Source organism: Leguminivora glycinivorella, chromosome 13 (genome assembly GCF_023078275.1).
Source record: "Leguminivora glycinivorella isolate SPB_JAAS2020 chromosome 13, LegGlyc_1.1, whole genome shotgun sequence".
In the NCBI taxonomy this organism is placed as follows: domain Eukaryota; kingdom Metazoa; phylum Arthropoda; class Insecta; order Lepidoptera; family Tortricidae; genus Leguminivora; species Leguminivora glycinivorella.
The window spans coordinates 4276906-4348994 of record NC_062983.1 but is presented as its reverse complement, the minus strand read 5'-3'; the positions used below and the strand labels follow the sequence as shown (position 1 = coordinate 4348994).

Sequence of the window (72089 nt, the reverse complement as noted above, 5' to 3'; positions counted from 1 at the left end):
ACACCCAGGCCCTGGTCCTTTGGAGTGATTAACTCGAGTACCGTTGGAAACGGCCGGTGTAGTTTAAGACTAACTTACACCAAGATATGTAATTGGCCTCATTTTATAGTCGAATCATAGTAATGACATAACTAAACTCAAGATTGCATGACCAGACTAGCCTAGTACAAGTAAGTCAGGTCATTATTTAACAAATCCACAGCCAGTAAGGCTTTAAAACTATTAAGGTGCGATGGTACGAAAAGTACATGTTTTACCGCCATGATCGATACTATATATTAGTCAAATTAATTATGTAAAATAGATGACATCTAGCGGCGGGCAGGTAATTACTGGTGTACAAAACACCATCTAATATTTGCTTGTAAATAACTTCACCCATCAATACATTTCATTTATTTTCAGGCAAGTATTATGCCATTTATGCCTTAAGTTAAGACTTACGTGAGCGGTGCATTCCAAACTAACCAACCGCTCAATATAATAATGATGATTGGCGTCGTTTAAATAGCAAATACATGGAACAAACTCACAGTTGGCTTCGTCACTGTAGGCTGTGAAGCTCCCCACATGCGCAAGAAGGCGTACAACTCGTGAGAGGTTAACATGACACACCCTATGCGTGATCATAGCCACCTTCCAACACAGCACAAGCTCTTGTTAAGAAGCTCTGTAACATACATGGGAAATACTAAGTTCCTTAATGTAACGAGAACGTGATAATTTTTCCTTGGAACTAAGCCAGTAGGTGATAGAATCAGTACAACACAACTGTCGTTCAAGTAACATGATAAGGTTACGAGAAATTAATTTACAATTGGCATAGTAGGTGCTCTCAATTACAGATCCGGCTTACATAGCCGTTAAATAATTTAGTAATAAACAATGACAATCAAGATATTACAAAATATTGTCATGTATTTTTTTTTTTTTTCATGAATATATATTAAGCAGAATACATGGCTGTTCCTTGGCAGGACCTTTAACAACCGCTGATTATTTTTTTCTATCAACATGATAAAATTAATAAATGGTAATAATCAATGTGTACTAGCCACCAATTTTGCTATAAGACAACACACATTACCATATCAAATCTTCATACGCAAGCCACGGTGATACGGCTTCTTTCGTGGCTGTCAGCGCAACGACCGCAGAAGTTGGCCCTTCATGACAAGGTTGTCGCGCAGCCTGTAGCATGCATTCGTTCAGCTAGGCATTCCGAACAGTTGCTCTCTCCGCTCTATTGGAAACCGTAATTTCACCAGCGACCTCTGGAAAGTATGCATGTAAGTGACCCTTTCAAGGTAACCTTGAGATCATTACTCTTTAAGGTAATAAAACATGCTTTTGACAAACAAGGTCTCAAGCTAACCTCTTAAGGACTATATAACACATGATGGCATCTCTGAAGACCTTCATCACAAATAACAGAAGCAGAACAATCCTCTTAAGGATAGACTATATAGCAGGGACCGGACAACCCCTTCCGCGCTACAAGCCTTTCATTGGGAATCCCTAACGTAAGGACGACCCAATCGAGAGACTCTCCCTTTCGAACTGCAAGCCCATTCATTTGACTAGCCCTTACAAAAAACTAAGCAAAACAATAAAGCTAGCCCTGTGCATTGGCTTAGCGCTATCCGATACGGCTTGCAAGCCTTTAATAAGGGTTACCCTTATTTTAAGCGCTATTTATAAGGCTTTCCCTTTTGTTAAAGCGTAGTCGAGCCTTGCGTAAAAGAGACAGGATTATGAATCTAAGCTATTGTAAGAACAGGAAGGAAAATGCGCTGTTGCCACTCCGCACTATGCGCCCCATTTTTAATTTTGCAACGAAACATGTTTTCGTTGGATAAAAGTAGAACACGGCTAGAAATTATTTTTAATGAACTGGGAGAGTGATGGATCGCCTGATGGTAAATGATCATCGTCGCCCATAGATCAGTATGTACGTTCGTACGTATGAATGTATGTAGGTATGTATGAATGTATGTAGGTATGTATGTATGAATATAATTATGTAAATATGTATGTATGCATGTAAATATACAGTGTTGGGCGAAAATCAATACAATTAACCATTAACATTACACATTGAAAACGTTAATTGCCAACACAAAAACAAGCCGTTTTCGTCATCCAACTCGCCTTGATGAGTTAATTGGGTGAGCAGTTCCTAAGATAGAGCTGATGCTGAACCCTGGCTTTTCCCAGGGGAACGCGGGTTTGGTTTAACATAGGCAAGCGCTGTTTTCGTCATCGGACTTGTTTTGATGAGTACTTGAGTGAGCAGTAACCAAGGTAGAGCTGATGCTGAACCCTGGCTATTCCTAGGGGAACGCGGGTTTGGAGTAACATAGGCAAGCGCTGTTTTCGTCATCGGACTTGTCTTGATGAGTACTTGTGTGAGCAGTAACGAAGGTAGAGCTGATACTGAACCCTGGCTACTCCTAAGGGAACTCGGGTTTCGTGCAACATAGGCAAACGCTGTTTTCTTCATCGGACTTGTATTGATGAGTACTTGAGTGAGCAGTAACCAAGGTAGAGCTGATGCTGAACCCTGGCTTTTCCCAGGGGAACGCGGGTTTGGAGTAACATAGGTAAGCGCTGTTTTCTTCACCGGACTTGTCTTGGTGAGTACTTGAGTGAGCAGTAACCAAGGTAGAGCTGATGCTGAACCCTGGATTTTCCCAGGGGAACGCGGGTTTGGAGTAACATAGGCAAGCGCTGTTTTCTTCACTGGACTTGTCTTGGTGAGTACTTGTGTGAGCAGTAACCAAGGTAGAGCTGATGCTGAACTCTGGCTATTCCTAGGGGAACGCGGATTTGGAGTAACATAGGCAAGCGCTGTTTTCGTCATCGGACTTGTTTTGATGAGTACTTGAGTGAGCAGTAACCAGGGTAGAGCTGATGCTAAACCCTGGCTATTCCTAGGGGAACTCGGGTTTCGTGCAACATAGGCAAACGCTGTTTTCGTCATCGGATTTGTCTTGATGAGTACTTGAGTCAGCAGTAACCAAGGTAGAGCTGATGCTGAACCCTGGCTATTCCTAGGGGAACTCGGGTTTCGTGCAACATAGGTAAACGCTGTTTTTGTCAGCGGACTTGTCTTGATGAGTACTGGTAAAGCTGAGAACTCTGGCTGTACCTAGGGGAACTTAGGTTTGGTGCAACATAGACAAACCCGGTTTCCGTTATAGGCCCTGCCTTTATGAGGACTTGGGTGCGCAGTACCCAAGCCAGTGCTGTAGCTGAGACCTGGTGGTACCGGTGCAATATAAATAAACGCTGTTTTCTGTTCATAGTATGTTTCGTGTGAAATATCTTAGACTCGTCTTTATGACTGGTACTTGGTTGAGTTGAGTAGTACCATAGAATCTGTCAAACTATTTCTGTTGATTGTTGTGAATTCTATGAAGATCGTTTGAAACAGAAATACTTTTCTGGTGGCAATCAACCATACAGCCCGTCTGATAGTAAATAGTTACCGCAGTCTATGGACGCTTGGAACTCCAGTATTCTCTTTATTCCCTGTGTTACTATTAGTGAAATCGATTGTACTTAATTTTGATATTCAAATGGATATACATACGTATTTTTTTAGACATAAATAAAGTGTTTTATGTATGGCAAATTAATAAATTTGTTCTAACTACTTGATGTTAATATTCACTTCTGGTAGGATTTTTGTTCAGTTAATATTATGTTTTATGCCTAACTTGACATTGCATGAAATATTTCTATAAGTATTATAATGCACCGAAACCAGAGTTGCCCTAGATACCGCCAGGGCTCAGCTACAACGCTGTCTTGGCTATTGCGCACCCAAGTCCTCGTCAAGACAAGTCCGATGACGCAAACAGAGTTTTCCTATGTTACACCAAACCCGAGTTCCCCTAGGTACAGCCAGGTTTCAGCATCAGCTCTATCTCGGGTACAGCTCACCCAAATACTCATTAAGACAAGTCCAATGACGAAAACAGCGTTTGCCTGTGTTACACTAAACCCGAGTTCCCCTAGGTGCAAACAGAGTTCAGCATCAGCTACACTTCGGGTACTGCTCACTCAAGTACTCATCAAGACAAGTCCGATGACGAAAACAGCGTTTGCCTGTGTTACACTAAACCCGAGTTCCCCTAGGTGCAGCCAGGGTTCAGCATCAGCTGGACTTTGGGTATTGCTCACTTGAGTAGTCATCAAGACAAGTCCGATGACGAAAACAGCGTTTGCCTGTGTTACACTAAACCCGAGTTCCCCTAGGTGCAGCCAGGGTTCTGCACCAGCTGGACTTTGGGTATTGCTCACTCGAGTACTGATCAAGACAAGTCCGATGACGAAAACAGCGTTTGCCTGTGTTACACTAAACCTGCTTTCCCCTAGGTGCAGCCAGGGTTCAGCATCAACTAGACTTCGGGTACTGCTCACTCGAGTACTCATCAAGACAAGTCCGATGACGAAAACAGCGTTTGCCTGCGTTACACTAAACCCGAGTTCCCATAGGTGCAGCCAGGGTTCAGCATCAGCTGGACTTTGGGTACTGCTCACTCGAGTACTCATCAAGACAAGTCCGATGACGAAAACAGCGTTTGCCTGTGTTACACTAAACCCGAGTTCCCCTAGATGCAGCCAGGGTTCAGCATCAGCTGGACTTCGGGTACTGCTCACTCGAGTACTCATCAAGACAAGTCCGATGACGAAAACAGCGTTTGCCTGTGTTACACTAAACCCGAGTTCCCCTAGATGCAGCCAGGGTTCAGCATCAGCTGGACTTCGGGTACTGCTCACTCGAGTACTCATCAAGACAAGTCCGATGACGAAAACAGCGTTTGCCTGTGTTTCACTAAACCCGAGTTCCCCTAGGTGCAGCCAAGGTTCAGCATCAGCTGGACTTCGGGTACTGCTCACTCGAGTACTCATCAAGACAAGTCCGATGACGAAAACAGCGTTTGCCTGTGTTACACTAAACCCGAGTTCCCATAGGTGCAGCCAGGGTTCAGCATCAGCTGGACTTTGGGTACTGCTCACTCGAGTACTCATCAAGACAAGTCCGATGACGAAAACAGCGTTTGCCTGTGTTACACTAAACCCGAGTTCCCCTAGATGCAGCCAGGGTTCAGCATCAGCTGGACTTCGGGTACTGCTCACTCGAGTACTCATCAAGACAAGTCCGATGACGAAAACAGCGTTTGCCTGTGTTACACTAAACCCGAGTTCCCCTAGATGCAGCCAGGGTTCAGCATCAGCTGGACTTCGGGTACTGCTCACTCGAGTACTCATCAAGACAAGTCCGATGACGAAAACAGCGTTTGCCTGTGTTTCACTAAACCCGAGTTCCCCTAGGTGCAGCCAAGGTTCAGCATCAGCTGGACTTCGGGTACTGCTCACTCGAGTACTCATCAAGACAAGTCCGATGACGAAAACAGCGTTTGCCTGTGTTACACTAAACCCGAGTTCCCCTAGGTGCAGCCAGGGTTCAGCATCAGCTGGACTTCGGGTACTGCTCACTCGAGTACTCATCAAGACAAGTCCGATGTCGAAACCAGCGTTTGCCTGTGTTACACTAAACCCGAGTTCCCCTAGGTACAGCCAGGGTTCAGCATCAGCTGGACTTCGGGTACTGCTCACTCGAGTACTCATCAAGACAAGTCCGATGACGAAATCAGCGTTTGCCTGTATTACACTAAACCCGAGTTCCCCTAGGTGCAGCCAGGGTTCAGCATCAGCTAGACATCGGGTACTCATCAAGACAAGTCCGATAAAAAAAACCGGCCAAGAGCGTGTCGGGCCACGCTCAGTGTAGGGTTCCGAAGTTTTCCATATGTTTCTCAAAAACTACTGAACCTATCAAGTTCAAAACAATTTTCCTAGAAAGTCTTTACAAAGTTCTACTTTTGTGATTTTTTTCATATTTTTTAAACTTGTGGTTCAAAAGTTAGAGGGGGGGGGGACGCACTTTTTTTTTCCTTTAGGAGCGATTATTTCCGAAAATATTAATATTATCAAAAAACAATCTTAGTAAACCCTTTATTCATTCTTAAATACCTATCCAACAATATATCACACGTTGGGGTTGGAATAAAAATTATTATCAGCCCCCACTTTACATGTAGGGGGGGGGGGGGGGTACCCAAATTTTTTTTTTCCATTTTTTATTTTTGCACTCTGTTGGCGTGATTGATATACATATTGGGACCAAATTTCAGCTTTCTAGTTCTAACGGTTACTGAGATTATCCGCGGACGGACGGACGGACGGACAGACAGACATGGCGAAACTATAAGGGTTCCTAGTTGACTACGGAACCCTAAAAAGCAGCGTTTGCCTGTGTTACACCTGAGCAAAGAAGGAGCCTATCATATCATAACTATAAGTATTTGGTATTGAAAATTTAACCTTATTTTATCTACAGCCGTTTCCATCAAACAGAAACGCGCAAATATCACACACAGTGCCACCGTAGGTAACGATCGTATGTTATTTCGTTCGGAGTAATGTGTGCTTTATGAGCGAGGTACAGGATTTAAACTCGCACGATATGCTATAAGGGAAAGCAAATAAAACCCAGTATAAGGCTTACCCTTATGGCGTTAGGCTGAGCCGATGATAAGGGTTTTGAAAGGGTATTGGGCTATTTTAGGTAAGCGCTTTCGTTAGGGCTTTAAAAGCAAAATGAAAGGGTATCGCGTCAAAAGGGTAGGGTAAGTTAAGCCTAACGAAATACCCATACAAAACCCCGTATAAGGGATAGCGGGCCGGTCCCTGCTATATAGCACATGATAGCGTCTGTAAGACCTACATCACAAATAACAGAAGCAGACCAATCCTCTTAAGGATAGTCTATATAACACATGATGGCGTCTGTAAGACCTACATCACAGATAACAGAACAGAACTAGCCTCGTAAGGGTAGTCTATATAACATATGATGGCGTCTGTGAAGACCTACATCACAATAACAGAAACAGAACAATCCTCTTAAGGAAAGTCTATGTAACACATGATGGCGTCTATGAAGACCTACATCACAAATAACAGAAACAGAACAATCCTCTTAAGGAAAGTCTATATAACACATGATGGCGTCTCTGAAGACCTTCATCACAAATAACAGAAACAGAACAATCCTCTTAAGGAAAGTCTATGTAACACATGATGGCGTCTCTGAAGACCTACATCACAAATAACAGAAACAGAACAATCCTCTTAAGGATAGACTATATAGCACATGATAGCGTCTGTAAGACCTACATCACAAATAACAGAAGCAGACCAATCCTCTTAAGGATAGTCTATATAACACATGATGGCGTCTGTAAGACCTACATCACAGATAACAGAACAGAACTAGCCTCGTAAGGGTAGTCTATATAACATATGATGGCGTCTGTGAAGACCTACATCACAATAACAGAAACAGAACAATCCTCTTAAGGAAAGTCTATGTAACACATGATGGCGTCTATGAAGACCTACATCACAAATAACAGAAACAGAACAATCCTCTTAAGGAAAGTCTATGTAACACATGATGGCGTCTATGAAGACCTACATCACAAATAACAGAAACAGACTAATCCTCTTAAGGATAGTCTATATAACACATGATGGCGTCTGTAAAGACCTACATCACAAATAACAAAAACAGACCAATCCTCTTAAGGATAGTCTATATAACACATGATGGCGTCTGTAAAGACCTACATCACAAATAACAAAAACAGACCAATCCTCTTAAGGATAGTCTATATAACACATGATGGCGTCTGTAAAGACCTACATCACAAATAACAAAAACAGACCAATCCTCTTAAGGATAGTCTATATAACACATGATGGCCCGTCTCCAAAGACCTGCACCACAAATACCAGAACAGAACTAACCTCGCAAGGATAGTCTATATAACACATGATGGCCAGTCTCCAAAGACCTGCATCACAAATACCAGAAATAGAACTAAGATGAGTGTGATGTGTGTGTGATGTGTGTGTGAGGACACGGATAGTCTACAGAACACATGATGGTCCGTCTCCAAAGACCTGCATCACAAATACCAGAAACAGAACTAGCCTATTAAGGATAGTCTACAGAACACATGATGGTCCGTCTCCAAAGACCTGCATCACAAATACCAGAACAGAACTAACCTCGCAAGTCGCACCTCTGGTCTGTTTTTGTTATTTGTGATGTAGGTCTTTACAGACGCCATCATGTGTTATATAGACTATCCTTAAGAGGATTGGTCTGTTTTTGTTATTTGTGATGTAGGTCTTTACATACGCCATCATGTGTTATATAGACTATCCTTAAGAGGATTGGTCTGTTTTTGTTATTTGTGATGTAGGTCTTTACAGACGCCATCATGTGTTATATAGACTATCCTTAAGAGGATTAGTCTGTTTCTGTTATTTGTGATGTAGGTCTTCATAGACGCCATCATGTGTTACATAGACTTTCCTTAAGAGGATTGTTCTGTTTCTGTTATTTGTGATGTAGGTCTTCATAGACGCCATCATGTGTTACATAGACTTTCCTTAAGAGGATTGTTCTGTTTCTGTTATTGTGATGTAGGTCTTCACAGACGCCATCATATGTTATATAGACTACCCTTACGAGGCTAGTTCTGTTCTGTTATCTGTGATGTAGGTCTTACAGACGCCATCATGTGTTATATAGACTATCCTTAAGAGGATTGGTCTGCTTCTGTTATTTGTGATGTAGGTCTTACAGACGCTATCATGTGCTATATAGTCTATCCTTAAGAGGATTGTTCTGTTTCTGTTATTTGTGATGTAGGTCTTCAGAGACGCCATCATGTGTTACATAGACTTTCCTTAAGAGGATTGTTCTGTTTCTGTTATTTGTGATGAAGGTCTTCAGAGACGCCATCATGTGTTATATAGACTTTCCTTAAGAGGATTGTTCTGTTTCTGTTATTTGTGATGTAGATCTTCATAGACGCCATCATGTGTTACATAGACTTTCCTTAAGAGGATTGTTCTGTTTCTGTTATTGTGATGTAGGTCTTCACAGACGCCATCATATGTTATATAGACTACCCTTACGAGGCTAGTTCTGTTCTGTTATCTGTGATGTAGGTCTTACAGACGCCATCATGTGTTATATAGACTATCCTTAAGAGGATTGGTCTGCTTCTGTTATTTGTGATGTAGGTCTTACAGACGCTATCATGTGCTATATAGTCTATCCTTAAGAGGATTGTTCTGCTTCTGTTATTTGTGATGAAGGTCTTCAGAGATGCCATCATGTGTTATATAGTCCTTAAGAGGTATATCCTTAAGAGGTTAGCTTGAGACCTTGTTTGTCAAAAGCATGTTTTATTACCTTAAAGAGTAATGATCTCAAGGTTACCTTGAAAGGGTCACTTACATGCATACTTTCCAGAGGTCGCTGGTGAAATTACGGTTTCCAATAGAGCGGAGAGAGCAACTGTTCGGAATGCCTAGCTGAACGAATGCATGCTACAGGCTGCGCGAAAACCTTGTCATGAAGGGCCAACTTCTGCGGTCGTTGCGCTGACAGCCACGAAAGAAGCCGTATCACCGTGGCTTGCGTATGAAGATTTGATATGGTAATGTGTGTTGTCTTATAGCAAAATTGGTGGCTAGTACACATTGATTATTACCATTTATTAATTTTATCATGTTGATAGAAAAAAATAATCAGCGGTTGTTAAAGGTCCTGCCAAGGAACAGCCATGTATTCTGCTTAATATATATTCATGAAAAAAAAAAAAAATTACATGACAATATTTTGTAATATCTTGATTGTCATTGTTTATTACTAAATTATTTAACGGCTATGTAAGCCGGATCTGTAATTGAGAGCACCTACTATGCCAATTGTAAATTAATTTCTCGTAACCTTATCATGTTACTTGAACGACAGTTGTGTTGTACTGATTCTATCACCTACTGGCTTAGTTCCAAGGAAAAATTATCACGTTCTCGTTACATTAAGGAACTTAGTATTTCCCATGTATGTTACAGAGCTTCTTAACAAGAGCTTGTGCTGTGTTGGAAGGTGGCTATGATCACGCATAGGGTGTGTCATGTTAACCTCTCACGAGTTGTACGCCTTCTTGCGCATGTGGGGAGCTTCACAGCCTACAGTGACGAAGCCAACTGTGAGTTTGTTCCATGTATTTGCTATTTAAACGACGCCAATCATCATTATTATATTGAGCGGTTGGTTAGTTTGGAATGCACCGCTCACGTAAGTCTTAACTTAAGGCATAAATGGCATAATACTTGCCTGAAAATAAATGAAATGTATTGATGGGTGAAGTTATTTACAAGCAAATATTAGATGGTGTTTTGTACACCAGTAATTACCTGCCCGCCGCTAGATGTCATCTATTTTACATAATTAATTTGACTAATATATAGTATCGATCATGGCGGTAAAACATGTACTTTTCGTACCATCGCACCTTAATAGTTTTAAAGCCTTACTGGCTGTGGATTTGTTAAATAATGACCTGACTTACTTGTACTAGGCTAGTCTGGTCATGCAATCTTGAGTTTAGTTATGTCATTACTATGATTCGACTATAAAATGAGGCCAATTACATATCTTGGTGTAAGTTAGTCTTAAACTACACCGGCCGTTTCCAACGGTACTCGAGTTAATCACTCCAAAGGACCAGGGCCTGGGTGTATAGCTGGAGTATACAAAGTTCTTGTTCACTCCGCAGAAAAGAACAAATGAACAGATGAAGTCTACCGCCACCAGTTGGAGGCGCGGCCTGCTTCGGCTGCGTTGACTGCGGCAGTCATCAGTAGCAGCATGGATAGCAGAGACCTTCGGGACGAAAGGTCAAGGTCAGAATGGGCGAATGTAAGGACATCACTAGTCGCTGGTCCCCATCCCTAGGCATCGCTGTCAACTGGGCGTCAGACGGACTGGAAGCTTCCATTGGGAGCGTTTGTCACTAAGCTTGTATTTTGAGATTCCGTTCAATAAACTGTATAATTAATAGTGGTATCCTGGTGTTTTTACTCTAACAATAGCTAGATAGTAGTCTAGAAATATTCATCAAACCCAAAACGTATAGGAGGTTTAGGTATCCTTTTAGGTGGACAAATGTCATCCTTATCGGATGCACCCTGGGGTTGGTCCACGGCGGCCGCCTGCGGAGAAACGACCTCTGTCGCACCCCCGCCCGCGCTCGCTTTAACCGGCTCGACTGGTCGTTCCTCTGGTTCCGGCTCGTCCCTATCTGGTAATGGAACAATTAAGGAGCTCTTTCTCCGGTGGACAGACGGTTTAGGCTGTGTGCGAACTTCCTCAGTATCCCTTGGGGTCCTACGCCGTAATTGGTCGACGTGTCTATGTACCTCAGTTCCTTTATCACACAATATTTTATAGTCTGTATTACCTAGAACGTCTGAGACTTTTCCCGGAACCCAGCGATCGGAGGAGCGGTAGTCCCGGCACCACACTTCCTCTCCCCGCGCGAATGCGCGCCCTCGTAACCCTCGTTCCACGTTTTTCTGTCCCTGGTGTTTGTTTACGCGGTCTAAACGATCTGGTTTTAAATTATCTAAGCGCATACGTAAATTTCGACCTTGTAATATTCTCGCCGGACTTTCACCTGTAGTGTAATGCTCCGTATTTCTATACGATAGTAAAAACCTATTTAAAGCCGTATCTATATCAACCTTTTGTTTTATAGCTTTTTGAATCGCCCGCTTGCAAATTTTGACGCTGTTCTCTGCGGCGCCATTAGACGCCGGATGATAGGGCGCTGAAAATAAATGATCTATTTTATTTCTTGCTAAAAAAGTCTCAAATTCCGCGCTAGTAAAAGGTGGACCATTATCCGTAACGACCTGTTTGGGTAGGCCAAATCTGGCCAACATTGGTCTTAGCTTTGCAATTACAGCCCCTGCGTTAGTAGATTTCATACGAATGGCTTCGATCCACTTGGAACCCGCATCGACTACAATTAAATAAGTATTTCCTACTATGGGTCCTAAAAAATCGCAATGTAATCTCGCCCATGGGCGATTGGGCCATGGCCAGGGACTCGGCGCGTGGCCGGGCGGCGCGCTCGCCACGCTGGCGCACACCTCGCACGCGCCGCAGGCCCCCTCCACCGCCTCGTAAACGCCGGGCCACCACACATAGCTCCGTGCTAGCGCCTTGGTTTTGACCACACCCATGTGTGCGTCATGCAGCTCTTTCATTACCCTGGGTTGACAAGATTTTGGGATAGTCACTCTGTGTCACATCATGACACAACCTAATTCGATATATACCTCTTTGCGTCTATTAAAATATGGCTTAAGTTCCTTTATATCAACGTCGTTTGGCCACCCATCCGCGATATAACTCAGTACTCTGCTAAGAATTGGGTCTGAAGCAGTTTCCCTTTTTAATACCTTATAGTCTAATAAAAGGGCTTCGGAGGCGAAATGTAAATACGTCTGCTCAGGCAAAAGTTCTTCAGCGGCAATCGATTCATTTTTGTGTGAATTAATCAAACGCGATAGGGCATCCGCGGTATTTTTATCGGTATTTACATATTCAATATTAAAGTCATAAGCTGACAACTTAATCGCCCACCTTTGAAGCCGACTTGCTGCCGTAAGCGGTATGCCCACATTTGGTCCAAAAACGCTTACTAAAGGTTTATGATCGGTGCGAAGAATGAATTTCCTACCAAATAAATACTGATGGAATTTATCTGTGGCGAAAATATGGCAAGGGCCTCTTTGTGAATTTGACTGTAGTGGATTTCCGCGGAAGTCAGTGCGCGTGACGCGTAGGCGACAGCGCGCTCCGAGCCGTCCGGGGCGCGCTGCGCCAGGACCGCCCCAAGGCCACGCGACGACGCGTCACATGTCACTACGCTAACTCGTGACAAGTCGAAATGAACTAATACTTCCGCCCCACAAAGATCTTTCTTTACTTGAAGGAAAGCCTCATTCTGTTCTTTTCCCCAATGATAATGTTTACCCTTTTTTAATAAGCTATATAATGGTGTTAAACGGGACGCTAAGTTTTTAATAAATTTCCCGTAAAAATTGATCATACCCAACAAGGACTTTAATTGATGCGTATTTTCCGGTGGGGCCATGTCGATTATAGGTTTAATTTTCTCTGGATTTACTCTTAACCCTTCTTTATCTAGGACAAAACCTAAGTACTCAACTTTCTGAGTCAAGAAATCACATTTACTTTTTTTAATTTTTAAACCATTCGACTCTAATATACCTAGCACCTGCTCGATTGTTCGAAGATGACTACCTATTTCTTTACTTTTAATTAAAATATCATCATAAAAAATTATTATATCCGGTACTCCTTTAAATAAGTCTTCCATAAACTTTTGAAAAATTCCCGGGCTAGACGCGAGTCCGTAAACTAAACGAGTGTATTTAAATAACCCCTTATGTGTATTTATTACTGTAAACTGCGTGGACGCGTCATCCAGAACCAGTTGGTTATAAGCTTGTGACAAATCTAATTTAGTGAAATAGTTATATCCGCTGAGTGTGCTAAAAAGGTCATCGACCTTTGGAACTGGGTACCTCGAACTTTAATTTGACTTGTGTTAATTAGAAATGAAAAGAGTCCCTGTAATCATTGCATAAGATATGGTTACGGTAAAATTATCGATGAAACATTGACGTCTAACAACACGGAAGAAATAACTGACGATCACAAGACGCTGATTATAAAATGTATTTGATATTACCTGGTACTACTATCAACTTCCCTTATTCAATTAACAACTTTGAGCTCGCTCAGAGTATACAAATTGCCTTAATTGCCGTCTAGAACTTCAAAGAACATATCCTTAAATTGATACATATATCAATTCTCAGAGTTCCTAGCCAACGTCACAATCAAATGTCAAAATTTACCCTTCGTAGCTATAGGTATATCTATCGCTCTTGCATATTGGCGCGAAAGAGCCAGACTACCTTTCTACGGCGTTTCGGTAGCGTTTCGCGTCGCAGAAAATTAAGTGCCATTCGGCTACAAGGCCAAGTCACTCATTTAGCTTATTTTGAATAAGGCCCTCCGCTCACGAGGCTACTCTCAAGCGACTTTCGTCTCATACGCGTATGATACGCGTCGCTCGTGAGTAGCCTGCATACAAATTAACGTCGCTCCGCACACGACGAGACGCGTCTACGACCCGTATGCTACCAGTCGCACGCGACTGTCATTGCTGGTCGCACGCTACTCGAGTCGCATGCACGTTGCAAACAAAAATGGCGGTGGATCAAAAGTTTAATATTCGATTTGTCCAAGAAGTGGAAAATTATCCGTGTTTGTATAATTATAAGCTCCAGAATATATGAGAAAAGATGTGGTGGAAAAGGCGTGGAATGATATTGGCAAAAAAATGAATATGACAGGTCAGTATAGGTATTATATTTTGTTTTTATGAAATGAAGGGTTTATTTACCTACTATTATTACATTAACCTACTACAAACTATGAAGGGGTGAGTGATAAATAACGTCACGATTCAAAATTCATCGTGTTTCGCCTTCTAAATAGTACTACCTAGCTAATAGTAGTAGGTAGGTATACCAACCAAATATTACGTAACTTGAAAACATGTTTTTTTGTTTGTGTAGATATTTTGCTGTTTTTAGTGTAATTTGGTAGGTTTAGGTCTAAAACGAATGGAACAATATAATGTTGCACTGCAAATGATAAAAATCGTCTCAGTTGCGTAGCACTGTGTGCGGAAACGAGTAGCATACCAGTATGCAACCATGAATTGCATTGCAATCGCGTCGCTTGAGAGTAGCCTCGTGAGCGGAGGGCCTTAGATATCGCTTCGACACACGTACGTCTTTCTTTCAAAAGGTCGTAACAGACTTCATTTACTTACATAAATATGACCTTTTGTAGAACGCCGGTGTAGGAGATGTCACCTAAGACGTCTTTAAATGGAAGGAAAATATTTTTGTTATTTTTTCCTTAGCCGTTCGCGGATGCTCGGGTATGAAGAGGTGCTTGTCTTCATCTTGTAATAAAACTGGAGATATACTTTTAGTGCTACTCGCGAGTACTTAGGTTTTATAAAGTTTCTTAGTGAGATATGAATGTGGAGATTTTATTAAGAAAACGTTAAAAGGTTTAGTACGTATTTAGTCTTCATTAAGTTTTCAAATAGATAATGAATGGTGGAATAAATAAATCCATACTAATATTATAAATGGGAAAGTGTGTGTGTCTGTTTGTTTGTCCGTCTTTCACGGTCAAACGGAGCGACCAATTGACGTCATACTCTCCGCCAGAACCACATTGTCTTTCGGAAACATAAACATATCAGAAAATATCTATAAGATATCTATTAAATTCTAGGACCACTTGGAAAAATTCTATATGCCTAGTTTTAAATCTAATTTCAAAGTGGTTCTGCTGCAGAGCTTCCTCCCAGCAGAACCACCAAGATATTCTTCTAACTACACATGTTATTTACACGTATACCACATCAAATAATTCTATATTAATTCTATATTTATCTAGTTTATTAAATCACTCTGTTTATTCTGAAGACAAGAATTTACGACATGTCAAATTAAATAGACTGAACAACGCCTTGATGCAAAGCTTTGCAAAGATATAGTAGTCATTATTTGCTACGATGATTTGTACAGGCGCTAGATACATAGTTTTCTTTAAAGTTTGACATGTCGTTAATTTGTGTATTCAGGATAAGAAATAGTGATATAGTAAGGTAGATAAATATAGAATTAATATAGAATTATTTGATGTGAATTATTAATATAGAATTACGTTGTATTTATCGTGATCAGCGACCCGATAAACCATAAAAACGATACCCATATTGATTTTTTTACTTTATCACCCCCTTTTCACCCTTTTAGGGGTTAAATTTTCAAAAAACCTGAAACACGTATTCAGTCATATGTCTTAAGGAATCTTCCTGTGAAGTTTCGAATAAAATAGTCAAACTAATCTTGTTTCCCCATACAAACTTTGAACCCCCATTTGACCCCCTTAGGAGGTGAATTTTGGAAAATCCTTTATTTGTGCTCCTTTACACTATATAAGGAACCTACGTACCAAATTTGAAAGCTCTAGGACCAGCGGTTTCGGCTGTGCGTTGATATGTCAGTCAGTCAGTCAGTCAGTCATCAGTCAGTCAGTCAGTCAGTCAGTCAGTCAGTCAGCTTCTTCTTTTATTTATTTAGATAAGAATTTAGGACGGTTAAAAAAAACTACAAGAAAAATATATTCTAAAAGTTCGCTGACCCTTAAACCAGTACAATGTGACGAAGACGCATTAACACCGTTTTATTTGTCTCTCCCTCTGGCATTTGAGGGACATTATGTTTTTATGTTGTCTTAGCAACGTTTCATGTCGCGATAAACCTCTGGAATAAATTGAATAAAATCTTTTATTTTTACGAAATTAAGATTAGCTGTATATTTTTGATGAAAAGTTGATGTGTGATGAGTATCTATTTTTAATCCAGTTGTATAAATAAAGTACATTAATCCAGTTGTATTACTTGTACTATTATATATTCTGTGGTTGTATAAAGGAAAATGGGAATTTTGTCCCATGAGTGTATACAGGTGGGACATAGCTCGTTTTAAAGGGCTTAGTAGTAGTAGTAGTAAAATACTTTATTGTACCAGAAAATAATACAACACACAGGAAAAAGAGCTTATTATAATAACAAAGGCGAACTTATCCCTTTAAGGGATCTCTTCCAGTTAACCTTTGAGCAATTGAGGGAGAATTGGAGATGGTAGATATACAGTACAAACGGCGCAGGAAACGGATTCTAGGTAATAATAAATAATAACTTACACTAACATGCAATATATACGAATAAATACATAATATACAACTATACAAATAGCAAATAACATAAATATATACATATATAATATTTAAATTAAATATATATTTACATAATAAAAACGACAACTACAAAACCGCATACATCCAATACCTTAGTTTTCATCAGAGAGCCAAAGCTTTTTTAACCGTCGCCTCATTAGCCTAAGAACGGTGCGATATTTTTGAAAATAATTCTACAACAGTAGTTTTTTTTCATATACAGCGTTTAATCGCAATTTAAAAAACCTATATTTTCGAATCCACCAATAGTTTGGAATGGAAGATATTAAAAAAAACTACGCCCAAAAAATAAGCGTTTTCTTTCAGCAAAATACCTCACAGTAATTTAATGGTGGACACATGTAAAGAAAAATCAGTTTTAAGGTTTACAACCCGAAGCCACCTAAATATATGACGGGAAATAAGACTTTTTTTAATGATATAGAATTTTTGAATTTTTTCTAACGTGCTCTAGAGCAAATATAACAACAGATATTTTTAAGCAGAAATGAATAGCACATAATTTTTCAGATATTTAGCATATAAAAACCACCAATATATTTATATGGAAATAAAAAAATCTAAATATTTGACCGGGCAAATTAGGAACAGATAATAGTACGAGGTTGACTTTTACTGTCCCTATTTAACAATATTAACAGCATGATAATCCACCCAATAAGTTTGACCTTTATTTTAATAATATATTTACATTTTTTGCATGGTTTGGTTTGGACCTTAGTGTCTTACAATTAGGAATCCATATGGCAAACCACCACGCCAGTGGAGCTGGGCCGAGAGTAGATGATGAGCCGTGTCGCATGCTTTTTATTCTGTTCTTCTATTACACATTAACGTAAATCAGGAGGCACACTGACATTTTACCCCGCCAGGCGGCGCCTATGCAAGAGTCTAGGCATGTCACTGTCATTCATATGTGAGAGAGAGAGAAAAAACATAATTATCAGCTTCTCGCTCTCACGTCTCACGGACTAATAGGGTGGCGCCATCTGTCGTATCCTTTGAGTGTTCCTCCTCATTACATGCCTATTTCTACATAAGTAATATTTTAGGTAGATTAAAAACAGACATTTCCCACCGATAATAAAGTCCAAAGTAATTTAAAAAATTACATATTTATTTTAGGCATGCGATTTGACAGTCGTCGAAAAGAGTATATACTTGTCAGTACATACATCTATCTCACGTTTTTCTCTTCTACCATTTGACAGATCTCCGTCATCTTGTGAAATGTATTCTTCCATTCTTCAGAATCGTTGAAGTAACGCTTGTTACAAACACGCGTAAGCTATGCAAAGTCTAATTTCGACCCATATGTCACGGCCAGGTATAGCCCCGGCGATTATCGTTAGAATTACAAGCCACAGGTCACGGGTTCAAATCTCAGTCGTCGCATACGTAGGTCGTAGATGTAGATATTACAGCTTTTTTAATTCATTTTTTTAATGTTTTATTTATATTATAAGTTGATAAGTACAAGCTACTGCAATGACATTAAATACAAGGACGCACAATTCATAACAAAAATGTTTTAAAAATCTGGGTCTAAATTGCGTTTATAACATTCTTGTTGATGCTAATAACGTTAACTTCTTATCTGCTTAGGAAAAAAATCGTTCATGCCATAACCAACTTAGTGTATAAAGACCTAAGTATCAAAATTGCAAATAGAACTGTGACACACTAAAAACTCTTTATCAAAATACCTTTTGTCATAATATGCTCAAATGACTTAAATGTCAAAATGAATTGCGAACGAATATTGAACAAATGGAGCCGCTACCAATATATAATAAGTATGTAGGTATTAGATATTTCCAATTTATTCCATAAATAGAAATACCTAAAAAGGCCGCAATTTTACTTCTTCATTACATAAACTTTAAAAATACCCTACTGTATCATCTTTATCTTGGTCACTTGTACTACGTTTATTACAATAAATGTATGTAATGTATGTATGTGTAAATTTCCTGACATGTCATATCTTGTTGTCACAAAGAAAAATTTACAGGGCTTCCAAGAATCTCAAGCTGGAAGGATACAAATTAAAATATTTTCTATGAAAATAATTAAATTCGACAGCAGACAACCCAAAGGTTAATCGGATTTATTTATTATAGGCATTTGTTTTAAATTAAATACCAGTGGCTCTGATCTGATAGTGGGATATTCTTTAAAATTTATTTTCAAAAGGAGATTTAATGTTGGTAATGCCATTCAAATAATATTAGAAGTGTCTACGCGAGTGTCCGAATTTAATTATAGGATAGCACATATTGAAAGTACTGTAATATGGGTACAGAAGCCTGCCTATTAAAATATAAAATACATAGCAAAAAGTATAGAAAGAACCTACTACTTTTCGACTTTTTATTTACACTACATACCGACCATACAACTGACTCTAATTAATCTTGGTTTTCAAAAGTGTAAAATGTAGACCTAAGTGCGTTTTCGCATTATCCGAACCGATATCGGATGTCGGACCGATATCCCATACATTACAGGCGGAATCTTGGATTCATCTATTGATATCCTTCCGACATCCGTTATCGGATCGGATAATGTGAAAACGGTCTAATAGCGACTCAATTAGTTTTTGTTCCTTGACGGTCATTAATTTGAACTAATAAAATTATTTATTTAAATCTATACAATTACAACGAGTATTATAATGTATTATACATTCATTTTGTAATGTAATCCAACGAAATAACTTATAGAAATATATTCTACCCTTTTTGCTTGTTTTCCGATTACTATTTAGCCAATTTTTCATTGAGTCATACCATGGACTTTCAATAGGGACTGAGCTCACACTTTTTTTGCCATAATAAATTGAACTTTATCACCGGTGCAGAAAAACGTTCTTATTAGGATAGTAAAAGTGTATCCACATGAGAGGGTTAAAGTTGGGGCTGGTGTCCCTCTCGCACGTGTGACCAGTGTTAAAGAGATTACTATAGTAGTAGTGTTTTTACCTGTATGATAACTAAGTTAATAAACTTCTTAAATGATTTTTGTATTATATCGAGGCAAGGATATTAATACCTTGTAGCGAATTGGTAAGTCATTATTATGAAGCCATAAAACCAAAGATTTGCGCAATTAAAAAAAACCTTTAATTTCGGTATTAGTAGATTTGGTAGTAACTTTGAATATTGACTGGTATCCCCAAATAATGACAGTGATGACGTCATTCAAATAATTTTGACAGTGGCAATAAGTGCGAGAGGGACACCAACCCCAACTTTATCCTCTCATGTGGACACACTTTTTGGCCTAACAACTCAATCTAGCTTAATAATATATAAATCTATGAGTCATACCGGACAACTGTCACTGTACATTTGTAATCCTTATTACAAGGGCATAACGTCTAGCGATGGTTAGCTAAGACAGAGTATTGCGGTTGCGGGGAGGAACGATGTTGAACCTTAGGTTACCTTCAATCAATACTAATACTGAAATACAGTTTTCGACCTTATTGCATTACATGTGTCTAATAACATTTTAAAATGGCTAGGGAATTAAATATCTTGACTGTACCTAAATTACTCACAGCATTAAATAAAATGTTATATGCAACAAAAAAAACAATATTTTAAATAAAGGGGGCAAAAAGGCGGTAAAAGAAAAATAAAATAAAAATAAAAACCAAAAAAAGTTCATTTCGACTGCCGGGGATCGAACCCACGACATCAGGGCCGTCCGTCATTTTACGTTACGCTAGTACAACCTGAGCTATTTAAGCGATAGTAGTGGCGACGAAATATATTATTATACCACGATGTAATGAAAATGCGGTTGAACACATGAGTCACTTTTGAAATAATGCAGGAAATTACATCGTCAATGGTAAAGAGTTTGTAGGTAAGAAGAATATGAAAATACTTATTTCAGTACGTACGTATGTGGTTTTAGCGCTTCTTGGCGAGCATTTAAAGGTGGATTAATTTTTATTCTTCTTTATTATGATCCTAACGAAAAGTCTGTTCCAATTTTTTTGCTTATGTAATTTTTGCCGTGAATGTTATTCCGAGCTAGTAAAATATTGAACATCCGTCTTGTTTTTGGGGTGGTTTCAGTTTTCATAGTGTTTCAACACATAATGTATATACAAAACAACCATAACTTCACTTGTCCTTTTATTGCTTGTGTCATAACTGATTTAATTAGTCCGCTTTTTGCTACTACGAAGTATCATTCACAAAAATAGGTGGTTTCTTAATGTGTTATAAAGGTCATAAATTAAAGTAGTCGAATTTAAAACAAAAGTCCTGATTCCATTTTCGCCTGATTTTTAGTGAATTAAAATAATATTTTTTTTATTCTATTATACGTTTTTTGTGACAAATTTTGGTGGCTTAACTAAAAAAACTATTTCAAATTACCAAACTTAATTTTTGGTGACATAAAAAGTACTGTTATAGAATTAAGTTATTTTCCCAGTAGTAGCAAGACCGGATGGTTCCTAGGCTACATATCTCTCAAGAAGGACGGTTATCAAGTAGTCTGTATGTTTTTTTTTAATGTTTGTTCCTCGATATCTCCGTCATTACTGGACCGATTTTGAAAAAAAATTTTTTGTTTGAATGTATATGCATACAGATTGGTCCTATTTTTATCAGAACCCAGTTCTGATGATGGGATCCTGGAGAAATCGAGGGAACTCCTCGAATCTGAAAGGCATACATATGGTGATTTTTACGTTTTTAAAGGAACAGCATGCATTTAGGTACGGAACAGTGACATTTGGTGCAGTGGAACTGCTGATGATGGCCAGAACGGAACTATTCAAATCTGAACGGCACGCTTATAGTGACTTTGGTATTTTTATAAGAACAGCATGCACTTTCATCCAGAACAGTGATATTTGGTGCAGTGGAATTGCTGATGATGGTCAGAACCGAACTCCTCAAATCTGAACGGCACGCTTATAGTGACTTTGGTATTTTTATAAGAACAGCATGCACTTTCATCCAGAACAGTGACATTTGGTGCAGTGGAACTGCTGATGATGGCCAGAACCAAACTCCTCAAATCTGAACGACACGCTTATAGTGACTTTGCCATTTTTATAGGAACAGCATGCGCTTACGTCTAGAACAGTGACATTTGGTACAGTGGAACTGCTGATGATGGTCAGAACCGAACTCCTCAAATCTGAACGGCACGCTTATAGTGACTTTGGTATTTTTATAAGAACAGCATGCACTTACGTCCAGAACAGTGACATTTGGTGCAGTGGAACTGCTGATGATAGTCAGAACCGTACTCCTCAAATCTGAACGGCACACTCATAGTGACTTTGGTATTTTTGTAAGAAAAGCATGCATTTAAGTTCAGAACAGTGGCATTTATTTAGTTATGTTTGTTAAGCATATTGAGTTTTCAAGTCAAAGTTTGTCAAGCTTCGATTTCTTATAATATAATCGGATTCATGAGGAATTGAGGAAACTCCTCAAACCTTACCGTTATACGTATAAATTCATTTGTGTTGCCATCTAATAATTAAAGCATTAAAAGCAGTTTTAAAAAACACTTACACATTTCTACATAATCCAACATTCGCAAGTAGCTTTCACCAGAACCCGAAAGGCGACGGTTTTTTTTTTCTTAAAAATTATTAGAGCCTTCAGCGACGCGACTGACTGACACTGTCGAAGAGATAAAGGCAAGGAGTTCCACAATTTAACTGCGTAGATTGTAAACGATTTATTATAGGACCTATGTTTGTGGGGCGGGATACTCAAAGTGAGATTCACACTGGAACGGAGCCGGTGCCCGCTACCGTCAGCCAAGTATTTAAATCGTTCTGAAAGATAGGGAGGGGAAGTAGGAGAAAATAAAACATTATACAGGAGAGAAACCACGTGCATGTCTCTACGGCGACGGATGGGCAGCCACTCGAGCTGGGCGCGGAAATGAGAGATGTGGTCAAATTTTCTTAAATTAAAAATGTATCTGATGCACACATTCTGCAAACGTTCGAGCTTGTCAAGTAGCTGCTCGGTAAGGTCCAAAAATGCGATATCCGCATAATCCAGAAGTGGAATCAAAAGCGACTGCGCAAGGACAACCTTTGTATGGAACGGAAGGAAGCTTTGGAGACGCCGAAGCGAGTGAAGAGAGGCAAAGAGTCGCCTGCTAATTTCAGTCACATGGGGTGCCCAAGAGAGAGTCTGATCAATGACAATGCCTAAGTTCCTGACGGTAGAAGAGAAAGGAATGAGTGTTCCATCGAAGAAGATTTCAGGCACTTCAGACAACTTGGAGATGAAATGAGGACTCCCAATCAAAATCGCTTGCGACTTCTCCGCATTAACCATAAGGCCAAAAGAAGCTGCCCAAGAATAAATAGAGTCGAGATCCCGGTTGATTCGGCTTATAAATAGCATTATTTTGTTGTATGATACCAACTTTGGATCACTTGCAGAGACCGAGTTATTTAAAAAAAGTATGGTGCAATATAATTTGCTTTGTTTTATAAAATGCGTTTTGTAGCTGATTCTGATATGTCTTTCCCATCACGGAACAATGGTGTTCCGGACCTTTGGGAGGCGTGCGCGGGGCCGAAGCCAACGCGTAGAGGCCCTTTCGACACTTTAATGAAATGTAAGGGGTACACCGAGCGGATGTTGCCCTTGCCCATATCATGGGACACACGCAGAGGCAACACCCGCCAGGGTGTAAGAACTATTTGAGAGTTAATGGAATCTAAAATGAACTGGTCTATTCCACATGAAAGTTCCCCAACAACGGGACGGGGGGGGGGGGGTATGGGACGGTAATCGATGGCCGGGGGTTTTAAATATTAATTTATATGTAAACATTTTGTATATAACTTTTAGAAAAAGAAAACTAATCTTATTAAATTATAAATTAGCTTACTCTTGGCCACAGACTAGCCAATGGCAAATACGTGGCCTACGATGGAGTGAGTTCGCCCCGAAGATGCATGCTTGTTTACCCTAGATTTGATATTTTTAAAAGGAATAGGAGGCACTTTTATATTAAATGTCACAGTAATATTCTAAGTGTGAAGAGGACCAATCTTATCAGGAACACCACGCTGCGTTCAAAAACGTGAGAGGACTGCCAGGCTCAAATGGGACTGGGCTGGTCACGTCTGCCGCATGCATCCTGACAGATGGGCTAGTGTAGCCACCATGTGGATGCCACAAATAGAGCGCGGAAGCGGCAGGCCCAGAAGAAGATGGACGACCTAGACACCTTCGTCACTAACTGGCCGGAAGATGCACTAAATCGGGTGTCATGGAGGTCTGAGAAGCCTTTGCTTAGCAGTGGACACCATTATAGCACAGTATAGAGTAGTAAATATGGCCACTCCCGCTCCCCGCTGAAAGTGCCGCCCACCCCCTCTCGGTTACCTCACAGTTACCGCCCGTCAAAAACGCGAACAGTCGACCTGTCATATTTCACTCATAAAGCATAGTACGCGTTCACCTACACGAGCTTAGACTGTGTGTTAGGAACGCGCCTCTTTCATATATTTGATCGCCAGTGTCCGAGGTGTGATCACAGGCTAGATAAAAATAAGTAATATTTTTTTGTGTAATTTACAGTTTCATTCGAATATTGTATCATAGTATATTGTATAAAACCTCAGAGCATATAATATTAGAGAGCAGACAAGCCGCCGGCGGATGTGTCGCAGTGGTTAGCTCATTGAGACTAAAGTCGTCGTTGTATGCGTGCGTGATGACCAGAGATCGGACGGATTTGCGACATTCTTAGTGACTTACGTCATTTTAATGACTTTTAGTATGAGATGACGCACAAAAATCCGATCTCTGGTGATGACACGACTCGCTTCGCATGTACACAAACATGGAAGTGATGCGCGTGTATTGCGCAATAGCCCAATAGGAGCGTCTACAAATGTGTGTGTATTCAAGAAGATGCGACAGGCGTATTCCATACAACTCGCCCGGCATGTCCGTTTCTTCCTTCCTATATCTGTGTTTATTTGCCTATTTTATCAGATTCTACTCCTATCTGCTTAGCTCGTAAAACCGAAGGGCACCGAAATATATAATTCACATTTCGGCACACGTGCTCGCTTCTTGAGCACTTTTAGTGCCCTATACAGGGTTTACCCTGTATTATGCTGAAGTGGGAAAAAGACAGCCAGGACATGATTCAGATGTAGTATCTGGGTATTGTCAACTTGTCATCTGTTGACAGCGCCATCTATGATTACTTTAACATACTAGTCTGAATTCTAGATGGCTTGTACCTCACGGATCACATGCTCCCAGTCGATATGTCATTAAGATAGTCTTGTAGTTCCCAATACCGCCGATAGATGGCGGTATTATCAAACATAATTTGTCATGCTAATCCATTAAAACTGTAGTATTAAAATAAGTACATTCACTTTTGAATATAGACCTGAATCGAGCAGCATCTTTTCTCTCCTCTACCTGCCCAAGACCCTCGACCCCCAGACACGTGGCAACATAGTTTGGTGACCCCGACGTAGAAGATACTCTGAATTGAATTCGCGAGAAGTGGAAACTGGGCGAGGCGCGCCTAGCAACAACGGCACCGGAGTCCGAGCGGTGAGCTACCATCCCGCTATTGTTCCGGCACGCCACGTGTTGGGTCGAAGCTATTTTGCAGAGAAGAGGGAGCCTGGTGCTACGACCGACTAGATCTTCATTTTCGAGAAGAATTTACCAAGCTAATCAACCAACTTCGATTGAAAAGTCATTTTACAACGTCCGCGACGAGGCCACTGGCAAAGGTCGAAGTCCACATTTCCAAAGAAGAGTCGAGAAGGAAAGAAGAGAGGCCACGAAAAGGGTTCTTTTATCAAGTAAGTGGCTGGCAATTCATTTAACGGGCTTTAGATAGTGGAATTCCTTCAATTTACTTAAAATTTGTTACGTAACTGCACACGTGGCACATACCTACTTTGTCTTATATCTACTTAAGGTGCATTAAATTCAACTTTAAAATGCCTTCATCAGGATCTGACAGTGATTCTTCACTTGTAGGCGACATAAAGTTAAAATCTTTAACCAAAAAACGAGGTGTAGTGAAGGGAAAGCTAACCTTATTTAAAAAATATTTATCGAAATTAGCTTGTTCCTCATTAACTGCTGACCAAATTATAGATTTAGAGTTACGAACGTCTAGAATAATGGGTGTTTTCAAAGAGTTCGAGATTATTCAAGATAAAATTGAGACTCTGAGCGAGGAGCTCGAGGAGAATTTAAAGGAACGAGAAACCTTTGAGAACACTTATTTCGAATGTGTGTCTGTAAGCAAAGGTTATTTAGCACAGGTCTCTCGCCCGGCAGCCCTCACGCCCTCGGAGGGCAACGTTCGCGAGGTCCACGAGCCACGTGAGCATGAATCCATTAAATATCCCGATATTAAGCTACCATCCTTTGATGGACAGGTTACGGACTGGATTGAATTTCGAGACACATTTGACGCACTCGTCAATCAAACCAGTCTAAAACCAATCCAAAAATTTAAATACCTAAAGGGTTGTTTAACCGACAGCGCACTTGAAGTTATCAGCTCATTGGAATTTGCCGAGGAAAGCCATGCCATAGCTTGGCAATTACTATGTGAAAGATATAATAGTCCTAAAACACTCGTTTATAGCCATTTAAGAGCTCTGTTTAATATTGAGGCCATTCCAAATACAGCCTCAGCCCTTAGATCATTAAATAATAACATTTCGAAACATTTGCGCATTCTCAGGTCCATAAAGGTCCCGACCAATGACTGGGATTTGCTAATAATATTTTTCATTAGTTCCAAACTCGATAAAAAATTGCAAACCAAGTGGGAAGAGAAAATTAATTCCCGTGAATTGCCTGCGTTACAGGACTTTAAGTCATTCCTGCGAACCCAAGCGGACCTGAGGGAGGCCGTGAGCCAAGCTGACCCCGTGAAGCCGGCGACTCGCGAGCTCCCACCGCCGCGGAAGGCTATGGTAACCACGTGCCCTCCGTCCCATACCAACAATAAGGTAACATTAAAAACTAATACCTATCGTAACCAATGTCCGAACTGTAAGGAGACTCATTTTATAAACCAATGTCCGAAGTTTTTGGCTCTAAATGCAACGTCACGCATTCGAGTAGTGAAACGACTAGGTCTCTGCCTCAATTGTTTATCACCGAATCATATAATTTCTAACTGCCGCGCGAGCAACTGCCGAACGTGTAAAGGTAAGCACCATACGCTCTTACACACTACCCATACCGACACGATGAACACCAACTCACAACCGTCGACGCTTCATAATGCTCCAGAGCCGACGACAACGGCGTCTGGGGAATTACCGTCGATCAATCTAATTACTAACCAACAACAATCGAACCCGGGTGAGAGCACGAGTCGCGACAGTACACCTACAACAACACAAAACAGAGGTGTCATTCTGTCCACGGCCCGGGTAAAGGTACTAGACAGAAATAATAACCCAGTTATTTTGCGTGCATTGCTCGACAGTGGATCACAATCAAATTTCTTAACCGAAAGAGTACGCAATATATTGAATTTACCTACACAACAAATAGACCTAGATATTTTTGGATTTAACCAAAACTTAACAAAAATAACCCAATCATGTCATATAACTATTCACTCAACCGACGACTCATATTCAACGAATTTGTCTTGTCTTATTGTACCTAAGATAAGCAAATTACCTACACATGCGGTAACCAGCCGCCAGCTCAATATACCTACACGCTTCCGTTTAGCGGATGAATACTTTTACCAAGGTGGGGAAATCGATCTACTTATAGGAGTAGAACATTTTTACCAGCTACTTTGTATAGGGCGACATTCCTTAGGGGATGGACAACCGATCCTTCAAAGAACCCAGCTAGGCTACGTGGTGTCCGGCGCTTACTCATTGAACTCGGCTAATAGGCCACAACGAATGGTATGTAACTTTACCCAAATTGCTCAAACTCAGGCGCTTCGTACTTTCTGGAATTCGGACGACTGCCGTTCACTCACAACGATATCGCAGCATGAGGACCTTCAATGCGAGAAGGTATTCAATGAGCACTCCCGAACGACCGATGGTAATTTTGTGGTAACTATTCCCTTTAAGGAACCGCCAACTAGCTTGGGTCAGTCGCGATCGGTAGTTTACAAAAGGTTTAAAACGTTAGAATCAAAATTCTCTCGAAATCCCGAATACAAAGAAAAATACGTTCAATTTATGCGAGAGTTTGAAGCCGCAGGACATATGGTCCAGAAAAAAAATGCTGAACACTGCAATTTTGTGCCACATCATGCTGTGTTAACCCCCCAAAAATTAACAACCCCTCTTAGAGTCGTGATGGACTGTTCATTTCAAACAAACAACGGGAAATCACTTAATAGCATTCAATATAAAGGCACAATAAATCAAGATGATTTATTTAATATATTGCTAAGGTTCCGTAAAAATAAATATGTCATCAGTGCAGACATCGAACGTATGTACCGAATGATTTACATTAACCCCAACCAACGACATTTGCAATGTATTTTATGGCGCGAAAACCCTACAGAACCTTTACGTACCTACTCGCTCACGACCCTTAGTTTCGGACTAAAAAGCGCACCGCATATAGCGACACGGTGCCTACGCCAGCTGGCGCAGGAGTGCCAGGTGAGTGACCCTGAGGCCGCGGCGGCGATCTGTGACAGCTTCTATATGGACGACCTGCTCCATGGAGGCGACGACGAGCAACAGCTACAAGAAACAGCTGATCGTATCCAGCAGATCCTGAAAGGAGCGAATTTTCACCTGCGAAAATGGAAATCTAATTCCATCAACATATTAAAAAATGTAAGTAATATCGAATCTATACACACTACACCCCCCACCTCTCTCACACACGATACCCATAAGGTGTTAGGGCTCGCATGGTGTAGTACTAGTGACAATTTGTTGTACCAACTAAAAATCGAACCGGTATCTAAGCCATTAACTAAGCGAAAGATTTTGTCCCTGGCCTCGGCTATATTTGATCCCCTAGGGCTCTTAAACCCTACGTTAGTTATTGCTAAATTAATTATTAAAAAATTATGGGATACAAAATATCAGTGGGATCAAAGTTTACCTAATGATGTTACAAACGAATGGGAAACCTTTTATAAAAAGTTGTATACGCTCAATGCACTGTGCGTACCTAGACATGCGCTTATCAGTGATTACATAACGTTGGAGATGCACGGGTTTTCAGATAGCTCGTTAACGGCATTCGGGTGCGCTATCTATATACGTACCATAAATATGCACGGACAAATTTTAACGCGATTACTGTGTTCTAAATCGAGAATAGCGCGTAAAGAAACTATACCTAGACTGGAGCTCAGGGCTATGTTGCTACTCGCACAACTATATAAAAACGTAACTAATGCGTTAAAGTGCAAGTTTACGAAAGTATACCTATGGTGTGACTCAAATGTAACCTTGGCATGGGCAAAATCACAAAAACAAAATAATCTTAATTGTTTTGTAAAAAATCGAGTTATCGAAATTCAAGGTCTAACGAATATAAATGATTGGCACTGCAATGGGTTTCGTCGAATGACAATCCTGCTGATCTTTTAACACGGGGCTTACCAGCGGATAAATTGATTAATTGCACCCTTTGGTGGGAAGGACCTTCGTGGCTAAGTAAATGTAGTGACACGTGGCCCTGCAATAGTACTTCTACCCCATTGCCAGACTCTGAGTTGACCGAAACCCATTGTAACACTACTACAAATAGTACAAATGTGCAACCGAATATTTTCATTGACAATTTATTTCGAAGATGGTCAGACGTAAACAAGCTTATCAATTGTGTTGCATTTATCTATAGATTCGTAAACAATTGTTTAATTCATAACAAAAAACTTACCGGGCCGCTCTCTGTGAGGGTCTGAGGGAATTAGAATGTGCATTAAATAAATTGATTGAAATGTCACAAATCGAAATGTTTCCAACCGAATATAATTTACTTCAAAATAAAAAGCCCCTACTAAAATCATCGAATTTATTGTCTTTAAATCCCTTTATGGAAAATAGGCTAATAAGAGTAGGAGGCCGTTTAGGGTTGTCAGCTTACGACTATAATAAAAAACACCCTATTATCCTATCACACAAACATATACTAACCAAACTCATCATGAGCGACCTGCACGTGAGACTGCTGCACGCTGGGGCCCAGCTGTTGCTGTCGTCAATTCGAGAACGATTTTGGCCGATTAACGGTAAGAGCTTAGCAAATAAAATAGTAGAAAACTGTGTGACCTGCTTTAGAGCCAAACCAAGGTCACAGACACCTATAATGGGTAACTTGCCACCGAGGCGGGTTACCCCCGCTCTCCCTTTACGTTCACGATGTTGGATTACGGTGGACCGTACACTGTCAGGGACAGGAGGGGACGTGGGTACAAGACGTATAAATGTTATATAGCTATATTTATCTGTATGACTACGAAGGCGGTTCACATAGAATTAATACCAGGGCTAGAAACTTCAGCGTTTTTAGCAGCCCTTCGACGATTTGTTGCCCGACGAGGTTTGCCAAAGGAACTTCTGTCGGACAATGCTACGACATTCCATGGCGCGAGCAATGAGTTGTCAGAACTTTACGATTTTTTAAGAGACCATTCCAATGATCTGGAAACTTCTTGCGCAAAGGAAAGAATTCAATGGAAATTCCTTCCCCCCTACGCTCCCCATATGGGGGGCTCCATGAGGCTGCAATTAGACGATGTAAATTTCACTTAAAGCGAGTACTAGGTCAAGCATTATTAACCTATCATGAATTTTATTCGATCCTTGTACAGGTTGAAGGAATTTTGAACTCTACTCCATTATGCCCTATTCCAAATTCTAATACCGACGAAATTACTTGTCTTACGCCAGTCCACTTCTTGATTTCTAGAAGCCCTAACTCATTGCCCGACTACGATTACAAAGACATACCTATAAACCGACTCACTCTGTATCAACAATTACAGCAGCTGCAACAGGACTTCTGGACCTCTTGGTCAAGGGACTACATAGGACTATTACAGGAACGCACAAAATGGCGAAGTTCCAAGGGTCCAGCTCTTCGCGCGGGAACTGTGGTGCTGGTGCGCGAGCGGAGCCTGCCGCCCTGCCTGTGGAGGATGGGCCGCATCGTCGGCTGCTGCCCCGGCCGAGACGGCGTCGCACGTGTCGCCGAGATCCAGACAGCAAGAGGAATAATTAAGCGATCCTTTAATAATATTTGCCCGCTTCCAATCGACGCGACCGACGTATAGTTATAAGTACCTAACATAACTATTCCTAAATACCTACTTAAGTCTATTTAAGTCTAGCATACACCTAATGTTATTTAAGTTCGATTTTTAATTAAAAACATGTTTCCTGGTTGTTTTTATTCACCTAAACTAAGTATAAGCTATAACAGAATGTTTGGTGCCTACTTAAATTGTAGTCAATCAGTTATGCGAAAATACCTACCACCATAGTTAGTTCATATCTGCCTATATTGCTTAACAATAAATATTAGGTACCAAACAGTTTGTGTTTATGCTTCTTTCAACCTAAACATGACTTATTAAAGGTCATAGTTACCTAACCTTGTATAAATAATGGATAGTCATGTGTTGAAAGAAGTTTACAGTAATTATGCCTTACCGGACAGAGATAACGCATATACCTACGCAGGTAGCAACTGCGGCTGTGTCCTTTCTGTGCGGTAAGTACTTTAGCGACCTCTCCCCTGGGAGCATGTCAACTTGTCATCTGTTGACAGCGCCATCTATGATTACTTTAACATACTAGTCTGAATTCTAGATGGCTTGTACCTCACGGATCACATGCTCCCAGTCGATATGTCATTAAGATAGTCTTGTAGTTCCCAATACCGCCGATAGATGGCGGTATTATCAAACATAATTTGTCATGCTAATCCATTAAAACTGTAGTATTAAAATAAGTACATTCACTTTTGAATATAGACCTGAATCGAGCAGCATCTTTTCTCTCCTCTACCTGCCCAAGACCCTCGACCCCCAGACACGTGGCAACAGGTATGATCCTGTTTTAATACGACTTTGAAAATAAAGACTTTAACATCTAGTTCCTTATAAATTGAAATAGATATACACGAAAGAAAAAACGACAAATCTCACTAGTTTTTTTTTTCTTTTGTGTAATTTATAATTTATATATAGTAGTGTGACTACTTGAAAAAATAATAAATCAAGAAATATTCAATAAAATAATTTAATTTGTTCCCTGGTTGTATCTAATTCCTTACCAATGTATGTATGTTGACACTATAAATCTATACGTTAGTCAGCAAATAGGACACCATCTACATTATATTATTTAAAAAACAGCTTCACTCGCGTTAAACTAAAAAATTGCGGAATGCTCCATACAAACATCTACCCATTTTAGGGAAGTGGGGGGTTGGAAAGAGTCAAAAAGTAGCCTACGTCACTCTCCATCCCTTCAACTATCTCCACTTAAAAAATCACGTCATATCGTCCCCCAGTTTCGCCGTGAAAGACGAACTTTCCCACTTATGATATTAGTAAATATTATTAAGGATATTCGACCACGTCAGCGCCTCAAACCTACCTTTCCCTGATTCATATTTAGAAATTACGAGGAGCGGCAAGTGACGCAGGTTAACTGATTAAAAAATCTCATAAGAAGTTCTTTTAAAATTGAGTTTAAGTAGTTGTAAAAAATAATATATTCCATACGACATTACCGTGTAGATTTTATATTAAAAATATTCGTCCACGTCAGCGCCTCAAACCTTCCTTTCCTGATCCATATTTCATTCATATTTACAAATCACGAGGGCCGACAATTGACACAGGTTAACTGATTAAAAATGTCATAATGGGGAACTTGACTGTTCTAAAGATAAAACATTTTAAACTATGCACAAATTAAAGCATAATGATTAGAAAAACATGGACAGAAGTTATTTTTAAATTGAATTTCTATTTAATAAGTCAGGTAGAATTATATAAAATAACTGAATTGACAGTGACGTCACTCAATTCAAGTTTATATTAATTCCATATTAGCAAGTCAATTCAATTCAATTTTTGTGTTATGGCCTCCATCAAATTCTTGATGATTCTGCCAATGTCAAGGTTGGATAAGACACTGCCAGTATATTTACTTATTTAACGGTAGACTTGATCGTGTTCGGTATAATATCCATCCAACCCGTTGATCTAAAACAAACACAGACTACAACGAACACAACTAAGTACACAATTACAACATACAAAGTTTTTTTTTTTTGCTAAATGAATCGGGACATATTTTTACAGTATCCTATGTGTTCTAACATATAAGGAGGTATAAATTAATATTTATAGGACGGCTCATATTGGTAGGGATTAAGTTATACAGTCTTAAAAAGAAGCTGATTTGACTAGGAGGTAAGTAGCCTATAAGGTGAAGGACCGTAAAAAATACTCAGCATTATATAGGACATTAGCCTGTAGATATATTAAAAATATTCGACCGCGTCAGCGCCTCCAACCTTCCTTTCCCTGATCCATATTTCATTCATATTTACAAATCACGAGGAGCGTCGGGTGACGTGGGTCCCCGGTCGTTTCTCACTGTCTGCCGATGCCGTATCCTCGTGTATGTTGCGCATTTGTATTGGTTATCTTTATATTCACGAAATTGTATCAAAAGATTATGAAGGTTGTTTTGTTTTATGTTTTACCACCTTTCATATTTTCAAGTTGCAGAATATTTTAGTGATATCTAGTGAATCCTCGTGAAGGTTTGCCCTCAGAATCTTTAAGATTTTTAACCCCCGACACAAAAACGACAGGGTGTTATACGTTTAACGCGTCTGTCTGTGTATGTGTCTGTCTGTGGCATCGTAGCTCCCGAACGGGTGAACCGATTTAGATTTAGTTTTTTTTAGGGTTCCGTACCTCAAAGAGGAAAAACGGAACCCTTATAGGATCACTCGCGTGTCTGTCTGTCCCTCTGTCACAGCCGATTTCTCCGAAACTACTGGACCGATTTACTTGAAATTTGGCACACGTATGTAAACCTGTGGCCCAAAGACGGACATGTAATTTAATTAAATGAAATTTAATCACAGGGGTCACTTTTGGGGGGTAAAATTGAAAATTAAAAATCAAAGTTATTAAAACTATATTGTGTTACATATCAAATGAAATAGCATTTTATCAGCATCTGAAATATTTTTTTTTATATTTTTTATTTTGGTAATTTAGAAGTAATTTAAGAAAATAAGCAAAAAATGACCATTCCCCCCCCCCTTATCTCCGAAACTACTTAGCGTAAAATTTTCAAAAAAATACACGAGATAGCCCTCTACCTGTAGATTACAGGAAAACCTATTAGAAATCTACAGTCAAGCGTAAGTCGGACTTAAGAGAAAAAACTCAGATTACGAATTTCACTCACTGCCGCTGCAAGTAGTTACTAAACGACTTAAAATTGTGTAAGCGCGTTGGACAGGTATAAAGAAATCAATTTCTGTTTCGTTTTGCTTTAGAAATTGTTAAAAAAAAATCATTTTCCAAAATGACTTAAGTTCCTACTAAAAAGGAGGCGCTTAAGACCGTTTCGAACTTCACTGACCATAATATTGCCCACATAGGTCCAAAAAAAGGTGTATATATACGAAAACAAAAAAATTGTGCCACCGACAACCAAAATCTGAAGTCTATTTGCTCTATCTCTTATAGTTTCCAAAATATACGCAAAATCTTTATAGTACGAAATTTAGTGAACGTTGCCATTACATGTCGTCAGGCGCTCATGACCTTTTTGTATGGAAATGTCGAAATCCGACTCGCACTTGACCAATTTTCTTAGAAAGTTGTGTTTTATTATAGTTTTGAAGGAGATTTCTTGTTTTTAACCACCAACGCAAAAACGACGGAGTGTTATAATAATAATAGGTTTGACGGCTATGAAGCTCCCGAACGAATCAATCGATTTTGATTTAGTTTTTAATGTTTAAGGTGAATTCGTCGAGAGTTTTTTTTGTACCACGTAGGTGGCAAACAGGCATACGGTCCGCCTGATGGAAAGCGGTCACTGTAACCTATGGACGCCTGCCACTCAAGGAGTGGCACATGTGCGTTGCCGACTCGACTCATTAGAAACTTGTACAAATCTGTACTTAGAAGGGGCCTGGGTGCCGACGACTCAAAGGACAATCTATTGTCCTAATTACTTCCGTTGTCAGCATACCGCACCCTCGTTGAGCTCTGGCTGCCTTACTCACTGGCAGGAACACAACAATGAGTAAGGTCTAGTGCTACTTGACTGCGGTCTTTTGTAAAGCGGAGGTATACTTCCCCAGTTAGACTCTGCTCTACCTTAGGCCGTTTTCACATTATCCGATCCGATATCGGATGTAGGAAGGACGTAAAATGTAAGATTTATGCGCTTCCAGGTCTTCATTTATGTATTTAATAGATCATTATTACTAAAAAACGATATAAAACGCAAAAATTGCGGATTTAATGCCGATGGCACTCTCCTACAACAGTTTTTGTCCGAGGCACCATCGAACTGCCGATATCGGCAGGACGCTTCCGACTATTTTTGGCATGCCGGACCCCCCGCCAGTTGTCGGCCGATAATATTTGTTTGTGTGCGTATAATAATATAATGTAGGTATACGTATGTAGTAGTGTGCGTGACAAAAATGGCGTCTATTAAACAGCTGTTAATTGATCGAAATTCAAATTAGTTGACAATTTCCATTGAAATAAAAAAGGTTGTAATGCATCGGTCCGAATTGCGGATACTAGTTTTTTCATATTTTAGTAGATATATTTATTTATTTATTTATTTAAACTTTATTGCACAATTGGAAAAAAGTACAAATAGCGGACTTAATGCCTTAAGGCATTCTCTACCAGTCAACCATAGGGCCAAACAGAAATTCGCGAATGTGGGTGCAGTGAGAAAAATAAATTTAGAAAGCATGACAACTATTGACAAGTATAGCAATATTATTTACAATATATAATATTGAATATATAGAGTCTGGCTAGCCAAATATTGTTGACAGATATTTCCTTGTGGTATCACCAATTGTCTATGGTTTAAAAAAAAGGCTAAAAGTCTGCTGTCAATTTATGTCACTTATTCAAATTGTTCGCGGGTTATTAAGGGTAAATCTTAAATATTATAACAATGACGATACCAAGCGAGGTCCGCAATTTGCTGTTTAAGCTAATAAATAATTACAACCAAGAGCGAAGTCGACGTGAAGCGGCATATAATGAAAAACTGCAATGTTTACAAGTCGTAAACAATATAGTAGGTTGATGCTCTATTAATATTTTGATACTTTAAGTACTAGTTCTAACATTTGCCTTTAACTTTGATTAAGTATGTGAATATAATAAAACTTAAATCTCATAAACAGGAAAAGAGTGTAAAGACAAGGAGAAACTCGAAGCTCTGGAAAGCATTAATAAAATAAAAATATTGGAACGTAACGACTTACGAAAAACCAATATTTAGAAGAAATCAGTGAAGTGACTGGTCAGTAGTAATTTGATATAAAAATATAAAAAATAAAATAAATAATATAATTTAGCCTACATACGTTCCACTGCTGGGCACAGGCCTCCTCTCATGTCTGAGACGGTTCGGGCTATATAGTCTCCACGCTAGCCCAATGCGGGTTGGAGACTTCACATAAATAGTGGTACATATTAAATGATATTTCGTACGTAAGTTCCCAAAAACTCATTGGTACGAGCCAGGATTTGAACCCGCGACCTCCGGATTGAAAGTCGGGCGTCATATCCACTCGGCCACCACTGCTTATATAGCAATAAAAATATAAAATATATATAAAAATATCTTGGTGAAACATGTCTATACATGAGCGGCAAAAATGTCGATAGTGCATTCCCCATTACTGCTTGTAATACACGTTAATTATTAATATTTAAATGCCAATAACCATCGTAAAACTTTTAGGTTAATACGTCAAATGCTAACAGATTTTGTCAAATTTCTGTACATATATTAGCAATTTCTATTGATTTTCAATATAAGTGTGCACAGAAAACAAAAATATTTTCTAGTATCAAAACTATATCTCCTACTATACCAAGTGTGACCAGCCCTAGATTTTTTGAATTTCCCGCCAAAAGTTGGGGCAATATTTCAATAGCCACACTCTATATAATAATATATATATTTATATAGTTGAATGTAAAATTATTTATTTTGCCTGACACTGAATATTTTTTATGTTCGTTATTTTAATTTTACAATATAATATTTGGAATATAGTGCTTATAATTATTAAATATAAATTATTTTTTAAATATTTTTTGATACAAAATCATACTTCATTGATTTGGAACAATGCGTTTTATCGGACCTACATCCGACATTATCGGAAGCATTTATCGGATGTAGGATGTCGGTTCGACATCCGATATCGGATCGGATAATGTGAAAACGGCCTTAGAGTATATTCAATTTAGTATTAGAGTTATGTCAGTGTACATGTCAGCGGCCGTGAGTTCGCGGCCCATTCATTTGCTACGACCTTCGCCGGCGCAATAAAATTCAATGTTGGCTGCTCGCGTGCGGTCCGTTTGTTAATGTAGGTAAGAATTTAGAATGGCGGCATTTTGTGAACATCAAAGGAGTGAGCCTTCTGTACTTGTACTATTATGTATTCTGTGACAAAACGAACAACATGTGTTCCAAGTACAACACTCGAAATGCCGGAAAGTTATAGTAGGTATCGACCGTAAATTGGCGAAATCCAACAAATTAACACATGTGATGGACCCTGCCGTCTATTAGTTATTTGTTATACAAGGGTCCAAAGTTGTATTTTAACGGCGAGTGTGGAATTGAAAAACGAGCAAGTGAAAGGATTCTATAGTTGAACCACGAGCGAAGCGAGTGGTTCGAGAATAGACTCCTGAACTTGCGAGTTTTTTAACACACGAGAAGTAAAATACATTTGCACCCGAGTGTAACACAAAACTTTTCCCCTCACTATAGCGAGGAAAGTACAACGCAAAAAGCGCGTTTATCACTGCTTCCAGTAGTTCCACAGGTGTTAAATCATCGTCATCACTAGATTCACTCACTTTTATTAAATTTAAAGCATAAAAAATGACTATATTCAAGGTCTAATTACTTTATCCACTCGTGGATAAAATGCGTTTTTACCCGCTGGTATTGAAGGACAAAACACGTGTTTCCGAGCTAGTGAGGGGAAAAATAAATTGCCGCAATATGTGGTTGAAGCGCCTAGTGTGTCGAACTTTAAGTATCGCTTAAAAATTTGGCTGGTCGAGCACCCGTTCTGTAACGTAGCAGATTTTTTGATAGTCGTAATTAAATATTTTGGATAGATTTAATTTTTGAATGAAACACTTCCTTCTCGTTCATTGCATTATCTGTTGCACTTCAAATGCACATATTTATGTTTATCTGTTGTAGGGTTGCCATACAACAAGTATTATTCGAAATTGTAGGTATTTTGGCTGTCATTCCAGGAAAACTTTGTATAGTTTTGATATACTTTAAGTATTGATTTTTGGAAAATATAATATTTTAGAGACATGATAACAAATGTTATCATAGGTTTTTTAAGGCTGTTCTGGAATGATATTTGTTAGGTTTTGTTTACTTCAAGGTCTGATACAGAAACTGGAGTAATTTTCATTTAATGAATTAGAGTATTTTATTTTTTATTCGTTTGCCACCCGGCTTTTGTTTTGGGTCCTTTAAATTCGAGATCATTCAGTGCGCCGTTCTTTCTGTGACGAGATCCTCTTGTATAGTGATCGGACGGCCGTATAAGGGCCTGGAGCCCGGCATGCCACGTGCTGCCGTGGCGTTCCATATTTTGTGTGGTGCGTTCTGTCAGTCTGAGTAAGTAGATTTCTTTGTGAGCTTTTGATATTTCCATGGCGTGAAACGTGGAGAGATTCTTAACCATAAATTGGTTTATTTCCAGCTGGCAGAAACATGCTAAGGGTGGGAGTGCTCCTTGGAGATCCTCGGTCTGCAGTCTGCAGGTCTCCGGAGTCGGGAAGAAGTAAAGAATTAGAGAATTGCAGAAGTAAAGAATTTAACAAGAACTTTTGCAATTTTGATGTGCAAGGAAACTTCTTTGGCTTACTGGCGCAAGGTGTCTTTGGACCTTGTTTTCGTATGGAAGGGTCAGCCCTGTCCACGTGGCGAGGGGGCGTCAGCACCGGAGTCCGGGGAGCAGCCGGCTCATCCCTGACAAGGTGTGTCTCCTGCCCGTTTCCTGCCGGTAATGCTGTGTAATTCAGGTTTTTAATTTCTGTGTAAAGTAATTTCTGATTTCATTTATTTTGAGAATTCTGGTGCATAACTTTAGGTAAATTCATATTTAGTTTTTGTAGAATAAATGGTTGTAAGAAACCTTTTCCTGGACCCTCTTAAAGCGGCCCAGCTTTACCACTGAGCGTAGTTCTTATTTCATATATGGTGTCAAATTTAGTATTTTGGAAACATTAACTTAAACCTATCTGTAAGGCAAGATTTTGGTATAATAAATATATAAAATGTGATATTGTTTAATTTGTTTCTCCTCTAGCTTTCCTCCAGCAAGTATAGAGACACCATTTAGCTTTTGTTTTATTATAAATTTTGTGCTAACGTGGGTGTATTTACTTTGAACTAGCCGGAGCTTTCCATTCCATTTTATTTACCCCCCACCAAATACACCACCGTTACACTGGCGCCCTGGGAATTTTGATTTTTTAGTAATGACTTGCTGAAGGATAAGCCTAGATTTTGTTATGCACCAGAAATTACTTTAATTTTTTTTGTCTCACCTTTTGTGAAACTTTTAGTAACTATTTTGAAGTTAAATGTTTGTTGCATTGTATTTTTTGGTATTAGCATACATTTTGTGTTTTTATTTTATGTTCATTTGACATATAATTTTTAGAAAAAGAGTTACATTTTGTGTGATACATTTTGAGGTTAACAAATTTTGCTGACTTAACAAATATCAAAGCACATGTTTGTTTTGAATAATTTTGGATACTATTTTGGACTTATTTAGTCTGGTTTTTCGTATGCTTTAGCATTTTAGTATTTCTTTTTGGAAAAATAGTGTGTAGTCAACATTTCAATTAGAAAATAGTTTATGAAATTGATATTTGTTTGAATTTTGTTCGGTAACTTTTTAGTTTTATAATTTTGACCAACTGTTTATTGGAACTGCAATTTTAGTAATGATTTTTTTTTAGTATTTGTTACTTTTGACTATTTTACACTGCAATGAAATTGTTTTGATGGATTAAGCTAGTAAACATGATAGTTTATTACGGATTAAGTTTTATTAAGGAAAACAACTGTATTTGTTAGTATACTTTTAAATTTTTCACTTTCAAACACCAGAATTTTCAACACAGTATATTTTATTAGAGAACACAGCACTTAATTTCATAGGTTGTGATGTGGTGAAAGCGACACCACTATTTTGTTTTTCAGAATTCTTCGGGATAGCTGGCAGCAGTGTCCGGCAAGCTTCTTTTATGATGTCATTTAAATTTAGAAATGAAGATATTCTTCTCCAGCGTGTTTGCGCTGTTAGTTCCGATGACAGTTTACAGGATAAATTTTCAATTTTACACACTTCCTGTGATCCGGTGTCCAGTAGTGGGCATGGCTGGATCCTTTTGTTGGTTTTGTTTCGTGGTTTATGTATCCAAATTCAGCATTTAGTAGAAATCTGTAACAATTTCATTTTAATTTAGAAGTATGCAATACAGGTTAGTTTGGTTATTTTGTTACAACTTGCAACAACATTTAGCGTTTATTTTGTTATGAGAGAGGAGCCATAGCGTAAAGTATGCCTCCTTTGCTCATTTTTTTTAGTACTTACCTGAATTTTTTTAGTTTTGTTTCACTTTGTTTCGTGTTGTTGATCAACATAGAAATTGTTGCCTTTTTATTTAGATTTTCGTTGAATTTCATTTCGGTTGCAACAATAAATGTTTCCTTGCATATTTTAAAGTATTTTAGTCTATTTTCGGAACGAAGTGCTACGATATTTAATTTTTTTGCTCATTTAGCACCGTAGCACGGTAGTTTTTCAAACTTATTTTGGTTGACGTTGACACTTGACAGACAAGTTTTTTTAGGGTGCGTTCGGAAACGCGCATATATTTTGGTTGCGACTCAGATTGTGCAACAAATTGTAACAATTTTATTGGTAATTGTACAATTCTTTTCGGTTTTTTAGTATTGTAATTACTTAAATTCAATACAGTAATAAGGTTTTTTTGGCACTCAACCCTGGGTATTTCAAAACATTTTTTGAATTATTTTTGTAACTTAAACTCGTTTAAGTAAAATATTGGTTCGGTTTTAGTTTTGGTTGGCAATTTTAAATTGTTTCTTTTTTGGTTATTTCGGTTTTTGTTATGGCATGTTTTGGTTGTGAACATAAGTTTTTGGTAGGTTTTTTTAATGAGGTTAAGCCCTCCCCTACTCAATTACGTTTCGTTTTCGCGGTTGTTCGTGAAGAGTGTTGGATATTAATGGTAGAATATTCAATCACGACTCGTGTTCGGAAAGTGGTGGACAGAATGTGACTGCTTCCACTACGATTTTTTTGGTATGAGAGAGGCATGGAAGGTATGAATGCGTGAGGTATGGTAAACACGGCAGATATGATGTATGAACACTTTATATGCGTGATGTATGTTAGGGGCGACACAACCTGGCTCACTTTTAGGTTTGAGCGGTCCTTAACATGGCCAAATTGGGTGTTCTGTAGTAGGTGGGTATCGGGTGCTTACCACACCCGAGCACGGTTTGTGCATTTTTGCGTATTTGTGGCTACGCAGTTTGGTCGGTTTGGTGTGGAGAGCCAGCAGTCACCCATTTTCAGGGGCTGTTTTTTTTGTTTCGGGCTCTCATTTTTGGGCCATATCGACCGCGGTACACCGATTTGGTGGTACCTTTTTGTGATTATCGTGCTGGCGGGTTCAACGGCCATTTTTCGGCGTTGGAACGACACACGGAGTTTGTTGCCACGTCTTTACTCGACTTCGTAGGAAGAAGGGTAATGTTTTGTTTAGCCTACTACAGACATGCAATTGTTTTGAATTTTTTTTGAGTTTACTACAGACATGAAATTGTTTTATATTTTTTTGTTTAGCTTCAGCCAAATGGTTGTAGGTATGGTTTTGGTTTTGATTTATTTTTTTGCCAGGGTTAGGTGAGAACCTCACCTACTGTTGGGGGTTGAGTGCAACTTTGAATTTTTTTAGATTTTGGGGTCTCGTCGTCAACGTATTTAATTTTTTTTGGTATTTTGAGGGAGAGTTGGCACAGATTGGTGTGGCCAATTCAACCAGGCATAGTTTTTTTGGTTCAGTTTGTTTTTTTTTAGTTTGTTCACCTGAAGGGTTGAGACAAGCAGGTGTCGTCAACCTGTAGGGCTGTAACAATGATTTTGGTTTGGTTTTGGAAGTTATAGTCGGAAGCCTATAACTTTGGTTTCGCCCGGTCTAGCTGAGTTTTTTTCTTGGAATGCTGAACATCGGTCCTGGCGGTTGGTTTTTTGGCTTTCTCAGCACAACAAGCTTTATTGCAAGTTGCACTGAGAAGGCCAAAACGGTTGGTTTACTGTTTTGGAAATTAGCGGAGGTTTTTTTCTATATGCAGCGCAGTTGGCCGCATAGTTTTTTTCACCCTCCGAGGGTTGACGCGGGTTCGAGATTTTTTTTTAATATTTTTTTTTTGTGGTCAAACAGTAGTTTGCTTGTTTTTAAATACCTTTTGGTATAATTTTGTAGATATTGGGGGATTTTTTTTTGAGATTTTACAGTCTCGAACTTGCGTCAGGTTTTTTTGATTCTGATATTTTTTTGGTAGGTTTAGTTTTCTTGCCTTCAGATTTTGTTTTTTTTTATGAAAGTCGCTGAGGACAGCGAGCGGTTCACCTACGTTGAACCTTAAATCGGGAAGGGGGGTATTGTAACGTAGCAGATTTTTTGATAGTCGTAATTAAATATTTTGGATAGATTTAATTTTTGAATGAAACACTTCCTTCTCGTTCATTGCATTATCTGTTGCACTTCAAATGCACATATTTATGTTTATCTGTTGTAGGGTTGCCATACAACAAGTATTATTCGAAATTGTAGGTATTTTGGCTGTCATTCCAGGAAAACTTTGTATAGTTTTGATATACTTTAAGTATTGATTTTTGGAAAATATAATATTTTAGAGACATGATAACAAATGTTATCATAGGTTTTTTAAGGCTGTTCTGGAATGATATTTGTTAGGTTTTGTTTACTTCAAGGTCTGATACAGAAACTGGAGTAATTTTCATTTAATGAATTAGAGTATTTTATTGTTTATTCGTTTGCCACCCGGCTTTTGTTTTGGGTCCTTTAAATTCGAGATCATTCAGTGCGCCGTTCTTTCTGTGACGAGATCCTCTTGTATAGTGATCGGACGGCCGTATAAGGGCCTGGAGCCCGGCATGCCACGTGCTGCCGTGGCGTTCCATATTTTGTGTGGTGCGTTCTGTCAGTCTGAGTAAGTAGATTTCTTTGTGAGCTTTTGATATTTCCATGGCGTGAAACGTGGAGAGATTCTTAACCATAAATTGGTTTATTTCCAGCTGGCAGAAACATGCTAAGGGTGGGAGTGCTCCTTGGAGATCCTCGGTCTGCAGTCTGCAGGTCTCCGGAGTCGGGAAGAAGTAAAGAATTAGAGAATTGCAGAAGTAAAGAATTTAACAAGAACTTTTGCAATTTTGATGTGCAAGGAAACTTCTTTGGCTTACTGGCGCAAGGTGTCTTTGGACCTTGTTTTCGTATGGAAGGGTCAGCCCTGTCCACGTGGCGAGGGGGCGTCAGCACCGGAGTCCGGGGAGCAGCCGGCTCATCCCTGACAAGGTGTGTCTCCTGCCCGTTTCCTGCCGGTAATGCTGTGTAATTCAGGTTTTTAATTTCTGTGTAAAGTAATTTCTGATTTCATTTATTTTGAGAATTCTGGTGCATAACTTTAGGTAAATTCATATTTAGTTTTTGTAGAATAAATGGTTGTAAGAAACCTTTTCCTGGACCCTCTTAAAGCGGCCCAGCTTTACCACTGAGCGTAGTTCTTATTTCATATATGGTGTCAAATTTAGTATTTTGGAAACATTAACTTAAACCTATCTGTAAGGCAAGATTTTGGTATAATAAATATATAAAATGTGATATTGTTTAATTTGTTTCTCCTCTAGCTTTCCTCCAGCAAGTATAGAGACACCATTTAGCTTTTGTTTTATTATAAATTTTGTGCTAACGTGGGTGTATTTACTTTGAACTAGCCGGAGCTTTCCATTCCATTTTATTTACCCCCCACCAAATACACCACCGTTACAGTTCTACACTTATGACAATTTTTTTATTACCTAATTAGAAAAATATTTTTGTGCATTTTTTATGTGAATATTGCCTAACTTTTTGTAATTTCAATCTTCTGTCTAATTATTCTCTAAGTATTATTGTTGTATGAATAATATTTTTTTAAATCAAATCTTGACGTGTAAAATGGCGTTACAAATAAATGAATATGAGTATGAGTAATGATTATTTTTACCATTGAAAGTTTGTACGGAACCCTCGGTGGGCGAGTCCGACTCGCTCTTGGCTGGTTTTTTGTCTGAAAGCTGAGTTAGTCGGGACTGTTCTTAGCCATGTTTTATAAAAATCGGTCTACAATATCGCGGTCGGGGTTTTTAAAAAAAAATATTTTGTTTATGGAGTGATTTTTACCACTTTTCAAATTTTCAAGATGATGTTCTGCAACTTGAAAATTTCGTGATATCTAGTGAGTCCTCGTGAAAGTTTGCCCACTGAATCTTTAGGATTTTTTCAAATGTCTGCTGCTGCTGGACAACTTTTCCCAAAATGTCAGAATTTGGTGTTTCCTCCGGCAAAGTGTTTAGATTTTTACCCCCCGACGCAAAAACGATGGGGGATAAGTTTGACGTGTCTGTCTGTCTGTACGTTTGTCAGTCTGTCTGTGTATGTGTCTGTCTGTGGCATCGTAGCTCCCGAACGAATGAACCGATTTAGATTTAGTAGTAGTAGTAAAGAAGTGTTCATCATCTTCTTCAATGTTGTAACCTATTCTTCTTATCTCAGATAAGCCAATAATGTCATACTTAATGTTTGAAATGGCTTGTTTAAAGTCTAATAGCCTTTCATGAGACAAGAGAGATCTTGCATTGTATGTGCATACGTATATCGGTTGACATGGAGGGTTTTGGTCGTGAACTTCCTCGGTGACCAACCGGCTTGGAAGTTGATTTATGTTTCTTGTGTTTGTATGTTTCTTTATGGTATGTGAGGGGGAGGAGGGGATTAATTGCTATGCGTTGCTATCATTACTTTCTTGGCTGTTATTTGTCTCTATGTTTTTATTAACTAAGAAATTCAGTATTCTTGGCTTTACAACTCCGTTGTTGACGCTATTTGATCGCTTTACTGATGATTCAGATGTCTGTATTTTGTTCTTTTTATTAGCTTGAGAGTTTGTAGCTTCTTTGAAAGAGTAATTGTTGATGGGTGATGTTTGAAGTTTTCTTTTTGTGTTGTTTTTTGTGATAATAAGCTTATCGTATTTGAGTATAGCTGTGTTTCCCCTTTCTCTTTCTAATTTCAGCTGACTTTGTAACTCTTTTCTTTTCTCTAGAACATATTTTGGGTAATCTTCTTTCATGTAGTATAGAGTATCTTTGAGTGCAATTTTCTCCTTGAAATTTTTTATTTTTAGGCCTAATGTTGAGAAAGTTACAACTAAAGGTCTTGGCTTTTCTCCTTTCTTTCCCAATCGTTTGACTTCTTGTATGTCATTATAGTTTAATTCTATAGAAAAATATTGTTTTATCCATTTAATAGTGTTTTTTTCTAGGGTCTCGTATGATGACTCGGTTTCTTCAATACCAAAAAATACAATATTTCTGTTTCTTGCCTGTTTTTCTAAAAAATATATCCTTTTTTCTTGATTTTCTACTATTTCTTTGAGTTTTTCATGTTTTTGTTCCCATACACTGAATTTATCGTCCAAGAGAGCGTTGATATTCTTGGTTACTTGATCTGTTACGCTTTTACTACTCTCTTGAATGGTTGCTTTTTGTTCAGTTAATTCTTTTTGTATATTTTTTAACTCCTTCATGATGTCCTCCATATTTTTGTGATTTCTATATGACCAGGGGCGGCTCACTCCGCGATCCTTTCGCCGCGCTACAAGTACATGCCGGCGGCCGCGAGTTCGCGGCCCATTCAGTGGCGACGACCTTCGCGCGGCGCAATAGAATTCAATGTCGTCTGCACGCGTGCGGTCCGTTTGTTAATGTAGGTAAGAATTTAGAATGGCGGCGTTTTGTGAACATCAAAGGAGTGAGCCTTCTGTACTTGTACTATTATATATTCTGTGATATGACTGTTATTTAGGATTGAGTTAAGTGCCCTCTGTTGGAGAGCCGATCTATTTGTAAGTTCGTTTAGTTTTCCGATAAGTCTTACTGGGAGCAACAGTCTCGTAACAGTTTCCGCCTACCGGGATAGATGGCGCTGAATTTGCAGTCTTCTTACGTTGATTAAGTCCTCGCTTGTTAACTTATCACAAATGTCTAAAACGTTGTAGTTCGGCCTTTCCACACTAGATGGCGTCTATTCTTGGTTACTATTCCGATGACACAAAAGCTTTGTTTATATTAATATAACGATCGCAAAGTCTATAAAAATCACTGTCTTCGTTGTGGTTTCACTTTATAACACTTTAAAACAGTCTGTTTCGCAATAACAGAAAAACACAGAAGTCCAAAGTCTGTAATGTTTTTACATCTTCTTAGAATTTACACTTTTATACGATTTAGTTTCAATTGTCTCCAATTTATCAACACACTCGTTGATCACTTAATCACAATAATCATATAGTTAGTATTAGAAAGAATCAAAGAATCATAGTTTGTATTAGAAAAGCACTTTAAAGTATTTATATTCAAGTAATTTGTACGGACAACACAACATATAAAGGCTTAAAATAAACAAGAAAAAAGGAAATGTGAGTACACCGCTTAACTTAAATAACCAAAGAAAAAAAGAAACAACATTATAAAGAAACATATGTGTCGTGGTACAAAAGGCGCTGGCTCAGCGTTGTGATGTGGCAAGCCACATCGCTGGTATTCTGCCAGTACCTTAGAAAAAAGTAATTAAATTAAATTAAAAACACCTGAGTGTGTGTGTATGTGTGTGTGTGTGTGTGTGTGTGTGTGTGTGTGTGTGTGTGTGTGTGTGTGTGTGTGTGTGTGTGTGTGTGTGTGCGTGCGTGCGTGCGTGCGTGCGTGCGTGCGTGCGTGCGTGCGTGCGTGCGTGCGTGCGTGCGTGCGTGCGTGCGTGCGTGCGTGCGTGCGTGCGTGCGTGCGTGCGTGCGTGCGTGCGTGCGTGCGTGCGTGCGTGCGTGCGTGCGTGCGTGCGTGCGTGCGTGCGTGCGTGCGTGCGTGCGTGCGTGCGTGCGTGCGTGCGTGCGTGCGTGCGTGCGTGCGTGCGTGCGTGCGTGCGTGCGTGCGTGCGTGCGTGCGTGCGTGCGTGCGTGCGTGCGTGCGTGCGTGCGTGCGTGCGTGCGTGCGTGCGTGCGTGCGTGCGTGCGTGTGTGTGTGTGTGTGTGTGAGCGTTTGGTTAAAATATAAAAAAGTAAGTAGGTACGGGTGTATAAGTTTCTAATAGGTCGACAACGCGCATGTGACACCCCTTGAGTTGCAGGTGTCCATAGGTTACGGTGACCGCTTTCCATCAGGCGGGCCGTATACCTAGTTTGCCACCGACGTGGTATAAAAAAACCGGCCAAGAGCGTGTCGGGCCACGCTCAGTGTAGGGTTCCGTAGTTTTCCGTATTTTTCTCAAAAACTACTGAACCTATCAAGTTCAAAACAATTTTCCTAGAAAGTCTTTATAAAGTTCTACTTTTGTGATTTTTTTCATATTTTTTAAACATATGGTTCAAAAGTTAGAGGGGGGACGCACTTTTTTTTCCTTTAGGAGCGATTATTTCCGAAAATATTAATATTATCAAAAAACGATCTTAGTAAACCCTTATTCATTTTTAAATACCTATCCAACAATATATCACACGTTGGGGTTGGAATGAAAAAAAAAATCAGCCCCCACTTTACATGTAGGGGGGGTACCCTAATAAAACATTTTTTTCCATTTTTGATTTTTGCACTTTGTTGGCGTGATTGATATACATATTGGTACCAAATTTCAGCTTTCTAGTGCTTACGGTTACTGAGTCGGGATTTTGTAAGCTAGGTCAATATAGAATTGTTATAGAATTATTTGAAGCCATATATGTGCCTGTACCATATGCAGTAATTGATATTTTATGGTGGCGCTGCTGTGGAGTATGCTCTACAGCAGCGCCACAATGTATAAGAGCTCACGACGAAACTAGATACATAGAATTTTTTTCAACTAGTCTAGAATTTTATAGACTTTATATAGATATTTTTCCATATGTTTATGTTCATCAAAGCTAAGGTGGCGCTGCCGTGGAGCATGACGTCCCTAGTCTAAGGCACTGGTCCCACCGCGAGCTAGTAAATTAGCTATCGGCTATATAAACGAACAAAAGATAATCATTCCCCTGTAAATAGAAGAGACACTTACTTTACTCGCCCGGCGGCAAACTATCAATATCGCTGTGTCTTTTATTTGCACGGGAGTGCTCATCTTTTGTTCGTTTTTATAGCCGATAGCTCATACAATTAATAACAATTAATAAACAAAAATAATAATAAGAAAACCAAGCTAAGAATTAACCGTTAAAAAAATATTTGGTACACCCTGTAATCTTGTCTCACCGATCAGTGTGCTACAAATCTAATTTAGTCTTATCGAATGCAGTTTATCAATTCGACTAACTATTAACAGTAAGCTTGATAGATGAAATTCATGTGATTGATAAATTAATTGATCCATGCCCAGATTACAGTTTTTACTTTTTTCCTTAACCTGAATCTTATCCTAAAGAAATAAAGTAAAACTCTAAGAACAGTGTATCTGTTGTTATTTACAATTATATAATCCAAGTTTCATAACTTTGCAAGATAATGAATCATTATATATAAGGAATAAAAAATAAGCCTCGTTCAGTTCAGTCAGAAGGGTCAAAATGAAGCAAAGTTTGGTTTTGTTCGCTTTAATAGCTGTCGGGAGCGCTAGTACTTAATGCATTTTATTATTTACATTATTAGATGTTAATTATAATAAGTGTTTTTGTTGTTGACAAACAAGCATACGGCCGGTTGCAATCCCAGACGCCTCGGGAACCCTTGTCAGGGAAGCTCATTTTGTAATCGTTCGCGATCGGTGTTCGTAATAGTCATGTGGCCCTCTAGTAAAAAATGATTTTTTGTGATAATTTGAGAAGCACTTGATATGTAGAAAATATTTTTTAAACTAGAGCTCCACATACTCAAAAATCTAAATCTATGGATTCCAAATTTAATCAAGACGTCAGTGCGTGTTCAGATATTTTTAAGAATCTTGGCTGCACTAACATATCTAATTGTCACCTTTTAGATCTTGTGATGGCTGGTGGCTCTGGTTTACTCGTAAATTAATCCTTTGTTTTCTTGTTTTTACAGGCATATGGGAAGGCGGATTTAGAGGTAAGCAATGTAACTATTTATTAAGATGCTCTTGAAAGTACCAATGCTCAATACGCTAATGCCCAGTAAATGAAACTCTTCTGTTTCATTTATTAACAATTACTTAATGTTTAAAGAAGCATCTAACTACTGCTTACTTATCGAGCAATTGTACTTGTACGTAACAGTTGGTTTCAACTTATCCATATCTGTGACCTTGATTGATTTGTGTAATGGCTACACACGTTAGCAGTATTTGGCATAAAGTATCATCAAATGAAGTGACAAATTATAAAAATTATCCAATCAACCTTTTTACCTCAATCTCCTTAACAACAGTCTTGATAAATATTTCTTAAATGAACAAAACACAAGTGCAGGACATTGATGTACATTTATCACCTATAAGCTGCCCTGCCGGCCTACCATGCTTCCAATTTTATCACTTATCCACGTGGATAAGACATATGTCACTCTCACACTGATATACTTGCTAAAGCGTGACAGACGTCTTATCCACGTGGATAAGTGATAAAATTAGAAGCATGATACGCCGGCTGTTCATTGACAAATTAATAATATATAATAAATTTGCAGTAAGATTCGACGTCGGCGACGACATAGGCGGTAGCTTCTTCTACGATATTCCTCGTACGCTCACGGACGCCGTATCCAATGGATGGGTATCACAGACCCAACCAGACGGTCTGCCAGTCACTTCTGTCTCCATGTATTGCTACTCTGACAACATCGTCTGTTGCTTCTATGATGCCAATGGTGATGTTGCTGGCATGCAGGTTGCTGTAAGTTTTTTTTTTTAAATATGGATATAAATTCAGACTGATTACGTCTGAGTGACGGTCAGTCCATCACTTATGTCTCCATGTATTTGTAGATTGCTACTCCGACAATGTCTGTTGTTTTTATGATGTCATTTGTTGTAGCTGGTATGCAAATTGGATCTGCAAGTTGCACCTATCTCCATGTACTGATAGTCTGTTTTATGACAATATTGTGGACCGTTCTTTGATTGGCTGGTAGATTCGACGGATTGCTTATATAATAAATAATATATGTACCTTCTTTGATTTTGGTACTTTTTTAGTAAAATGGTTCGTCTTCCGGACTCCGTAATATCTATTGATTTGTAGCGACATTGTCAGATTGTATAATATAAATATATTCATAAATTTTTCAATTCCGTCGATTACATAATAAATGTATAGGTTTGTTAAGTAAAAAATTTTCTAAAACATGCTTTTGTCTGTAACCGATTAACATTGTTAACCGATTGATTTCTCCTATAGCTGCCAAAAGACAAATTCACCCCTCACTACGAAGACATGGATGCAGTTGGATTCACTAACTGGGCAGTTGATAGTGTTGAATACTATACTCTGCAGCAGTATTTTACCACTGAAGGTAATATGCACACGCAAACTATTTACGACTGTTTTCCCAAAAAGGCGGGTAGGGATTCAGATTCAGATTCAGATTCAATCATTTATTCAATGGTAAACACAGTTAATATACATAAGTATTATATAAAATTCTAATAAGTGTTGAGATTTAAAAAAAAATGTAACTCTGGTTTACCACGAAATGGTCCCGCCTCAGCATAAATGCTGACCCGGGGGTGAGTGGCGGCCCGCAGTCTGCGTCGGGATACCATCGGCATCGCGCGTGCTCAATGAAAATGCTCCTCGTTACGGAGCGAAACATGTCGAGCGACCTTCGACAATTTTACGTGAGTTACCCGATTTTACATGTTTATATATCTCACAGTCGAGTTCTTTGACATCCACGACAGGAAAACGGAAGGTAAAATTCAACCAGTCACCACACTAAATTAGTGATAGTTGGTAATAGCAGGACCGGGACAAATGGCCGTTCATGATTATGTGTGATGATATATTATGTCAACTTTCAGAAATCCTTAGTAGTCATGCGAAGCGGAATGAGAACAAGATTACTGAGAATGGCGGCGTGTGGGTCGTGGGAACCAACAAAGAGGTGGTATACATCTCCAACTCTACCACTGAGCTCGCTGGTGGAGGTGTCTTTACTGAACAAGCCTGCGTTCCTTGGATGGGTGAGTACAGAATAGGGAACTTGATAAGATGAGTAATTTATTTATTTATTTATTTAATCAAAAAGTAACACAGCATTACAGTTTACACCAAGGCACCGTGAAACTACAAAATACAAAACAAGACTTACAAAAAAAATAATACAAAAGACATACAAAAAATAAACAAATTAAACATTAGATTTGGGCGACGACGTAACAGCGTGGCTCCGTTGCGTCGTCTGACTCGGCGACTAATGTTTGTTGATATTCAATCGACACTTTTAAATGAAGTACGAGTAACAAACAAACCGTAACATCTGTCATTGAGTACTTAGCTCTAACGACAGCTTTCACACGCATTGCAGGACTTTGATGGCAACATTATTAGCAGAATCCCGTAAGAGTATCATGAGTGTTTTTCGTTCTTTTACTTCTGACTTCTACTTTAATTGACATAATCTCGTGTGACTCTTAAGAAATTCACGCAAAAGCGTTGTTACCGAAATCTTTATACAATTCATTATACAACTTTGGCTTTCTTCAATCTTTAAGACGCCATGACATCCAGTTAATTGACCTTACATAAATATACCTAAAAATCATAAAAACGTAATTTGAGTGTTAGTTTAAGATTTCTATTGACAACTGGTCTGGCTCAGTCGGTAGTGACCCTGCCTGCTAAGCCGCGGTCCTGGGTTCGAATCCCGGTAAGGGCATTTATTTGTGTGATGAGCATAGATATTTGTTCCTGAGTCATGGATGTTTTCTATGTATATATTTAAGTATGTATTTATCTGTTTGTGTGTACATAATATATCGTCGCTTAGCACCATAGTAAAAACTTTGCTTAGTTTGGGGCTACGTTGATCTGTTTAAGGTGTCCCCAATATTTTTTTATTTATTCATACTTTTTCCCTAGGCCGCCACTACTTCTACAAGATGGACTCCAGTTTGAGTTGCGACGAGCCCCTTTTCCCCTGGTTCGCCATGGTGGAGTCCGGTGAACTCATCGCTACAGGCCTAATGGTCGTCGGAGAGCTGAACCTGGACAGCAGTGCTAGAAACTGGTTTGAGTATCCTCCGGAATCTACCACGAGGGTAAGTTCAGAAAAAATCAGTGTGTTCTATAACACTTTAAATCACCGTTTTGTACTTACCAATATTTTAAGACACGTACAAGTTGAATGCGATAAAATATTATTATTTTACATTTTGAGAATATTTACTTACACCAACTTACACTATCCTCCTCTTTACGTTATCCCGGCTCACGGGAGTCTGAGATCCGCTTTGACAACTAATACCAAGATTTGGCGTAGAAACTAGTTTTACGAAAGCCACTTCCAACACGAAGGAACTATGCCTTGTTGGGATTAGTCCGGTTTCCTCGCGATTTTTTCCTTCACCGAATAGCGACTGACCTATTAAATAACATTTTGCATAAAATTTTCGAAAGACTCAGTGGTACGAGCTCGGCTGCCCTACGCAGAAATCAAGTATCTCAAAATTTTCCAAAAAATGGTTTTTTACATCTTTCGATTCAGTTTTTCAAAATACATCTTTTAGTATTTTTTTGAAATTTTTATAATGTATATTTTTCAAAATACAGAACTTTAAAAAATTCAAGTATCTTTTTTTAACGGGGTATTCTACGCTAAAGTCAAGTATCTACCCTATTTCTATCTTGAAATCGAGTATCTTGCGAAAGATACTTGCAATTCATATTAGATGGCTAAGTTACTTGACTTCAGAGTTGAAATATTGATATTGATTGCGAAGTTACTTGACTTCAGCGTAGAAATATTGATATTTATTGATAAGTTACTTGACTTCAGCGTAGAACTATTTATATTCATTGCGAAGTTACTTGACTTCGGCGTCTATCATTTTGTTATGATGTCAAAAGCTTGTAATTACTAATACATGTATTAATTTGGGTTTCGGGTAGAAATTGTCTTAGTATTAAAAAACAACCAGATGTATCTAAACAGTAAAAGCACAAGGAACTTGTCTTATTTAATATGTAACTTCTTTTATACAAAATACGAAAATACATATAACGAACACACGTTTACATAATTATTGCATGTTGGTTAGTTGATAAATAGGCTACTAGCCTCGTAGTCAAATCAGCTTCTTTTTAAGAACTGTCAAAACGAATTTGAAAGACTTGCTAATAATGGAATTTATATGACATTGAATTGAGTGACGTCACGGTCAACTCAGTAACTTTATACATATATTTCTACCCTGGCTTATCTCATAATTCTTATGCTTTATTTCGTGCATGGTATAAAATATTTTATTTTAACTACAATCAAGTTCCCTATTAGATATTATAATTAAGGAAGACTATAACTTTCATTATTTTTTTTGTCTTACGAGTATTTAGGCACCTACCTACTGTACTTAATTAATATTGTGCGTTCCACGGGAAATCGCTTTCGAGGTTTTTTTATTATTTAAATAGTCTCCCACAACGTAAGTACTTGATTAAGTTTCAGGAGTAGTTTTGAACTCTTCGTGACAGATAAACCTCTTAAACCTATAATCTTTCTTAAGATTAACAACTTGCATTCAAACACAACCAGAGCTTCTTTTCCGTGTATTACTCCAATATTGCATTTATATTAAAACCTAATTTACACAAGCATGACATACACTACATTAAAGGCATCTATCTAAAATGTATACATATTGTTTAAATTATAAGTACATACATAAGTAGTTTAATCTACATATCTGCTAAATAGAGACTCATACCTGCAGACAAACTGTAGATGCAGTTTTGCAGGGATATTTTTTAATTATAAGTCCTATACTGTAACTAATAATAACAATAAAAAAAAAAAAAAAGGTACCTATCTACTAGCGGCCCGCCCCGGCTGCGCACGGGGCTGTCATAAAAATAGTTATAGTTATTTATCCTTAAAAGATAGACATATGCTATTACTGACTTTTTTGTATGTCTATGAAAGATACACAATTTCGCGATACATTGTTTTGATACAGCTCAAACAGTTTGGGCAGCGTTTTCGATTAAAGCTCTCAGCCAGCAGAATTTTGTCCGACTTGATTAGCAAAAATTGAGATATTTCAACCAATTTAAACAAGATCTCAACAAATTATATACCAAAACCTTTCCGCAGAATCATTTTATTTATTGGTGAAAACCGCATGAAAATCCGTTCTGTAGTTTTTGTTTTAGATACAGTTAAAAATAAGAAGCCTACCAAAGCTAAATGAAAACAGTTCAAGATACTTGCTTTCTTGTAGAAAAGCTTTAAAATTTTCTTATCGCATTCTACGCAGAAAGCTGTTTTTGTATTTTAAAATGATTGTGCTAACCATTTTGAAGAAAAAATTATAATAATAATAATAATAAATCATTTATTTAAGACCAACGTGGATCATAGTGTTAGTAACATAAATAATCTTAGTCTAGTGTTAGTTTATACAGAAACTTAATAGCTAGGTTATCTATTCCTGCGTGCGTGCAACAAGCAGCAGGCATTCAAATATAGGCAGTCAAACCTATTCGCTAACATATTCAGAATACTGTTGGCGCTAGCCCGGACTCTTCGCACAAGCGATGTCGCTCGCTTGCGCATGGTGGTGTAGAAGCAGTCTACCCGCGCCTCCGCGAACATCCCCGATGCACTGCAGAATCTGGGCAGCCCCATCAGTACTCTGAAAGCGTTGTTGTATTGAACACGCAGAGCACTGTACCGTTTATGAGTATAATCAGCCCACAGGTTGCTTGTGTAGAAGGTTGTACAATAAGCCCTAAACAGGGTGATCTTAACATCTTTTGTGCAATGAGCGAACCTGCGAGCTATCATATTGGCTCTGACGGACAACGCTCTGCGTTCGCGTTCAATATCAACGTCGTCCTTAAGGTCAGAGGTTACCATGTGTCCCAGGTACTTAAATTGTTCTACGATTCGTAGCGGACAGGTATTCAGTCAGACGCATGGAAACTTGGGTGTAGGTTTACCTTTGACCCTAAAAATAACGCATTCGCTTTTGTTAACATTATACACCAACCCATGGCTAGAAGCGTATTTCTCACATATAGAAATGAGCCTAGCCAGTCCACACGCCGAGGCACTCAGCAACACCATATCGTCGGCGTAGCTCAGATTATTTACGCAAACTCCATCGATATGGCAACCGATACGGGTGTTACTGAGCTCCTCGATCAGCGCGTTGATGTATAAGTTGAACAACCTCGGAGATGTTAAACCGCCCTGACGAACACCACATTCCAGACCGTATGGCTGTGAAAATGAGTCCGACCATTTGACGACATTAACTTGGTTGTGGTACCAGAATTTAAAAATTCGACATATGTCAGGTGGCAAGTTAATGTCATCTAGTTTCTTCCACAAGACATTATAATGCACCAGGTCGAATGCCTTGGAAAGGTCTAAGAAACATGCATAAACAGCTGTTCGCCGATCTGTGTAGTACCTGACGGTCTGTTTCAGTGCCAATATAGCGGATTCAGTTGAAAGGCCTGGTTTAAATCCAAACTGATTATCATGAATATTCAGACATCTGTCAAGTTGGAAATTGAGCAGACCGTCAAGTACCTTAGCTATTATGGTGGCAAGCGAAATAGGCCTATAGTTACATTTATCACTCACATCACCTGTTTTGTTTTTTACGATAGGAACCACTACCGTTTTCATCATGTCAGCCGGCAAGTAAGTGTGTCCTATGCACAGCGAGTAAAACATTGCGAGAACTCTACTCACGTGCGGGCCGGCATGATGCAGGTGTTCCACACTGAGACTGTCGTGGCCGGGCGACTTTCCTTTAGAAATAGAACCTAACGCCATATTTACATCCTTCGCTGTGATCTGAGCGGTCGCCTCCCGTCCACGAGTCCCCGAGTCGGTCATACAAGTCATTTGTGTTTACAAGTCATTATTATAGTACACTATTAATGATATCTAGTATAATAAAGTTCGTCTGTTTAAAAGGCTATCAATTAATTAATAAGCATATAATCAGGAAAAATAAAACAAAATCGTTTTTTCGCTCTACTGTAAAATTTGGCAAAAAGCAGATACTTGATTTCTGCATAGGGCAGCCGAGCTGGGGTTCGAACCCGCAACCTCCGGACTAAAAGTCGCACGCTCTTACCGCTAGACCACCAGCCCATATTTACTTACACTACATTTACTATTTTTTGTTTCAGGCGATCATTACTTCTGCTCCAGAGTGCCTTTACTCGTTAGTTGCTAGCGTCGGAGGTATCTCGATGCATGTCTACTATATCGACCAGCCGTGGCTGATTTCCTGCTAGACTACTAGTAGACTACTAGACCAGAGCTTTAGGCCTGATTTAGACGGCGTGCGAACTCGCATGCGATTTAAGTTACATTGCTGGCTGTTGAGGTTGCATACAATTTTGCACAGCCATCAAATACCGCAATGTAATTGGTATATACGTAGGTATACTTATGTATAGATATAGAGGGTAGATTAGAACTAGTCTTGCAATAAACGATTACACCGAGCGCACGTCTATTATTTACCATTGGCGAACGAGGCGTGGTTTTTACTGTTATTTTGGAAATCAAGTAGTGTTTTCTGTACAAGTATTGGAGGTCGTTGGGTTTACGGTGATTTTTGTAAAGTATACCACTGTTGATTCTCAAACTGATATAATTACTTTTCAAAATCGTTACATAGTTTTAATTTGCACATAACCACTCACTGTCACAACTCGATAAACAATGCCCCATTTTTTTCCAGAATACCCGTCTGTTATTTTTAATAAAAATCCATTTCTACCCTCACATTATTTATCTTTTTAAACATTGCTAATTTGCTAGTGTTGCTAACAGACGGCCATTCTGTTGAAGGAATGTCCCCATTCCGATTAATGCTCGGCCATTCTAAACAAGGCGTATGGCCTCATACAAGTTCAGAATTAAACTAAAATTTAAGACAATTAATTAGACTAGTCTTTGATCTGATACATCATAAATTTTCGCACGGAAGAGAGAACAAAACAAAAAAACTGAAATAGTAAACTTTGAGATATTTTAACAATAGTATAATATTAATTTAAAGTTAAATAATTAACAATAGTCTAGAAATTGCACACTTATCGGCGTAGACATCGCGCCTCCTTTGTAGACACGTCACCGTAGACGTGATCTGATACTTCTCACGTACTGTGTACCCGTCACCGTAGACGTGGTCACACACACCAGGGACGTCATAACTGTGTCACCCAAGGACATCATTACCACCGCCTGCCTCCCTCGGGCTACGGTCTGCTTTTAATTCATCAATCGTACTGCCACCCGCGGGTCAGATACGCTGTTTAAAATCAATATGAATTCAACATCTTCATTTGAATAAATCATCTCTTTGGTAGCAACCGATGCTACTCCATTCCATACCAAACCTAGGCTGTAAAGAGTAGGAATAGGGAGAGGATGTTAAATTTACATCATATGTGATCAAACAACAATGTCCAAGCTTTAATTCACGCGAGGACCAACTACAGAGAAAAAATATATTTCAATTAGTTTTTTTTTTTTTAATTACAGTATCGATTTCATAACATCACCCCTGCAACTAGCACGGGGTGCATACCACGAAATCTATATTTATTTATAAATAATTGTTATTTTAAGTAGCATTACTTTCAGGAGCCAATACAGAGTCATCGCTATCAGTCTCGTCAGCACTATTATGAGGAGAAGTTTGGAACGTAATCCAACGTTTAAGCTGATCGGCCGGAAATATATTACTATATTTGCGTTGGGAGTGGCCCTCGATATTTGTGACTTGGTACCTATCGTTAGTAAGAACAGCCGTTATTTTAAAGGGACCTCGATGCTTTGGAGCTAGCTTTTTGCTCTTTCCTTTATCAGGGTTATGGTTTGGGATCATGACCAGGTCGCCTTCTTTAAACGTTTTTGTAGGTGCTCTAGCTAGATCAAATCTTTCTTTCATCATTTGTTGGTTACGAATAATTTTATCTTGTACTTGTTGTCGTATCTTTTCTCTTTCATCAACTGTAACATCTTCAGATTGTTGAAGGGCACCTTTTAAAATTCCTTCTGCAGGACCAGTCGTCCTTTGCCCATAAACTATTTCGGAAGGTGATTTACCTGTCCCTTTATTTAGTGTATTATTAAGGCTCCACTGCAATTTTGAAGTGTTTATATCCCAATCTCTTTCATCCACCCCATGATTCATAGCTGCCAAGGAGCTAAGGATTGTCCTGTTGTAGCGCTCAATTTGGCCATTTGCCCGAGGAGTTGCTACGGCGTTAAGAACGTGTTTTATCCCCCTTTGCGTTACAAATGATTTAAACGTTTTTGATGTAAAACTCGTACCTTGATCAGAGATAATAACTTTTGGACAGCCTATTTCGGTAAATATATCTTCCAAAACCTTAACAGTGGTTTTAGATTTAGTGTTTTTAACTGCTCTAATGAAGATATATTTACTGAAGCCATCGATAATGCCCAAAATATAAGTATTACCCCTTTTACTTTTAATGAATGGGCCCAAATGATCCATGTGTAATGTGTGCCATAAGCAACTAACTTTCGGAATAGGATGCAAATATCCAGTTTTCTTGCCTGCCATCTCCTTGTTATAAGCGCAACTGATACACGCTGCTACATATTTACTAACGAAACGTTTCATTTTAGGAAACCAGTAGTCAGCGCGCATTTTCTCTAACGTCTTCTCAACAGCAAAGTGCCCTGCCTCATCATGATTGATCTGACATAATCTCCAGCGAGCTCCATTTGGTACCACCCATTTTAGTTTTCGTCCATCCCGTCTGTATAGTCTATTGTCACGTAGAACATAATTTTTAGTTATGTCTTTAATGTCATCTTCGTGTGTTTGTAAGATAGTTTTGATATGTTTAACTCTTGGGTCTGTCATTTGTACCGTATGTAGCCAATCTGTACTTGTTATGCTCAAAATATTGAATTCTTCTTGCTCGTTGGGTGCAGATACCGGGTTCCGACTAAGTGCGTCAACATGTTGCATGTTGCGCCCAGGTCTATATTCTATACTGAAATTGAATTCCTGAAGCATTAGCCACCATCTTGCAATTTTTGGTATCAGGTCTCGTTTCGTCAGTGTCGATCTCAGAGCATTGCAATCAGTCACTACTACAAATTCGATCCCGATTAAGTACACCCTAAACTTTTTTAGCGACAGTACGACAGCTATGGTTTCTAACTCATAAGAATGCCAGAATTCTTCTTCTCGTGTCGTTTGACGACTATAGTAAGCGACAGGTCGTAATGGGCTGTCACTATCGGGCTTTTGAAGTAGCATTCCTCCTACCCCCAATTTGCTCGCGTCGCAATGGACCTCAGTATAATAATCTGGATTAGGTATACAAAGCAAGAATAGGACGAGAAATTAATTTGGTTTTAATGTCCTGGAAAGCATTTTTCTCTGTTTCTCCCCACGTCCACGGTACATCTGTTTTAGTTAGTCTGGTTAAAGGTCTAGCAATTGTTGCAAAATTATAAACAAAACGGCGAAAGAAACTTGCTAGGCCTACAAACTGTCGTACCTGATGTACATTAGTGGGTTCTGGGAACTCAGAGACAGCTTGAATTTTCGCGCTTCCTGGTCTTACACCGGTTTCGGATATTTCGTACCCTAAATAGTTTATTTCGGTCTGAAAGAAGTAACACTTTTTAAGGTTTAACGTTAGTTTTGCATCTCTCAATAGTTTTAAAATATCCTCTACCTTTCTAAAAGCTTCTTCAAATGTATTACCTGTTGACAAAAGATCATCCATATAAGGCATGGCGAGTTCGAATCGCTTCGTGCCTAAAGCTTTGTTGATCATAATATTTTGGAATACAGCTGGCGCATTTACTAGTCCAAATGGCATTCTAGTGTATTCGTAGTGCCCATCAGGCGTGACAAAAGCTGTGAATTGGCGCGACTCTTCAGATACAGGTATCTGATAATATCCCGATGCGAGGTCCAGACTAGTAAACCAAGAGTTCCCACTTAATCGGTCTAACTGATCTTCTATCACAGGCATCGGATAACAATCTTTTATAGTCTTTTTATTCAATGACACTACACACACAATCCACACATAATCGATGTTCATTATTTTTCTTACGAACTAAAACTATCGGACTCGCATATGGTGAATTAGATTCCCGTACAATGTTATTAGCTAGTAGTTCACCTATCATTTCTCTAACTTTCGCACGCTCACTATACGGGAGACGGTATGGCCTATAACTAACAGGAGTATCGTCTTTCAGTCGAATAATCATCTCGGTAACATCTGTCAGTCCTAATTCCTGCATGTTTAAAGCAAAACAATCTCGGTAATTGTTGAGCAGGTTAAGCAAGGATTCTTTTTGCTCCTTCGCTACCCTGGGGCCAACATTTATCATGTCTAGTGTGATTGGTTCTTTTATCTGATTTGATGATTGCACTACTGAGTTGGAAGGAACAATTGTTTGTATGTCTATAGGAGTTCTTTGTACTACATTGGAGTTTACATTGGCAGGCAGACATATGGCGCGTGATAGCACGCCATTCTTTGTTTCTTAAGGCTTATTGGCGATTTTGCCCAACTTAGGATTAGACAGCGTCCTTTTCCTTCATCAAATTTGTAAACTCCCTGTAGCAAAGCATACTCGCAACCCTGTTTCATGCAAAAATTACCCGGAACAAATAAAAACCCTGTGTACGGAGTACTAGCTTCGACTTCAAGCGTGGTTATGCCATCCACAATACAATCAGCCGCATTAAATATCTGTATTCTCGTCACTTCGGATTCGTCACAGTACAATATTAACCGTGTCGGTAGCTTAAGACTCACGACGTTTGGCAACTCCGTTAAAGATTGACCAATTAATACGTCAGTCTCTAGAAGTTCATCGTTAACAACAAATGCTTCTACGATTGCATTAACTGCGTCTACCACAATATTAACTGACGCCCTACCTATTGGTGTAACGCAACGGTAAGCGAATCCTCTCATAACCGGCAAATTAGATTTATCCAAGATTAAGCTTAAACTTTCCGCAAAAGTAGATTTTATTAAAGTGAATCGGCTCCCAAAGTCTACATACGCTGAACATTCTACATTATTTAAGGATATTGTTTTAAAATACTTGCCGTTAGGGTCCTTGTTTTCGGCTGTAATGCGCAAAACTTTGTTATTGGCATCATTAGGCTTTTTCTCGATGTTTTTATTTATCTTGTCACCAGAAAGTCCACCTTTGTCGTAAAATGAGTCTCGAGTACACTGTATTGCATCATGACCGAGGCGATTACATTTTTCACAACGAATCAGAGGTTTTCTACACGCATCAGCCGTGTGCCCCAGTTCTTTACAGTTATAGCATCGATTAAACCTATATCTGCTGCGTGGTTGGAATGATGGCGCTGTCGGTGTTTTGGTTGCATTGTTAGAGCTGGCATCGTTTTGTTTTATTTGATTATATTTTGTGCTATTCAGAGAGCCTGTCTTCTTTTGTAGCTGACTCTTTTTAGAAATTCGTCTTAAAAATCTCAGTAGCTGGGATGGTCTTCGGAAATTCGAACCTTGCGCATTCAATCTTACATTTTGGTCAAAAATCCCGTTTATGATACAGTCAACCGCGTCTCTTTCCATAATGTTACACATTCGAACCAATCGCGCTTTATCATGAAAATATTCTTCTAATGACTCATCTTTTTGACTTTTACGCTCGAGCATTTCATGTAATCTGTCAGCATAATTTCGGTCGTCCGGGAATGTCTTTAGTATTTTACTCTTCCATTGTCTCCAGCTATAGCTTATAGAATTTTGACCTTGATACCATTTTTTAGCATATCCGGAAAGTTTTGGTAATGCATAATAGACTGTTTCCCTATCATCCCAACCATAAATTTTTGCCGTGTCATCAACTTTACGTAACCAAACAGCTGCTGTTTGCGCATTGGTGTCAGGGTCAAAATCAGGAATAACATTCTGAGCTCCCTCAAATCGTGTCCGCCTATTTTGTATTAGTTTTGAAAATTGATCAAAAAATATATCAGATGAGGTACGGTTCTTACTGACTTTATGCCTCTTATATCGAACGTGACCTTCGCGGTTTGAACCCGATGAAGTCGAATTAAATGATGCGCTGCGCTTACGTTTATTGGTTCGTCTACGTCTATGACTACGTCGCTTTTCACGTATCTCGTGACCGTCCGAACTGCCCGTCGATGAGCTAGTACCACGCTGAGTCACTCGACGTACGGTAGTTCTATTGCGAGTCTTGCGAGAGCGGTGATAAAGGCGCGAAGCGCTACTGCTCGTAGTATAACTAGGCGTCGACGAATTACTAAATGAGCTTCTGTCTTTGGACCTGGTAAGTCGTCGAGTCCGACGACGAGATCGGCTTCGATACGTTTCTCGCTTACGCTGGTGGCGTAACGGGGCCTTCGATTTCGACTGCCCACGTCGTCGCCTGTTTCCCGAACGTGTTGGTGGTCTGGATGATCTAGTACCACCGTCATTGTTCCTCGTACCACGAGGGAGCGGTGGCGTATATGCTGACCTATCCGGCGATGGACTCAAAGTGCTCATGCTACTTTCTCTTGGGAGAGTCTTTACATTTTAGTGTAAGAAAGGAGGTTAGTAAGGAAGAAACGTAGGGTAAAGAAATAAACACGTCATTAGTTCATTGAAATTCTTATAGGTAAGTAAGTAGGTACATAAAAAATGGCTAAGCATTTAAACAGTGATATTGTCGTTTACCTAAGCGATGTGAGTCGTAATCGTAAATGACCAATCTCACAGAAACTATAAACAGTTTAGGCACATTTATTACCTTCTTTGTTTATTCATAAATTGTTTCACGTAATGCTTAATAGCAATTTGGTTCAGTTGGGTTAATAGGTAACTATACTAAACGATTAAGTTATCAGGTATTCATTAAATTGAAATAAAACATTAACCAATACTATTAAATAAATATTCTGCCTACTGCTCTTAAAATAGCAACGTAGTCACCGCACAATGCAAAACTGTACTTCCTTTATTTGACGTTCATCGTACATACTTCCTATACAAAACCCTAGCACGTACTTAAATGCAAGGATTCTAATATAAAAAAAATAAATATTAGGTTAAATGTAATCATTCAATTACTCATTGAAATATCAACCTTATGGAATGGGAAAAAGATTTAAAGTTGCCATAACCTTCCTGAGTAATTTTCATATTCAAGAAGCTCTCCGATTTCTGCATACCGGAGAAAAAACCAGAATAACGTTGATGTTCATTCGCGTGTAAATAACTTGAAGCGTGGGGTCAACTTACACTGGCCAGCGTATGCAGGCGGAAACACGCGTTTTATTAGTTGCTAATGTATGCAACGTTTCATTCATTGTTGAGTACCCTTTTTTTTTAGCGATGATTATTTACTGAATTAGATATAAACCTTTAAATATCACGTTGCGGAATGTACATCGCTAAAATAAACAAGTTACCCTTAACAACGCCTTTATAAATTAAATAAAATTATTGTTAAATAACAAAAAGTTATGTAAGTAGGTATCTTTGTCTACTGAGTATTTTACTGGGATATCTGTGTGACTTATTACAAGATCACTTCGTAAAGTAACGAAAATTAATTTGACAAACTGATATTACAAACTGCTCAATAAACTTATAATTTTTGAGATTATTGGCATTATGTACAGTACCTACTCAAATTTAACTTCTTGATATTCCACATTGTAGGCGTGTACTTGCAGCTAGCAATCCAGGTAAAAGAAAAAAAAACACATACCTGAAGTTTCTCTCAACGTTCTTACCACTTCGGATTTATTGGAGGTCGTTGGGTTTACGGTGATTTTTGTAAAGTATACCACTGTTGATTCTCAAACTGATATAATTACTTTTCAAAATCGTTACATAGTTTTAATTTGCACATAACCACTCACTGTCACAACTCGATAAACAATGCCCCATTTTTTTCCAGAATACCCGTCTGTTATTTTTAATAAAAATCCATTTCTACCCTCACATTATTTATCTTTTTAAACATTGCTAATTTGCTAGTGTTGCTAACACAAGTGATCGTAATTCAAGTTAAAAACAATGGGTGTCGGAAAAATACCAGAGTTTGACGTGAAAACTGGAAATTGGACCATGTACTGTGAGAGGTTAGAAATGTATTTCCTCGCGAATGACATTAAGGAAGAAGTGAAGCTACCAACACTTATCGCCGTAATGGGAGAGGACGCATACCACTTCTTATCAACGTTAGCAAGCCCCAAACAACCTTCATCTTTAACCCTCACTACCGCGGTAGAACTGTTAAAGAATCACTTACAACCGAAACCTTCCATCTTGGCTGAGCGCTACCGGTTTCGTCAGCGGCGCCAAGCAGAGGGTGAAAGCGTAGCGATTATGTAGCGGAACTGAAGAAGCTGGCAAAAACATGTGATTTTGGTTCGAATTTAGAAGATAACCTACGCGATCAACTGGTTTGTGGCATTGTGAGTGAGTCGACACGTCAAAGATTATTTGCAGAGGACGGTATTGGCTACGCGAGGGCGGTCACTTTGGCTACGACACTAGAGGCGGCGGAAAAGAATGCAGTCGCGGTGGATCGAGACGCTAATGTGATCACGAGTGTACACAAAATTGAAACGAACCATAAATGTATGGCGTGCGGCGAAATTGGGCATAAAACGGAAAGCTGCAAATATAAAAACTATGAGTGTAGCTGGTGCAAGAACTTAGGCCACTTAAGAAGGATGTGCCCTGAAAAAAATGCAAGACTCGGGACGACAGGTACGGCCGACGGCCGGTCACAACCACGCGGCGACGGCGTGAGTTTCAACGGTAGCGGAGCGCGCGGCAACCGACCAGGAAGAAGCGGCAGCGGACGCGGGCGCGGGCGCGGAGCGCGTTCATACCGCCCAGGCACAGGCAACTATTGGGTGCACGCGCACCAGGCATCAGCTGACGTGCCGAGTGATAACGGCGGGTATACGTCGGTGCTGAGACAATAGTTGTGATAAGGAGGATGAGAATGAACCTATGTACCAAATGTCATTAAGCAAATATAAACCGGTATGTATTACGATGTTTGTTCAAAATCGGTTGATTAATATGGAAATTGATACGGGTACCGCTTTAGCATGTATATCTTTAAAAACTTATTATGAAAGTTTTAACGATTTGCCATTATTGCCTTGTCATTTAAACTTAACATTATATGATGAATCTGTAATCCAACCAGAGGGTTATTTAAGAGTCGAAGTAAGGTACAAAAATATAACAAAAGTGTTAGACTTGTATGTGGTAAACCGAGGTACCACAACTCTTATGGGTCGTCAGTGGCTCGCGGAGTTAGGTATAGATATTCCCGCTTCTAAGATTTGTAATATTAACTCAGAGAAAGTGAACATACCTAATAGTCTTAATGAAATAATTTCCAGGCATGAGTCATTGTTTGACGGCACCCTGGGGCGGTACACGGGCGGCTCGGTGCGGCTGCACGTGCGGGAGGGCGCCGGGCCGGTGTTCTGCCGTGCGCGCCCGGTGCCGTTCGCGCTGCGGCCGCGGGTGGACGCCGAGCTGGACGCCATGCTGGAGGCGGGCGTCATCTGGCCCGTCAGCCGCTCCGACTGGGCCACTCCTCTGGTGATCGCTCGCAAGGCGGACGGCGGAATACGACTGTGTGCGGACTATAAGGTGACCCTTAATCCTCATTTATTGGTTGATAGGTACCCAGTTCCAAAGGTCGATGACCTTTTTAGCACACTCAGCGGATATAACTATTTCACTAAATTAGATTTGTCACAAGCTTATAACCAACTGGTTCTGGATGACGCGTCCACGCAGTTTACAGTAATAAATACACATAAGGGGTTATTTAAATACACTCGTTTAGTTTACGGACTCGCGTCTAGCCCGGGAATTTTTCAAAAGTTTATGGAAGACTTATTTAAAGGAGTACCGGATATAATAATTTTTTATGATGATATTTTAATTAAAAGTAAAGACATAGGTAGTCATCTTCGAACAATCGAGCAGGTGCTAGGTATATTAGAGTCGAATGGTTTAAAAATTAAAAAAAGTAAATGTGATTTCTTGACTCAGAAAGTTGAGTACTTAGGTTTTGTCCTAGATAAAGAAGGGTTAAGAGTAAATCCAGAGAAAATTAAACCTATAATCGACATGGCCCCACCGGAAAATACGCATCAATTAAAGTCCTTGTTGGGTATGATCAATTTTTACGGGAAAATTAAAAACTTAGCGTCCCGTTTAACACCATTATATAGCTTATTAAAAAAGGGTAAACATTATCATTGGGGAAAAGAACAGAATGAGGCTTTCCTTCAAGTAAAGAAAGATCTTTGTGGGGCGGAAGTATTAGTTCATTTCGACTTGTCACGAGTTAGCGTAGTGACATGTGACGCGTCGTCGCGTGGCCTTGGGGCGGTCCTGGCGCAGCGCGCCCCGGACGGCTCGGAGCGCGCTGTCGCCTACGCGTCACGCGCACTGACTTCCGCGGAAATCCACTACAGTCAAATTCACAAAGAGGCCCTTGCCATAGTTTTCGCCACAGATAAATTCCATCAGTATTTATTTGGTAGGAAATTCATTCTTCGCACCGATCATAAACCTTTAGTAAGCGTTTTTGGACCAAATGTGGGCACACCGATTACGGCAGCAAGTCGGCTTCAAAGGTCAGCTTATGACTTTAATATTGAATATGTAAATACCGATAAAAATACCGCGGATGCCCTATCGCGTTTGATTAATTCACACAAAAATGAATCGATTGCCGCTGAAGAACTTTTGCCTGAGCAGACGTATTTACATTTCGCCTCCGAAGCCCTTTTATTAGACTATAAGGTATTAAAAAGGGAAACTGCTTCAGACCCAATTCTTAGCAGAGTACTGAGTTATATCGCGGATGGGTGGCCAAACGACGTTGATATAAAGGAACTTAAGCCATATTTTAATAGACGCAAAGAGGTATATATCGAATTAGGTTGTGTCATGTGACACAGAGTGACTATCCCAAAATCTTGTCAACCCAGGGTAATGAAAGAGCTGCATGACGCACACATGGGTGTGGTCAAAACCAAGGCGCTAGCACGGAGCTATGTGTGGTGGCCCGGCGTGGACGAGGCGGTGGAGGGGGCCTGCGGCGCGTGCGAGGTGTGCGCCAGCGTGGCGAGCGCGCCGCCCGGCCACGCGCCGAGTCCCTGGCCATGGCCCAATCGCCCATGGGCGAGATTACATTGCGATTTTTTAGGACCCATAGTAGGAAATACTTATTTAATTGTAGTCGATGCGGGTTCCAAGTGGATCGAAGCCATTCGTATGAAATCTACTAACGCAGGGGCTGTAATTGCAAAGCTAAGACCAATGTTGGCCAGATTTGGCCTACCCAAACAGGTCGTTACGGATAATGGTCCACCTTTTACTAGCGCGGAATTTGAGACTTTTTTAGCAAGAAATAAAATAGATCATTTATTTTCAGCGCCCTATCATCCGGCGTCTAATGGCGCCGCAGAGAACAGCGTCAAAATTTGCAAGCGGGCGATTCAAAAAGCTATAAAACAAAAGGTTGATATAGATACGGCTTTAAATAGGTTTTTACTATCGTATAGAAATACGGAGCATTACACTACAGGTGAAAGTCCGGCGGGAATATTACAAGGTCGAAATTTACGTATGCGCTTAGATAATTTAAAACCAGATCGTTTAGACCGCGTAAACAAACACCAGGGACAGAAAAACGTGGAACGAGGGTTACGAGGGCGCGCATTCGCGCGGGGAGAGGAAGTGTGGTGCCGGGACTACCGCTCCTCCGATCGCTGGGTTACGGGAAAAGTCTCAGACGTTCTAGTTAATACAGACTATAAAATATTGTGTGATAAAGGAACTGAGGTACATAGACACGTCGACCAATTACGGCGTAGGACCCCAAGGGATACTGAGGAAGTTCGCACACAGCCTAAACCGTCTGTCCACCGGAGAAAGAGCTCCTTAATTGTTCCATTACCAGATAGGGACGAGCCGGAACCAGAGGAACGACCAGTCGAGCCGGTTAAAGCGAGCGCGGGCGGGGGTGCGACAGAGGTCGTTTCTCCGCAGGCGGCCGCCGTGGACCAACCCCAGGGTGCATCCGATAAGGATGACATTTGTCCACCTAAAAGGATACCTAAACCTCCTATACGTTTTGGGTTTGATGAATATTTCTAGACTACTATCTAGCTATTTATTAATAGCTGTATTAATGTTAATCTTAAGTTTAAACCTAATTAGTAGTAAGTTCATACATACAGGGTGCTAATGTTGATATGCGCGGTGCACAATGGGGAACTTTCCTGTATTTAAAAGGAAACACAGACAGTTGTTCCTTAACACAATTTCTATTTGATAAGTCGGATAGAAATATACAATACACTCTTCTTCATATTCATAACAATTATAACAAATTCATATTAGCAACTCGTTTTGGCAGTTCTTTAAAGAAGATTCGACTAAGAGGAAAGTACCCTATTGTTGTTATAATTATGATCACTAGCAGTTTAAGTTGTGCCATTTTTTAGGGTTCAGTACCAAACTAGTGTTAAGTAGTTATGTAGTAATTAAGGAGGAGGTGTTGGTATATACGTAGGTATACTTATGTATAGATATAGAGGGTAGATTAGAACTAAGTCTTGCAATAAACGATTACACCGAGCGCACGTCTATTATTTACCAGTAATAAAACTCGTATGCGATTTCTCGTACCGTCTAAATGGGCCCTTAGTATATCGCGCGCGAGCCTATACTTGAAATCACTATATATTTTTTTTAATTATAAAGGGGCTTACTCTCGACCACAGACTAGCCAAAGGCAAAGACGTGGCCTACGATGGAGTGAGCTGAAGATGCCTGTTCACTTTTGATTTGAAGGTTGCCGGGTTATATGAGTACATACTCGTAGTACCTATTTTTATTGTTATAAATAAATGACGGTCTAAACGGTCATCAAACATTATTGCGCCAATAATAAAAACATGAACATTTTTTTTTCATAACAGTAATCCTAAAGAATGTCTTCAGCTTTATCGTAGCATTTACCGTAAGATTTTTTATTTACTTTTATTTTATTTTAATGTCATTGTTTTGTTTACTCTAAATATACATGTGTCTGAAATAAAGATTTTCATTTCACGTCATTTCAAAAGCCATGTTCAGAAATCATTTATACGTATAATTAAACATTAAACGTATTGCATTACTCATAGTGTTTACGTTTTCGTATAACCAAAGCAATTATCCATGTTATTTGCATTCTGAGAAAACTACTTCGATTATTCGATAAAATTTTATTTTAAAAAACATTCAGTCGAATTGAGAACCTCCTCCTGTTTTGAAGTCGGTTAATGAATTCTACACTACCACGAACAGTTACTGTAAATTGACCTGAAACAGAAATCGGAATACATTCAAAATTTACTGCGAATTTTCATTTACTACATACTTTTATTTTGTTTTTAATTTTGCGCTCCAAACTTAAATATTTTTTTTTACCAATGGATTCAAGGTACTTATTATACACCGTGTTTTTTGTTTTCTGTTAAATTCGACGCGTAGCTAGGTTCATTGTCAGGAACCAACCTTTATATCACTTTTAGTTAAATTCGCAAAAAATAAATTCATCATTTTCATACATAATAAATGAATTTATTAGTGAGAATAACATTAACATTCAAGATAGTTATACATTTAAATAGATATCATACACGAAAGAAAAAACAACAGGGCCCACTGGTGGGCAAGCCGGGAATCGAACCCGGGTTTTCAGCTTACGCGGCTAACGTCCTCACCACCCCTGTTGTTTTTTCTTTATATATAGTAGTGTGACTACTTGAAAAAAATAACAAATCCAAAAATTTTCAATAAAATAATTTGATTTGTTCCCTAGTTGTATTCAAGGTAGTATCAAGTGATCTTTATTTTTTTAATAACTCGATAACGGTTAGAGTTAAGACGCTAGTTTCTTAGAGGAATTAATTGTATTTGATCTAAACAGTTACCTATCAACCAGTAAGGAATTTAGGTGTCCGTGCCTTCGCTTGAACCACTAATGAGATTAACACCTTCATAACTCGGCCCTAATCGAGTGAATTCCTCGACTAGTAGCGCCATCTGGCGCGCCAGTCAAGTACTAGTGTCGCCCGGTTACCAGCGCTCGGCTGCTTTTTCCTCAGTACGCTTTTGTAACTCGGCCGAGCAACACGTTTACAAAAGCAAGTCTTAAAAAGTTCGAGAAATTTAAAACATCGAAAAGATTATGATTACTTCTAACTTCGTGATATTCCGCTCGGTGCCTTTGGCCCAGCGACGAGACGCAGTGACCTCCTGTAGGCACCGTCATAAGTACGCGGATACATATGCCTCACTCACGTGAGACTGACATGGCGTCGTCCCGTGAGACGACAGACGTCGTCCCGTGAGACGACAGACGTCGTCCTGTGAGATGACAGACGTCGTCCCATGAGACGACAGACGTCGTCCCGTGAGACGACAGACGTCGTCCCGTGAGACGACGTAAGACGATAGACGTTGTCCTGTGAGACGACAGACGTCGTCCTGTGAGACGACAGATGTCGTCCCGTGAGACAACAGACGTCGTCCCGTGAGACGAAAGACGTCGTCCCGTGAGACGACAGGCGTCGTCCCGTGAGACGACATGACGTCGTCCAGTGAGATGACATGGCGTAGTCCCGTGAGACGACAAGCGTCGTCCCGTGAGACGACAGGTGTCGTCCCGTTAGACGACATGGCGTCGTGCCGTGACACGACAGGCGTCGTCCAATGAGACGACATTGCATTGTCCCGCGAGACGACAGGGTTGTTCCTGTGTGGTGGCATGGAGACGATGAAGAAAATTGACAGCGATGGGACGCAGTGTAATCCTATGCACCGTCATAAAGAATATAAGGGACAAATGCCACGCTCACGTAAGACGAGACAGAGCGACGTCCCGTGAGACGACATAGGTTCGTCCCTTGAAAAGTCATAGCTTCGCCTCGTGAGGTGACAGGACACAAGAGATGTCTTGAAACGACAGATGAGGTCCCATTAGATAACCTGGCCTATGAAAAGATAGGGCCCACGATCCGATAGGGCATCGCCTCGTGATATGACAAAGGAGATCATTCATTGTGCAGACATGATTCGTCATTAGAGACAACATGAGTAAAGTTGTGCTGTGCGAAAAAGTACACTGTCATATAAATTGACAAGCGTCGCCCCGTAAAAGATTAAACTTTGCAGCGACTTGGAATTTGGATTTCGTTGCCCTATGCGATGATTTACGACATCCTGTGAGAACCCATTGGGTTATTACATGCTATGCACTAATTCAC

General features: G+C 39.4%; 2 protein-coding genes and 2 long non-coding RNA genes across 4 annotated transcripts; all 4 read left to right on the top strand.

Moving 5' to 3' along the window:
* The first annotated feature begins 38267 nt into the window (after positions 1-38267).
* Positions 38268-39500, top strand: LOC125232661. Its single transcript, XR_007177772.1, has 2 exons — positions 38268-38832; positions 38918-39500. It is a non-coding gene; the product is annotated as an uncharacterized LOC125232661 (long non-coding RNA).
* A 3095-nt stretch (positions 39501-42595) lies between these two features.
* Positions 42596-44165, top strand: LOC125232660. Its single transcript, XR_007177771.1, has 2 exons — positions 42596-43497; positions 43583-44165. It is a non-coding gene; the product is annotated as an uncharacterized LOC125232660 (long non-coding RNA).
* Positions 44166-49050: 4885 nt separating this feature from the next.
* On the top strand, positions 49051-57211 carry LOC125232658. Its single transcript, XM_048138414.1, has 7 exons — positions 49051-49183; positions 49610-49633; positions 50210-50415; positions 50920-51034; positions 51543-51704; positions 52603-52781; positions 56890-57211. The coding sequence occupies exons 1-7, from the start codon at positions 49135-49137 to the stop codon at positions 56995-56997; spliced, it is 843 nt and encodes a 280-aa protein (XP_047994371.1). The 5' UTR covers positions 49051-49134; the 3' UTR covers positions 56998-57211.
* A 7586-nt stretch (positions 57212-64797) lies between these two features.
* Positions 64798-66853, top strand: LOC125232685 (uncharacterized protein K02A2.6-like). Its single transcript, XM_048138440.1, has 3 exons — positions 64798-64961; positions 66147-66402; positions 66839-66853. The coding sequence occupies exons 1-3, from the start codon at positions 64798-64800 to the stop codon at positions 66851-66853; spliced, it is 435 nt and encodes a 144-aa protein (XP_047994397.1).
* The last annotated feature ends 5236 nt before the right edge of the window (positions 66854-72089 follow it).

Excerpts from the sequence above, each read along its gene's own strand:
- LOC125232658 (XM_048138414.1), top strand. The coding sequence starts at position 49,135 with ATGAAGCAAAGTTTGGTTTTGTTCGCTTTAATAGCTGTCGGGAGCGCT. Across the intron at positions 49,184-49,609 it reads AATAGCTGTCGGGAGCGCTA|GCATATGGGAAGGCGGATTT; the intron begins GTACTTAATGCA and ends TTGTTTTTACAG. Across the intron at positions 50,416-50,919 it reads TTGCTGGCATGCAGGTTGCT|CTGCCAAAAGACAAATTCAC; the intron begins GTAAGTTTTTTT and ends TTTCTCCTATAG.
- LOC125232685 (XM_048138440.1), top strand. The coding sequence starts at position 64,798 with ATGGGTGTCGGAAAAATACCAGAGTTTGACGTGAAAACTGGAAATTGG. Across the intron at positions 64,962-66,146 it reads GCATACCACTTCTTATCAAC|GCATGAGTCATTGTTTGACG; the intron begins GTTAGCAAGCCC and ends AATAATTTCCAG.